This window comes from Botryllus schlosseri, chromosome 12 (assembly GCF_051294905.1).
Source record: "Botryllus schlosseri isolate E-star chromosome 12, Bs_hap1, whole genome shotgun sequence".
In the NCBI taxonomy this organism is placed as follows: domain Eukaryota; kingdom Metazoa; phylum Chordata; class Ascidiacea; order Stolidobranchia; family Styelidae; genus Botryllus; species Botryllus schlosseri.
The window spans coordinates 20,887,371-20,959,459 of NC_137247.1; the positions used below are offsets into that span (position 1 = coordinate 20,887,371).

General features: G+C 40.6%; 4 protein-coding genes across 6 annotated transcripts; 2 read left to right on the forward strand and 2 right to left on the reverse strand.

Moving 5' to 3' along the window:
* Positions 1 to 6,315: 6,315 nt before the first annotated feature.
* LOC145452131 (uncharacterized) lies at positions 6,316 to 10,474 on the reverse strand. The gene is made up of 2 exons (XM_080330343.1): positions 6,636 to 10,474; positions 6,316 to 6,543 (listed from the first exon to the last, which is right to left on the reverse strand). The coding sequence occupies exon 1, from the start codon at positions 10,276 to 10,278 to the stop codon at positions 6,949 to 6,951; it is 3,330 nt and encodes a 1,109-aa protein (XP_080186469.1). The 5' UTR covers positions 10,279 to 10,474; the 3' UTR covers positions 6,316 to 6,543; positions 6,636 to 6,948.
* Positions 10,475 to 20,693: 10,219 nt separating this feature from the next.
* On the forward strand, positions 20,694 to 53,279 carry LOC145451661 (uncharacterized). Of its 3 annotated transcripts, XM_080329878.1 has the most exons (5): positions 20,694 to 21,411; positions 22,875 to 23,049; positions 31,198 to 31,345; positions 32,026 to 32,135; positions 52,623 to 53,279. In XM_080329878.1, the coding sequence occupies exons 1-5, from the start codon at positions 21,401 to 21,403 to the stop codon at positions 52,857 to 52,859; spliced, it is 681 nt and encodes a 226-aa protein (XP_080186004.1). In that variant the 5' UTR covers positions 20,694 to 21,400; the 3' UTR covers positions 52,860 to 53,279. The 3 variants fall into 3 exon arrangements, with proteins under 3 accessions (XP_080186004.1, XP_080186002.1, XP_080186003.1); XM_080329876.1 differs by lacking the exon at positions 20,694 to 21,411 and having other exon boundaries at positions 22,523 to 23,049; XM_080329877.1 differs by lacking the exons at positions 20,694 to 21,411; positions 52,623 to 53,279 and adding an exon at positions 34,375 to 34,696 and having other exon boundaries at positions 22,523 to 23,049.
* On the forward strand, positions 37,268 to 38,791 carry LOC145452645 (uncharacterized). Its single transcript, XM_080330824.1, has 2 exons — positions 37,268 to 37,608; positions 37,679 to 38,791. The coding sequence occupies exons 1-2, from the start codon at positions 37,290 to 37,292 to the stop codon at positions 38,692 to 38,694; spliced, it is 1,335 nt and encodes a 444-aa protein (XP_080186950.1). The 5' UTR covers positions 37,268 to 37,289; the 3' UTR covers positions 38,695 to 38,791.
* Positions 53,280 to 66,065: 12,786 nt separating the features above from the next.
* LOC145452441 (uncharacterized) lies at positions 66,066 to 69,988 on the reverse strand. Its single transcript, XM_080330627.1, has 2 exons — positions 68,401 to 69,988; positions 66,066 to 67,716 (listed from the first exon to the last, which is right to left on the reverse strand). Exons 1-2 carry the CDS (start codon positions 69,853 to 69,855, stop codon positions 66,334 to 66,336), a joined length of 2,838 nt encoding a protein of 945 aa, XP_080186753.1. The 5' UTR covers positions 69,856 to 69,988; the 3' UTR covers positions 66,066 to 66,333.
* Between the last annotated feature and the right edge of the window lie 2,101 nt (positions 69,989 to 72,089).

Sequence of the window (72,089 nt, forward strand, 5' to 3'; positions counted from 1 at the left end):
AACTCGACTCGTCGTAATTAATGATGATAGCGAATTTTCCGCTAGTTGGTTTCTTTGGTAACTGGTCTACTGGATAAGTTCCTAGATATAGACTTTGTGTGTCAGGGTGGTTATAGAGAATATCATTGATCTCAGACGTATTCATATTTCGACGACTTGTCTTTTTTGATTCAGCTGTAGAAGATGTTGAAACTCCTTCAAACATAACAAGGTTACGGAGGTTGGTAACGGCTTCGAGGTAGTCAAAACCAGATGCACAGTTCCTGTCTTATGAAGTTGATAACATCCCAAACTATTATCGGGCGTCAAATCAAACACAAAAAGAGTGTATCCATTAACATAATCTTTGCGTGAAATATTTAAAGGTGCCTCGGATTCCCAGCGACCTGTCTGAGAGAATAGTGTCATATAACCTTCGAGTCCGCCGTGTTTATCAAAATCGAAATGAAATTCGCGTCCGTTAATTTGACGCCCATCCACACTTAACGAAAGATTTTGAACATCAAAGTGTTTAAAGTTGAACGGATTTTTGGCTCGAACACCATTAAATGTCGTGGTCTCGACTAAACCAATTACGATCTTCTTTGGCATGGTGCCGCTAACTAACTCTCTATCAATTTTCGATAAACCCGCCGCGAATGTATGAGTCGACATTTGTAAGCGTATCCACGGGTACTTGGCAGTATTCTTCTGTAATACAGACTTGTGTGCTAAGCTTACACTTTCAGCGATCTTCATCTGTTTGACATACACCTCCATTTCGAGTAAAACAATTTGTACATCCTCCGCGTCGCCGAGAAGACAGAAATTATCTTCGTTACGTGTAAATTTTAATTTCATGTCGACATTATCCAACATACATCTAGACTGTTCAAAAAGACCCATTCGAATTTTTCCGATCAACTCTAGCGGGGTGCTGTTTTTTGTAAGGTCTTTTCGTTTAACATATCCAGTATTCGCTGCACCAAGAACATCCATAGATCCAGCGACATCTTTATAAAAACCTTGTCCTTGCACAAAACTCTCCGAGGCACCATGTGTATCATTCAACAACCGAGAGATATAAGCTTTGTAGGCATGACAATTATCCGAATTTGTGATAACCTCATTTGAAATAGTGACATCGATTTGTTTGAAAAGAGAATCCAACATGTTATTGACCAGGCCCACTTGTGTATCGTTTGCTAAATCAGTTCCATCGCGTTTAGTGAGCTTCAAACGTAATCTCAAGAACGTGTTTTGTAGATCCATATATCGATCCGTCCTTGGTAATTGTACTTCCATGACATTACCTAAACTATGGGGTTTGACGACGACATATTGCGATTCCTCAATACTGGTTTGCGTGTGGGGTATACTAAATATGTTTAATCCGGAGTTATGACATTCTCGGGAACCCGCGTGCATCAACATAGTTCTTAGTCGAATATATCCTGTTGTTTACGACGACGTTTGGATGAAGTGTTCTTTGACTTTGTTTTTTTCCTTTTTATAGCTTTTGGGGTTAAAATTTTATCAATCACTCGACCGCCAGCTTGTTTACTTCTCTTGACAACACTAGACTTGATCGAGTTACCCCGTAATAGATCTCTCGCTATTTCACCTCCAGTCCGTAACAATTGACCGCCGGCGTATTTCGCAATAGGTGTCACCAAACGACCGAGTGATTTAAACAAACTCCCAATACCGGAACCGGCTTGAACTCCACCACTAAAATATCCATAACCATCACCTGTCTGGTTATAATGACGATGGACAGAATGATGATCACACGTGAAAACAACTTTCATAATCGCTTCCTAATGTTAAATGTAGCTTGCAATGAACGACTTATTATATTTATAGGTTCCCCAAACTCATCCCTGAGGTAAAGACATACAGAATCTACAACATCTTTTGAAACAGGGAAATAATACGGATTTGTCGCTACCCAATTATGCGTGACATCACCAGGTGTCAGCGGTATAACTCGTAATAAACGCGCTAACACATCTCCAAGTAAGTGAGGGTGAATAATATCGCAATACACAAACAAATATTGACCAATCGCCGGTTCGGTTAAAGTGAAATCGATCTCCATGAGGGCTAATTCGCAATATCTTGTCGGGATGTTGTTGATGGTGAGTAGTCTGTGTTCAAAATCAACACCAAGCATAGAGGTGGTTAACGTCACTATTTTCATCGTGCGTGGAGTGTCAATGTGGTCTCTATATCATGTACTAACTGACCGTATTGATCCCGGATGGTGATTTTTATATCGCGGATGTGGTTAATCGATACTGGGAAATAAAAAGGTTTTTCATATACAACTTCTTGTCTCATACACGTCTCGTTATTTACTTGGATCACACGAAGCAATTGACTCATGTAATCACCCACCGGATGATGTCGTAGTACATTGATATACACAAAAAGATATCTGAGGTGGGGTTGAGTTGGTTTAGGTTTGATCGACGTGACATTACATACTGGTGTCGACACTTGATCAACTACACTGAAATAATTCGTGAATATATCCGTGGGGTGGAGTGTGATACGTTTCGAGTAACGAATTCGGAAAAGTTCATCGTTGATTCTTTCGGTGAAACAGTGTTTGAAACTGTCAGATAATATTCTTCGCGTCAACTCGAGGTTGTTTGCATAATTCCCAAGTGGTGTTAGGTACGCTTCTACTATTCGATCTTTCTCATTATGTAGCTCCCAGAGTGCTTGATCACGATTGATTATAATTCGATCAAGAGATTCACTGACAAAACTCATATCCATCAACGCAAGCTCATTACAAATAATTTCATTCGGTAACACCACCGAGAATTCACCTTGGGTGCCAGACAACGTGATGTAACTCATATTGAATCAACAGCTCTACGACGGAAGCGTAGGGTTACTGTCACTGGTGCTTTTCGAAATTTAATAGGGTTGCCAGCTGCATCACGTAGATAAATTCGTATCGTTCTAAAATTGTTTCTCGCTAAAGCAAAGAAGTATGGTTTTGGGAATATGTTGATTTGGTTTTCATTCGGTTTAGCGGTTACAGTAACCACCCGTAAAAGTTGTTGCAGCTTGTTACCATGTGGTCTTGGTTGTATCAGATCGCAATACACATAAACCTTATCAATCCGTTCCAACTTTATCGCAGGTGTAAATATAAATTCTACCACTCCGCGGCGACGAGATACAACGCGTCTAAATGTTATTGTGGCCAACACAGAACCAAGCGGTATCAGTCCGTAAGGCTCGGGTGAATCATGCGTGGTAAGGGGTATGTGTTTGACGCTAGAGTCTGCGGTATCGGTATTTATGGGTACACCCCGCTTGTGTCTTTTTTTACTCGTGACTAATCTTCTGAATGTGATTCTAAAGTCACCGAATCCTTGTAAAATGAAAATGTCCCCCATGTAATATTTCTCGTACGATTCTAACATTTCACCGATGTTGTAATACGAACCTTCGGGAATATAATACCGTTCGGTGTATCCATTCGCATCGACAAATCCAAAACCGATACTTTTCGCTGTCACTTCAATTCGCGGTTGGAAATCATGGGGGAAGGTCAGCTCACATAATCCTAGCTCATGGCGATTCATTTCTAATTCTTTGTAAAGTTCCGTTTGAAAATCTGTGCTAGTATTCGGAAATTTATCCAAACTTGCATTCGAAGGTAGAGTCAACAACATTTTATTGTTTCTTTCAACATATACGGTGAGGTGATGGATTCGGTAATAAATACCCAAGTGAAGAAGACAGTAGCGTTAAATATATCTCACGATCCACCCCGACAGAAATTTGATATAAGGAAAACACGATTACACACACTAACATACAAATCTGTACAATAAACACAATCTGGTTTTTCAGACTGTTCGAGACTTGACCCATGCGAGATGAGCCGGAATCAGAATCCATAGTTTGGTTGAACAACATTTTCAGCGTCTATTTATACAAATCCGAGACCCAGGAATTAAATGTAGATGGGTAACCCAACCATTTTACAAAATATTGCGTTTTCTTTCCTTTCCTGCGAGTAGACAGGATTTTCTCGATATTGTAAATATTATTATTTTTAGTTATTGGTTGTAACTCTTCACGCTGAAAGCGACCGTCTATAACTTCGCCATGGTAGTCTTTCAATTGATAAGTAGGAGGGTCACCTTTACGACATTGAGATACGAAAAAGATTTCTTCGGTCCAACTCGCCAAGGCACTTTTTACAAAATTACCACGTGATTTCGAAATCCTGACCGGTGTGCCGATAGTTAGTTTGGTTTTTTTAGGGGTCATGTCACCGTATAACCTATGGAAAATTTGTTCTTGATTTGAATAATCAACATCCGCTGGAGGACACCCTATAGCAACGTGAAAAGTAGTGTTATACCCCCGGCATATCTCAGACAGGACACTGACATAATTCAAAGTCTTATTATGCGTGAAATAACGGTATAACACTTGCTTCACAGTACGAATAACACGCTCGCATATCGATGCTTTCAGTTCACTATTTGTATGAAAATGTCGCACATTGTTCTCTTTTAAGAAAGTCTGAAACGCACGATTAGTAAACTCAGAACCTTGATCACTTTGAATAACATGAGGTATACGATCCTTAAATATTTCCTTGAATCCGCGAATAATACCTTGCGAGGTTTTGTTTTTGAGTGGATACAGATATAAAAATCGGCTGAAACAATCGATCGTCACCAACACATATTTAAAATTATCGTTTTCTTTTGAAAGATTTTGCATATGCATGAGATCGGTTTGATACTGAACACCGAGACCGGACGTAATCACTCTAGGTCTCTTAAATTTCTTTCGGTAGGGAAAATGTTTTGTGTACGCGTCCTTGCTCGAAAGAAACTCCTTGACTTTGGCTCTATTCCGCCCTCTAGAGAATACGTATGCACCGCGATAACTACCGGGTAGCCCTGGCGTGAAATACTTAGTATGGCTCCCATCCGTATCGTCTCGGGGTCTTGGGTGTACGACCGCTTTTCGTCTTGGCATGCTGAGTCTTTACTTTGCTTCGTTGGCTACTCGGTGATGGTATAGGAATCCTTGATGGTTCACCCTTGATCAGACGTCGCAGTGCGTCCAACTCACTAGCCGAAAATAGATTCCTTTGTTCTGATATATCGATTTTCATCGGTTGATTCAATGTGTCGTGTTTTGTTTGATAACGATTTAGCGCGTCGTTATATAAGGCTAATTTTCGTTCTTGGGGTATGTTCATCTGTAATATGTCGCTCATACATTTGTCGATATCCAAATTCAATTTCTGAACGTCAGCTCCGTTGATCGGGCTCGGATTTATGAAGATTTTTTTGAAAGAAGTCATTTTTTGAAAAGATTACCGAGTAAACCAGTGACGACGGGTAGGATGCTTGATAATAGAGTCATAAACATACCCCCATTCTGGTTGACCATACGTTTTTTATGTCGAATAGGGATGTCTTTCCTGACAAGTCGACGTAAACTACATTTATGAGCTGATAGTCGCTTTCTTTTATACTTTGAAAGAGGGATGTTACCGTTTAAAATGTTCTTTGTACAATCGCATATACACTCGATCAATTCTTTGCTGGCCCCCGATATAATTTGCTTGCGTATCTCGGGTTTACTTTTATGTAGGAACTCTAGTGTGGGAATATGTCGCCGTGTCCGAGCTGGCACCTTCGTCATTTTGAGTTAAAAGTCGTCTCTGTACTTGGCTATTTATACCATCGGGCTATAAACCACCATGGTTTCACCAGGAAATATATTGGTCATAACTCGTCGATTTTCAGGTGCTTCTTGCGTGAGATCAAGGAATAAATAACTATGAGGTTGCCTAGCAGCGTCACGATAAGCCTCTGTTAAAAATCTAGAGTTTGGGTACATTTGTCGACCAAGAAAACTGATCTGCTGTTGGTCGCGTGGATTCTTGAAAATCACCATATACGAGCTTGAAAGACTCAAGTCACGTGCTCCTTTACCCTTGTGATACAGGTTCTGCGTGATATAGCAAATTGACTTGGCTGAATGATGAGAAAATCTTGTAAAGTAGTCCGCAATTTTCGCTGTCTCAGTCATGAAATCATCCACTATAATCAAGGTGTCTTCAGAGCAAACCTTCAACTCTTCTAAAATATCTAGACCCGCGTGGAATTCTACGTTACGCATCGTCTTGAAAACCTCCTGATAATTATTGTAGCAATATACGACCCTGGATACACTTGGTTTAATCATGGTTGTCGCATGCCTGATCAGCTTTGCAACAAAAGTAGTCTTCCCACTTCTCGAAGGACCACTCACAATACACGCGAATGGGTGGATCAATTCCATCATTCGTTGTTTATTGAAAACTCGATAAAGTGTATGTGTTTATATATCAACAAGGTTGGGAATATCCACTGGTGTAGTCATCTTGTTCTAGTGGAATATATAATCCCGGTAGAGTCCGATTTAACAATTTTCCCCGGGTTATGAAATCTTCATCTGTTCCTCATCGTCAGTGGAAGTTGTAGTGTTACGAACGCTTCAGGTCGTCAAGCAGCTGATCCCAATCTGTAAAATAATAAATCACATAAGAGGATTCATAATACGTTCATAGCGCTTTAAAATCTAACAGTGTTACTATACCAAACTATAGACCTTACCACGGATCACAAGTTTTGGTGGTCTGCTTTTCATCAATCGGGTATCATCGACGTTGGGAGTTGTTTGGTAGAACCAAGAATCGTGAACTGTGGTAATTCCCGCTCCAAGGTAATCATCTCTACATGTAAACCAATAAAATCTAACGACATGACAGACTTTAGATAGGTAATAGTGTTATCCATCTGGAAAACAAATGATACATGAACACACAATACAAATAAATCACATCAAGCAAGCAAAATATACAAATAAAATACAATAACACCACACACAAAATATTCACTACAATAACATTCAATGCCGTGATTAATTTTATCTTTGGTCGCTGCGAAAGCGATTGAGACCGTGGAAAGATGCATCGGCGTTGTATCTCACTTCCATCAAACCAGGTTGACGAAGATAATGAACATACGTATCGTTGCAACACTGTCTCGAGCGGTCAAAAGAAGACGGGTCAGTCAAGAATTCGTTTCGATGCTCATCGCAAAAATAACGTGGAAACCAATTCTCGTAATCACAGTAAAATTCGTTCCTTTTCTCGGAGATGAGAATGTCATCGAGTGGGGCTGAATGAGCGATGAAAAACGAATTGATATCCACCGAAAGTAGCATGAAGCAATCGGTGCGAAAATATTTGCATAAACAGTCATAAAAAAACGACAACATCCGTAATTTGACATTATTATACAACCAGAACGATACTTGAATGCAGTTATCTTGCTCGATCTTTTGAGGGTGCTTCGTTATTTCAAATAGATCTGAGTTTATTTCTTCGTACTTGACGAAGAAACGATCCTTCACATTTGCGTTCAATTCACTTTTATCACAGAACGTGGTTTGTTCGAATTTACGCGGATTCATTAACTCACGATCATAACAAGAATTCGCAGCGAGTTTTTGTGTTAGCCCAATAATCTCCATGTTAGGATCGCGATCCCCAGCACGTCGACAGTCTGAGACATTTTTTGTAAAGGTAGCAAAACAGGTCTTTTTGGCGAACTCGACAGCCTCATGAATTTTTGATACCACCAACCCGTGCTCTACATACCACTTAATCAAGTCGGAGGTTAGCAAGATTTTCTTACCGCAATACGATGCAACTAACATGTCAGTGGGTTTACTGGGTGATTTCCGATCTACAGCAAGCTGATTCATGTCACTTTTCACGGTATCGCGAGACACTGTGGTATTTTTGAATATCGGACGGAGTTCAGCGAATCGCTTTTTCGAATGTGGTCGTGTACAAATATCAACCAGCAAACAACCAAAGAAAGTACCATTCATCACCATCTCCATCAATTTCTGTGGGGTGACAGACTTGGCACTAGTCAGTTGTGGTTGAATACCGTCGAGATATCGCACAATATCAGGATTTCTCTTCTTCTCAATATTCCACTCACACTCCCATTTACAAACAACCCGATAATTGAGACTTTCATAATAATCACGAATGCGTTTAGCTCGCTCTCGACGTACTGGGTCATCACATCCGAATCTGCAATCGTGGGCGTGAAAATCACATCTAAGGAACGATAAGATTATCCCTTGTCCGGCTGAATTACGATAAAACCCATCAGGTCGATAATTGCGCGTGCCCACGTGAGTTTCAGATCCGTTAAAAGCGTGGTGAACATGCACCTTATGAATATGGGAATACCAATTCAGCCACTGAGTGACAAGCTCTGAGCATTTCGGGGCGGTCTTGACAGGTTTGAATTTGGTACACTCGGTGTCGATTGGTTGCCAACGTACCGCAAATCCAGTTGGACTTGGTCGACTTAAAGCATACAGATAGAGTGAGTCGCTGGTCAAACTTGTTATATGTTGCGCAACCTGTGCATTTTCCTTATAGACATGTTCTTTGATTCGAGTTACACCTGGTTTTGGGTATCGATGGAAAATGATCGACGGTCCACCCCCTAAATTGTCTCTGAATAGCGAAAACAGATCTTTATGTTTGTCGTTGAGCATTGTGAAATTACGCGGGATGCTATAAAAAAGATGTCTCGATACAACCCCGAGCAGGCAGACCGCATCCTTGAATATATCAATATTGAATTGACTTTTGAAAGATTGGAATTGTTTTTCTAAAACCTCTATGAGGTAGTGAGTATCGTTCGCGTTGCACCATTTGAGATAATCACGCAGAGAGGTCATTTTGTTGTCGTTCCAAACCTTCAAACAGTTTTCGTATTCTGATGTTGATATATTGCAACCTTTTAGCGGGTTGTAAAACTCGTCGTGGCTAGGAAGACTCGAGTTATCCAACTTTTCCAAACTAGTCAGAAACTGGTACGGAAAGTGAGCTTTAGTGGTGCTACGTTTGAAGGACTCCAAATATGAATCATACGAGAAATCAGGTGTCAAGTAATTCACAATGTCCAAGAATTGAAGTCTGTTGGTCGTCATTGAGAGAAATTTGTTACCGCGTTTCAGTACACTAAGGTTGTCGTCAACGAGAAAACCAAACAAGTACGCTTTGAGCCAGTTCAAGTCATACCGACCGCCGTTGAATGATAACACAGGAATTTGACGTAAATAATTCATAAACTCCACTTGTAAACGTTCAAGGGGTGTTGGGTGTTTTGAAGGATCGAGCACTTTCATTTCGGTAATTTTCGATTTGAGCATGTCCAGGTAGGGTCGATATTCTGTGAGTGACAGTCTGAATGATTCACTTTGAATATCATGAAAATGATCAATCATTTGTGCGCATAAATCGTTTGTATCACCGCTCGAGACAATTACATGCGACTCCAAGTAACCTTCCACATTAGACGATATGCTAACAGAGATGGGAATGTTCTGGCGCTCTCGCAAAGTTTTTGAGGTATCATACACACTCTCTATACTGAACGCGATGCGGTATTTGAAATAACGAAGCCGGTGAGGAACGAATACCCCTTCAAGATCGAGCTTTTCAAATATGTTCAGAGGATGGCTATAAACCCCCCCGGGGAACACTTCAACAGGATCCGTTACACATTTGTGTCTGGTCAATTCATATTGTTCATCAAATAATCGTTCACAAACAGTACATTTATAGTTCTTTAGATATCGGTTCATGTCAGTAATAAGACAGAAATGTCGGTCCTCTAAATGTAGGTAAACAGCCTTCGCTTCATAGGTACTGCGTCGGAGTGCACTAGCTTTTCCCTCGGTTTTGGTGTATACGAATATGGCCACATTAAACAAGACTTCGATATCATTCAACATGTCAAGTGTTACACCAGATTCCACACTGATACCATACACCGAAGTAAATTGTTGAGCCATCAATTTTGTATCTTTTCCAAGTGAGTGACCAATACAGCGAAAAGCGCATAAATTTTCATTGTACCGATTCCTATTTTTTCGATGGGTAAATGTCATGACACATCTCGATTGCGTCAGACCTGGCGGTATTTTAATACCAACGCAGCCAATCAACATGCCATCGGTAGGATATACATAAAACTGGACATTAGTCAGACAGATCGCCCGATATTTTGTATCAGGTCGAGAGTCTTGTAGGAAATCTAGTGCGGTTTCCAAGTGTACAGACCCCACAAATTCATCGAATTTAGCTAGTGACGAAATCGCCGCAGGGGTTTCTAATACACTATCAATGTTTGGGGATGCGTGGAAATAACGAAATCTCATAGTTTCGATGTGGTGTAAAATAAATGCATACGCGAAATTCACTTTGAAACGGGTCGACTCTGAGAAAAATATAGCTTGGATATCGCGGAAAACATCCGATAGCTCACGATCGATGACCCGAATATTATACACGCGTCGACTCTCATTCACTACATACGATTTTATCGCTTGCCAGTTCTGATTTACAACTTCTTGGCGTTCGTCCCCAATCTCTGGTGGTGCATTCGGTTCTTCGCGAACACGATTCCGTCTGCGTCGACTCATCTGTAAAATTAATAACACGTGGTCAAATTCAGCACTTGGGGAACATGAAACTAGTCTTACTTACATTTTAGTTTCTTTGTTGGTGTCTTCGATTCTTTATGCTTAATAAAACAAGTAACACATCAATCTATGTCCACTAACGTTGTGTTATAGCAGATAACTTACCAGTAGACTCGTGCGTTCAACTCGAGTTGCTCTGTCTGTTCAACAACAAAATCGTTACATCACACTCCTATCGTTCTGAACAGTAATAACTCACCGTTTCAATTCTTTAATCCCGCGCTTGTTTTGTCTGGCGGATAAATAAATAACATATTATATTCATAAATCCAAGTAGTCATACCGAATAACTTACTAATTAACTCCCTATCCAGCAATCCGCGATCGAATATATCCAGACAGTCAGCCACGTTGTTCGCTGCTCGACACCCGGAGAGAAAGACCTAAACCGCTGATTCGAGATTACACGAGCACCGGCGCATCTAGTGGTTGAATTTCAGAAGCTATTATTTATGGCTCTAATGTAAAATCTGAAACGGTAAACAGAAATTGAGAATACACACGCACAACAATGAAAATCATGCAGCACAATCACAAATTATACTTCAATTTCGTTCTAATTTCTAGAAGTCGATGCAAGTACTCATCGGTTGCGGTATTTAATTCAGGTTGAATCTCATCGAGACTCCAGCGCTGACCCTTGACAGCAAGCAATCGTTTGATGTCAGTCATGAGCTTTGTGACTGTCAAATTTTTTTTCTCTATCAACGAGTCAACATAGCATAGTATTGAACCTAAATGCGGTTTAACATCGTCAATAGTTTGGAGGTGGGTGATCATCTTGTCAACTGTGTATTGACATAGTTTTTCTTCCTGCTTCTTCTTACCCTTCACGTCATCGCGAAAATCGTCGTCACTCACGGTTTTAGACTTCGCTGGTTTCTTGCCGGCCTTCTGTCTGGGTTCAGTACGAGGCGAATTTTTCAATTTATCATTACAAAGCTGTTTAGCTGGTGGTATGCCTACCCCCACAGTTGTCGATATGGTTCTTTTTCGAGCCAGCTTCCTGTTTGATACAGATTTAGGAGTATCAACCACCGATAGCGACTCAGCAGAGCGTGGTAGCGTCACCCCAGAAGTCGACGGCTTCTCGGTACTCAGTAATTCGAGGTTAACGGCCGCCTCATCAGTCGGTACACACGGCGTCGTCACCAAGTTCGTGAGATCGTTAATCACGCTTTCTCTAGCTAGTTGACCCGACTTCAGCCACGCCTGGTGTGCTATATCTGCATGGTTTGGTCGCATTTCGATCGTTGTCGTAGAGTCGCGTTCTGTGGCTTCAACCCTTAAATCAGGCGTCATCAGATCACCAGGATTAATCGCGTCAAAGATATCCGCATTCTCTTCAAATTGCGATTCAAATGCGTTTGGTTCATAACCAAATTTATCAAGATTATCTATCTGAGCCTCGGCCATTGTATAATAATCGATCTAACTGCTCCAACCAACGTTTATGTCTGCGACAGTGAAATATAACAACCGGGTCGCGGTGTTGTCTATTTATAGATTTAATTTTCACACGCTTACACAGACCCCTTCTTTCTGGGTGATCGAGCGGTATATTTCACCATTTTACCACCTCGCGGTGTCATGGTTTACTTTTTCAGTTGATAGTTACTCGTTATGGCAACTAGTGTGATCATTGAGAATTACCTTCTGTATTATCATAACTTAACAACCCCCACCTTGAGCGAAACGGAAAAATTCATCCACAGAGTGCTAGATTTCTATGTACATGGAGAAAACGTGAACCGTGTTCGAAAGTGTGATTTCGCTGCCTTGGTTAACTCGATTCGATCATACGGCGTCGACTGGAATGGTGTTTTTAGTGTCATAAGCATTGTAGCGATGAAAAGCGACATTCATAACATCGCGGTGTACAGAGATTTAACAATAGACATCTTGAATACTCACTACAGTACATTGATAAGTGACTGGGTAAGAAGAAAATTCATTCGTGTCCTTTACCACTTGTGAATGGTGTAATTTCCTACAGAATTCCTGTAAAGTCTACTTCAAACCAAGTCTATTCGCACGGATCATCAGCGTTATACAAAGGCTGTTAACCTGTTTTATAACACGTGGTTAATTCTATAAATGACGATTGATTTGTTGATGACTCTCACTTTACCAAACGATATGACATCGAACAGCGTCAACAACATGCAAGTCGGATCAACTTCAAATTTTCACGTCGGCGTCAAATTCGTTTCATCACCCAAAAGAGGCGGCGTTTGTCAATATCTCAAAGGTATATTCATCGACGGTAATAATGAAGAGATATCTTTCACGTGTTTCAATCGTGAATTGTTTGGGGCCATTGAGAAAGCATTCAACAAACGAAAAAAACTTATGATCAAATCCGGTTGGGTCCAAATTGACAAGTTTACTGGAAAACCTGCTGTATTACTGGGACGGGCTTCGTCAGTAACTCTGCATGGAAAATCGAGACATACGACTGAAGAATACCCATTATTGACCTGTGAATCGGTATACGGAAATAAAGATGAATACGTCTCGATCGCCGCTACTTGTGTTTCTCGAGAGGAGAAGACGGTCAATTCTGGTGCCGGAAAGGAGTTGAAATTATACAGTTTTACATTGAAGGATGATACTGGCGAGGTGGTTTTGGATCAATGGAACAAAGCCTCACTCGTACCCGGGAAGAAATATCAACTCACTCGCGTTAAAAACTGTGTCGGCAGATTGAGAATCGATCAGTTAACTAGACTTGTTGAATTGAAAGAATAGTTTGCGTATTTGTATACCACAATACAATATTTCCATTCACAAGAAATGTTTGACCTATGCGATTCGACAACTGGGTTAGCGCGGTGTTGTTTTACTGATCGAGGTGTGAAAATTGCGCTATCGCGGTGAAGTTGCGACTGTGAACAGCAGACTATTCTGTAGGTGCGAAACAGCGGTACGGAAGGTGCGAATAATCCGATCTGAATGTATTATTCAGGTTACGTAGGAATCAATAGGCACAGCGCGAAAAGACTTGAGTTAGAACACGATCGGTCATTTGTCACGACTAAACTATGGCGTCTTTAAGTAGCACCGCGATCCCTATACCTGTAACGTTATCATGTCTATATCAGCTACGTCACCGTGTCACCGCATCCATAAGAATAACGATATATCATTGTCGCACTCACCGTAAACGTTGGGATTACTTCAAATTGGTCATATATAATAATTTGGGATATACACAATAACTAAGTACCAATCACGTGACTATTATCCATATCTGATACATATTCAACACCGGTCGAGAGATGCCTATACCCGAAAGTACGATATGCCGACGCACCCATAAGAACACATTGTGAATCACCACCACTACCTATACGCGAAATACGACATGTGAAAGTACGACGTGCGACAGATGCCTATACCTAAAAGAACGATGTGCCAACACGAGTTTTCAATACGATATGCGACAGATGCCTATACCTAAAAGTACGATGTGCCAACACGAGTTTTCAATACGATATGCGACAGATGCCTATACCTGAAAGTACGATGTGCGAGCGCACCCATAAGAACGCATTACGATGTGCGACCGAGAGGGGGGATCCAAAAGTACGATGTGCCACCACGAGTTTTCCATACGATGTGCGACCGCACCCATAAGCCACAATGGCAGGTCACGACCGATCATACTAACTACTGATGTACGACCCACATACGACTGTCGCAGTGGCACGCATAATTGTAAATAATACTACTCTGTTTTGTGGCAGGTAGTACATCCTTCTGTGTTGCAGGAAAGAGAGATTTTGTAGTGAAAACAATCCTAGGTTGTATCCGAATGAAACATAGACTGACAGACGACATGATTTGCTTCTCAAATCTACCAGAAACTTTACCAATCCATGGTAAATGTAAATTGACTGGACATTTACTGGGTCCAATGAATTTAGTGGCTCTGGAGTCAATTTATTTTTTTTTTGTCAATGGTGGACTTACCAATGTGATTAGACTGGAAGATTTTCCGTATGAAATCTAATTCAGATTCAAGTTCCGACTTACTACAAATCATTAGAGCCCTATGAACAAGCGTTCGTATCAGATTAGTTTTGCGCTTTGTCCGACAAAATGAATTTCAAGCGATATATTGGCCAGTGAAAGTGGCTTTCCGAAAGACTGACGTTAGAAACCTGTTATTGAACTTTTTTACGAAGACATCAAGGAATGCAAGAGAATTGTTATGCTCCTTTTCCATAGTAAATTTGAGCGACGGATGAAGCTGATTTAAATGCCTCAAAAATATATCACATTCCTACTCTGTGTTAAAGACCACGAAAGTGTCATCAACATACCGATGGTACATAAGTGGTTTATCAATGTTCCGAAATAAATTTTGCTCGTGATAACCTACGAAAATAGTAGCAAGTATAGGACCAAGAGGTGATCCCATAGCTACTCCATCGGTATGTTTGTATAGAAACATCAATCCGTTAATCAAAAGTCGGTATGGCAACAAAACTATCTCCGAAAAGAACATTATCACTAATTTATCCGACCATATATTGAGTGATGATGAAGAATTTGCTTTATCACTTGGACTTGACTTTAGTGTTCCACCCACTAATATTAAACACGACCGGGTTTTTGCTGAATTTGAAGAATTGCTGGGACAATTATATCATCATGAACGGAAGTTTGATGACGAAAGTCGGGCGAAACAGCATGCTGAGAAACTGGCAGCTCTCAAAGTAAAGTTGAGTAGCCTAGCTCATGGTTTCTGTGGAACCCCGATTGATAAGAGTGACTTTATTATGTCCAAGGATTGCTACGAGACCATAAGATCCCTGAAGTCCAAGAAATCGATTCACATCACGAAACCCGACAAAGGTTCCGGGATTGTAATTATGAATAAATCTGATTACATTGGCAAGATGGAGAGCATTCTGAACGGCACATCAAAGTTCATTGCTATTGAACCAGCAGCTGATAATGACAACACCAGCGCGATCGAAGCAAGAATGCAGCGATTACTTCTGACACTAAAGAAAGCAGGGAAAATATTATCTACGGACTACGATCAAGCTAGACCAGTAGGATCCATGCGCCCGCGCTTGTATGGTACGCATAAATCTAATGTGCCATTGCGTCCAATACTCTCAATGGTTGGTTCGTCATATCACAAACTCGCTAACTGGATTGCACGCTTTCTTGATCCAGTAACTTCTCTTTATGGTATCCATTGCATTCGTGACTCGTTCACGTTTGCTGATACCATAAGAAGTTCTAAGCTCGATCCTGCTAAACTTTTTATGTGCTCTTACGACATCTCAAGTCTCTTTACCAACGTCCCAGTCGAAGAGACCATACAAATCTGTGCCAATGAGTTATACGGTGGTTCTTTGCGATCCCCGCCATTTTCGAGAGACATGTTCGTCAAACTAATGCGCATGGCAACATGTAACGTGGAATTTAGCTTCAATGAAATTATATACAAACAGACCGATGGAGTAGCTATGGGATCACCTCTTGGTCCTATACTTGCTAATATTTTCGTAGGTTATGACGGGCAAAATTTATTTCGGAACATTGATAAACCACTTATGTACCATCGGTACGTTGATGACACCTTCGTGGTCTTTAACAACGAATCGGAATGTGATATATTTTTGAGGCATTTAAATCAGCTTCATCCGTCGCTCAAATTTACTATGGAAAGGAGCATAACAATTCTCTTGCATTCCTTGATGTCTTCGTAAAAAAGTTCAATGAGAGATTCCTAACGTCAGCCTTTCGGAAAGCCACTTTCACTGGCCAATATATCGCTTGGAATTCCTTTTGTCGGACAAAGCGCAAAACTAATCTGATACGAACGCTTGTTCACAGGGCTCTAATGATTTGTAGTAGGTCGGAACTTGAATCTGAATTAGATTTCACACGGAAAATCTTCCAGTCTAATGGATACCCTGATCACATTGTGAAGTCCACCATTGACAAAAGACTAATTGACTTCAGAGCCACTAAATTCATTGGACCCAGTAAATGTCCAGTCTATTTACATTTACCATGGATTGGTAAAGTTTCTGGTAGATTTGAGAAGCAAATCATGTCGTCTGTCAGTCAATGTTTCATGTGGGTACAATCTAGTATTGTTTTCCCCACAAAATCCCTCTTTCCTGCAACACAGAAGGATGTACTATCTGCCACAAAACAGAGTAGTATTATTTACAATTATGCGTGCCACTGCGACAGTCGTATGTGGGTCGTACTTCACTTCGTTTGCAACAAAGAATCAACCAACATGTGCCCGAGCAGATTAGAAAACCTGACGTCAATGCTATTTCAGACAGTCAATCGCAGACCAGTAACCCTTTCTTGCGCGACTATGAACAGACCATGGCATGTAACTCTGCAATAGGTCAGCACCTTCTTACGCATCCAGAGTGTGCAAAATCGTATAACGATAACAAATTTCTTGCTCGTGGACGTAGTCTGTTCCATTTAAAGGTTCTCGAATCGACTATAATAAAACTCGAGCAACCGATTCTTTGTCGGTAAAAGGACCGACTCTGTTCTCTCCGTGTATTTCTTTAGTGTTGCGTCTCTGGCTATATATTATAGCTTATTTGTATTGCACTGATTGCCAAGTTTATGTATCAGTTTCACTGCGGTCGTTGCCCCGAATATTTCAATGACTTCTTTACCTCTGAATCAAAAGCGCACAAGTACAACACACGCGCGTCCACGTCGTCCAAATATCATATGATCGACCGGAAAGATCATCGCTCTATCAAATATGCCGGACCTGATGTGTGGAACAGCATCCCGCCGGCCATCCGACAGTCGACGAGCATGTCCACATTCAAGTCGAAATACAAGCAATTACTACTAAATAAATACAGTCCATCCTCAAGATTACCGGACCACGACTGACCTATCGATCTCGCTTCCCATGACATGCCGCCCTATTTCTTGTCGCTTTCTTTTTCTATACTATATTCTTTACTTTCATTCAGTGTGCATGCCTCCTCTTTACTACGCCTAGGCCAAGGTGGGTGTCTGATTCCATTGACAAATCCAAGTCGCTTCGACATCTTCCTGTCTATTCATTGTATCGCATTTTTTGTGGTGTATTGAACTGATAAAATTGCAAATAAACCAATGATGATGATGATGATGTATAGTTATCTCGAGAGCAGACCAGTATTATATAGTAGAATCGGCTTGTATTTTGACTTGAATGTGTACAGGACACGCTATAAACTAGGGTTACCCTATTTTGGAAATGAGAAAAAAGGGACAGCTTTTCAAAATTTTTCGACTTACAATTATGGAGTAAAATCAGGACAAAATAGTAAATTTACCACGACTTTGTGGTTGGTTGACTAAAAAAAGGTCAACTTTCAGGCTCAGCTCCCGAAAAAGCCGCCGTCGACCTGGTCGATGTGGGTTTTGCCTGTATATACCAGGATGAGAAAAGAAGCATATTTCGTTATGGCAATTATCACAATACTAGTTGCATTCGTATCACAGCTTTATCTTTGATACATATACATTATATTAAATCGAGTCCGACCGATGTCGACTTCCGAATTCCGATACCCAAGTGTTGGAGGTTTACCTAGGCTCCTCCTCGCCACCTCATCCACGTCAGCGGTGTCTTATAAAGCCTAGAGGTGGGCCGTGCTATAAGTTAGCAGTTACGGAAAATAACAAGAATATCGGCCTGGTGTAAATGACCATAGTAGTCGACAAAACACTATGAATACCCCAAAACAAACAAGCAAACAACAGATCACGTAGTTTCATGGCCACCTTTCTCCTGCCCCGGGCCGCATTATCATGTAAGAACTCTCTGCGGGCCGCTTAAAATCCCTTCGCGGGCCGTATGTTGCCCCTCAGTACACTGAAAGCTCTCTTATTCGTAATTTCATGCTGGTGACGTCATATTTCGTGATTTCGAGCGAGATATTGTGATGGTTATGCATCCGGCTTCTCGATCGGTAGGTCGTGGGTTCGATCCCCGGCCGGGTCATACCAAAGACTCGAAAATTGGTACCCGCAGCTATCTTGCTAGGCGTTCAGCAATCTTTGTCTACTTGTACAATATTTTAGACAAATCTACTTTTGGAATTTGGAATTTGAAAAGCACAAAGTATAGTTTTGGGAGAACTTTGCATCACGTTTATTACTGAAACATCGTGAAATAGCTCTTGTATCACGGGTACTAAAAATATTTTCGAAAATTCTCTTTATTTTTGTAGCGTCATTGGTCAATTTGCGCTAGTCGCCGACACACATCTTGTAATTTAAAAAGCACCCTCTATCATTGGCTGCTAAAACTGAGCGACCGTCCAGGAAATATATTTTTCTAAACTACTTTTTGAGTATTTTTCAGACTTTTCCTTTTCTATTCCCTCTTGAAGTAGTTTTGGCATGTCTTTGTGATTCATACTTTTGTCTTCTACTTGCGATTTTGTAGAATTCTACAGTGCCACTTCTATTTGTACATGAGTAGAAACGCAGACTATTGAACACTCCTAGTTATTTTCTCGTTTTATTTCCGCTGTCAGATGGCTTTTGGAAAAGGGATCCACACGAGATCACCATAATGAATTAAAGACATCGTATTCACCGGCAGGAATGCCTGACATTGACACTATAGAGTCAGTCATTTTAACTATGTTACAATGTGTGTTCGTGATGATATCTCATAATGGAATAATTACCGTCCCCCAATTCGCTTAAATCGAACCCATTTCATTTAGCCTCTCCTACTGTAACGAGGACCGTAAAACCCCCCTCCCAGATTTCCAAACTGATTTGGTAAGCTCGAAAGGGCAAAATTATTTGGTAAGTAGATCCTTTTACGCCCATCGCGCGATTTAGCGTCACTCGTTTTGTTTAGGCCCGCATCCTGAAAATAATAATGATAAATACAAAACCCATCCTTTTCAGAAATGTGTCCAACAGTTTTCGCAATTTTGAGCGAACGGTATCTAGTATCGCTTGAGGCAGTTGGGATGCTTTACGGGTACTGGCATTACAGTCACGAGTAGTGGCATATGCAGTAAATCAGATCACGCGGGCAGAGACGGTACCAATGTAAATAGATACGTTTTGAACACACTCACTGCTATCTATGCCGTCTCGTACGGGAATCGCGTGATAGGCTACCGGATGACAAACGCTGATCTACCGGTGAAGATTTAGGGCAGGAAAGGTGAAGAAGTTACATCGGGCCTGCCCTCGTGTTACGCAGCAGTACACGTTTCACCCTCTGTTTTAGTTTGTATGAAGCACATCAAAGTAACATCATTGCTGAAATGTATTTTTCAAGAAACTTCAGTGACATAGCTTGTGAGTAATGACAATGACTCGAGGACAAGTCAGATGTGAAGTATGACTCCAGCCATTACAGCCCTGGCTGTTTCTGCTGGAAGTCGACAAATGAGGATTCAGCAACGGGCCCAATCCATATGAGTTTGTTGCTAAATTAATGACCTTCATTTGTGTCCCTTGGAGTTGACTTTTATTAAAATACACAAGCCAAGGATGTGTCAATAAAAAGAGTTGTATGTGTATTGTGTATGTATATGGGGTTTTATGGTGCTCGACTACTAAGATCTTGTACGCCAGACCTGAGGGAGCTATTGGTAAATCAGATATGTCTACATAATAAAACAAATTCTGCGACTGGAATAACCATGTACGGATCAGTTAACGGACATTCCAAGTTAAAGCTCACTCTGCTACTTTCGGCTACGTTTTTTAAATATTGTCTCTGGTGATCGTATCGAGGACACGTCTTTAAAAAATGTTCGACAGTTTCTGGTACGCTGCAGGTTTCGCAGAGACCACTGCCGCGACAACTCATGCAATGAAGGTGCGAGTTCAATTTACAGTGTATAGTTGGTAGTCGCAATATAATTGTCAAATCCCTCCGCGAAAAATTTCGTGGATGGGGAATATACGAGAATGGTGCGTACGCACGAGGGTATACGTAGAGCCTCACTCGCTGTCGTTGAATTCCGACGTCCACTTCTCAATACATATTCCATTGGTGCGTGACTTCATTTCGGTAAGTGACATAACCATTTCGTTTTCGTCGATGGATTCAGGTGTGCTATAGCGGGCAGTTTTGTGAATTCATCCGCCCTTTCATTGCCGCGTATTCCTGTGTGAGCGGGAATCCAAATAAACGTTACTTGTACTCCATTTGTTGCCAGGTCTCCGCAAAATAAGATAATAGTTTGAATTAAACTATTCGAATTACCATTAATTTTGATCAAAGTATACTAGTCTACTAGTTACTGACGATTACCCCTGACGAGTGTCAGCCAAATATATTCGGGCTCATTTCAATATGAATATATACCATTCCAAATAATTCCGAAAGTCTTCACACCGTTAAATTTCAGCAAAAAATATTCACCGTTCAAGCCGTCACACATACGCCGCACCAATCCCTTCGAATGGCCTCATACCTTCTCAGCAGAAATCAATTTTTCTTCGAAAAAATTGTCCATGCAGGAAGTAGGCCTACGTGCAATTTCGAAATAAAGCTGTGGATGCGGATACATTCGTTGCGTGGAAAGGAAATAAATGAACTAAAATGACCGGATGCTATTTAGGCTGTAGGTCTTGTTCCCAATATTTGAGCATCACCACTTAGTGTCTGCACTTCGTGCAAGATGGTGGTTCAGGTAACTTAAAACTTACCAGCAATAAATGCGTGTTTACGTTTCAAGTGTAGTGAATGAATCATAATTTCTAAATTGCAATCCAGGAAATGGTTCGAGCGAGATTGTAAGCTGCCCGCAACATGTATGCAGGGTACCATAGTTATATGCAGTATTTGCAGTGTATATAATGTCGCACGGACTAATATTTGAATGTTACGGTGATACTATCTTAGCAACAGCACTGCCACTAGCACAACACTATATGCTTTTCTATACGACTTTGTACCAGTGTTGGGATGACTCGAGTCATGACTTGACTCGAGTCAGACTCGAGTCAACTTTTTCGTATGACTTGACTTGACTCGAGTCACTTTGGAAAAATGACTTGACTTGACTTGACTCGAAGCTTTAAAAATGCGCATTGACTCGTGACTCGGAGCAAAATTTACGAGTCAATTTCTAGTCATCAAGTAAACGGTGTCGAATAAATCACTGTATCTTGTGTATGTTCGGATTGTTCGAGATACGCCGGTGTCACTTGTGAGAGCAGCCAGTCATTCACTGATCGTACGATACACTGATCCTCGATTGTTAGATCACAAATAAATAGACCGCAAACTAAAGTATCACAGCTTGCGTTGTCGTAGTAGTAGTAGTAGTAGTAGAAGAAGATTACTCTAAATAGCAATGTGTCTCTGTTTCTTAGACGGATCAATGCTTACGTTGCGCAGTGCTCACCTTTACCAACCTTTATGTATGATTTAAATCAAACAAATATAGTTTGGGCGTTTATTTACTCACGGATGTATAGATGTTGATTATGTCCTATATTTTGGCTGATAATAACTGACTGTAGCATGTGACTGTACAGTTACTCACGTATTTTATTAACAGTTCTACGTGTGCGTGAGTGATACAACGTCTTTTCGCAGGTATCTTTAACTAGATATTCGTTATTTGATTCAAGATAAATGATCAGCATTGATCAATTAATCTGTCTTTCACACAGCTAGCAAAGTGTAATGACTTTGAATCATCACTCATACATCGAAAATTCAATTTGACTTGAATTGTGACTTGACTCGTGACTTGACTTGACTTGACTCGACTTGACTCGAGTCACCTCCAAAAAACGAGTGACTTGACTTGACTCGAGTCACCTTTGAAAATCGATTGACTTGACTTGACTCGAGTCAAAATCTGCAATGACTCGAGATGACTCGTGACTCGAAGGTAGTGACTTGATCCCAACACTGCTTTGTACTCGCAATACCATGCAACAACCTAATTCGAATAGGACCCCGAAACCTATACGGGAAATATAGTGTAACAGAAAGTTGTAACTTTATCCATCACCGTTGCCTCTGATACTGCGATTGCGAAAATTTATATTCGAGATGGGACAAGAGATGAAATCTGAACAAGTCATTTATTGTAGTGCGATGGGAATGTCGTTTTTATAACAATCAGTTGGACCCATAGGCTATACTATCGCAACGATAATATTTCAAAGTCATTGTTATCAGAACGAGTCGCCATGAAAGTAATCATAGCAAGCACGTCTAAATGTGGAACCAAGACACTTCATAAATGCTTCGAAATATTGGGGTACAGTGTCGCCGATTTTGATCATCACGCCTACAATCACTACGATGAATGGAAGAGTATAATGGTGTATGGAAGCCGCAAAGAGCAATTTCACGAAATGTACAAAGATTTTGATATTGTCATCGGGTCTCCCGCGTGTTATTACTGGGAAGAAATAGCTGAGGCATTCCCGAATGCAAAGGTAAGGAGTCTATAAAAGAGTATGCAGGACGTGATGGAGATGAATCTAAGTAGAATTTTGCTTCACACACCCTCCTATACATCAGCATTACCGCTTATCAAATTAGCGGTAGTACAAACACGACAGCACATGGCTTCATATTACAATAGCTATATGTACAGCGATACATTTGATGCATGTGAACAGGGGTTCTTAAACCTGGTTCGATCGAACCACAGGGGCTCGGTGAGTTAGTGTCAGTGCTTCGGTGGGGGTCAATCACTCAATACCGTTTACCACAAGATATCTGAGCGATCAAAACACGTGTATAGTAGGGTTATGACTTGATAAAAAAAAAGTTAACATTTTGTGTGTCCTGTAGTCACAAATGACGAAATTTTGTGTCCTGATTTCAAAATTCACAAATGTTAAGACTGTTTAAACAAAAACCTCCCGCACAAAAAATTTACAGTTTTCACTGTGTGAAGGATAGGCTTTCTTTTGTAGATACAGACTATCTAATATATATCAGTGTTGGGATGACTCGAGTCACCTTTTTCGTATGACTTGACTTGACTCGAGTCACTTTGCCAAAATGACTTGACTTGACTTGACTCGACGTATCAAAAATGTGGATCGACTCGTGACTCGGAGCAAAATTCACGAGTCAATTTCAAGTCATCCAGTTATCGGTGTCGATAAAAATCACCATATCTTGCATATCTTCGGATTGTTCGCGAAGCGCTGCTGGAACCCGTGCAGCAACCAATCATTTATTGATAGTGCGTTTTACTGAGCCTTCATTGTTCTCTCACAAATAAATTGACCACAAACGAAGTGATCGAAGCTTACAGCTTACGTTGTCGTAAACTATAGTAGTAAAGTCATTTAATAACAAAATATCCATTGCTGTTCTCTGTTCTTACCTTAACCAAACCTCTTGTTTTATTGATATTTTACATGGATGTCTAGATATCCCTGGAAATTTTAATAGATATAGTTTATATACTCCTCAACCATTGGCGCAGAATCGAATTGTATCATATCAATATGTGCAAAAGGGTAATGTATTGTATCTTATCAATTCGTTTCTCTATTCTCTATTTCAGCTGGCAGTTCTACGTATATGTGGGCGATACGGCGCCTTATTGCGTGTATATTTAAGTCTGTATTCGTTCATCGCCTCAGAATCAATGACCACTCAATCTGTAATTCAGACAGCTAGAAAAATGCAATGACGTATAATCATGCTTCATACTTCGAAAACGCAACTTGACTTGAATTGTGACTTGACTCGTGACTTGACTTGACTTGACTCGACTTGACTCGAGTCACCTCCGAAAATCGAGTGACTTGACTTGACTCGAGTCACCTTCGAAAATCGATTGACTTGACTTGACTCGAGTCAAAATGTGCAATGACTCGAAATGACTCGTGACTCGAAGGTAGTGACTTGATCCCAACACTGATATATATAGCGACTGATTTGAATTTAACTGATACAATTCCAATTGAGAAGATTTATAATAGCATTATGGTAAATTGTGAATGCCAAGATTGAATCAATCCTATCGCGTTCCTTGTTTACAGTCAAAATTGAATAATTAATAAATAATTATTAATTTCGATTTTAGATATATAATGTATACATCGTGTAATTTCAATTTGTCTGACACAGATCAAACTACGTGTTGGAAAGGGTGAATGTATTTTCAGCGGTCTGGGAAAACCGATTAGAGGAATATAATGCATAGGAAAATTTGAAAATGTCATATCATATGTGACACAGCATCTGCTGATACTGGACGGCGTAATGGCGTTATTGTGAAACTGCAAAATGTAATGAGGAGCAAGGGTTTTGATAAACCACAATATATTGGCTGCCGACATCATATTATCGAGTCTTAAGGCATATATCAGAGTTCTACAAGCCAACGTCTTCAACAAATCCAACTCTCAGCTACAAATTTGGAGATGATGTGGTAAAACACTATGGAAACTTGGTACAGTTCACCAAGCCAGAATTTCAGGTGAAAATATTAGAAAACCGAGGATGGAGGGATGATTTTAAGTTTATCCATGAGATGTAAAGAGCATGCCGCTCTTTCAAAGAAAATAGTAGATTACCACTTATCAAATGGCCCAAACTTCCATCTCCACGCCACACGAGATGGAGCTCAAGGGCCATGATTGCGTACTTCGAAATCCATAGATCAGGAGTTCTCAACCCGCAGACGTTTATTTTGCGGCCCGCGACGGTTTTCATTATGAACGCAATTATTACTGGCACAGTATTGTTACATATTAATTTAGCGACTTAGCTCTCTTATCGCACAGTCTCTGTTTCGTTTGATTACTCATTCTTTGTTGTGCTCTGGTTTCTTGGTATATGCTCGATTGATTGTTGCTGTTTTGAATCGGTATTCGGCTGGACTCTTGTTCAATAGAATCCAGATGCGTAGTAGCCTACACTTTTAAAGAGTGTTTCACTCACCGCAAATGGTTTGAACGGAAACGAGAACAAGGAACGGGAAATTAAAGAGCAAAAACTGGATTCGTAGCTCTGTGTGCAAAAATGACTATACTTTCTCAGATTTAAAGTAAAAACCGATGTGTCATATTTGTCGAAGAACAGTTGTCGTAACGAAGTGTAGAAGCTTAAAATGATACTACGACAGTCTCTTATGTAGTTATACATATCGCCTGATCTTAGAAAACGTTACCAGCTAGGTGTCAAGCCGGGAAGGCCTTGTTAAAATTGCCGACGACGTTACAGATGCATCGTTCAAAATTGCTTGGTATATCGCTAAATCCAAGAAATATGCTAGAAAAGGTGTGATTTCAATAAAAAAAATTAACATACAGGGCGAATATTCGCTGTTTCCGAATCTTAGCAGCAAGGACAACATCAAACGAGAGATTTCGAAGCTACAGTTATCTGATCCAAGCGTGACCAGAAGAGTAACAGCAATGTCAGTCGATCTTTTATCGCATGTTCTGAAACACGTTGCCGCGTATAGACTCACTTTAGCCACCTAGCATTAGACCATTGATTCCCAACCGCGGCCCCCAAAATATAGTACGAAATCGATTTATGACAAAATCGATTTATTGATAAGTTTCAAAACCGGAGGAAAATCCTGAAAAATGGTTATTTTTTCCCACTTCGTTGTCGCTTGACTAAAAAAGAAAAAGAGGCTCAACTCCCGGAAAATACAGTTTTTCTTTCACATTAACAGGTGGTTGACTTGAAATAGGTCAACTTTCCAGTCCATCTCCCGAAATAGCCGTCGTAGAGTTCCTACATTGCTGACTTAATGTATATCAGTCGAATTTGGCCCTATATATTCATCCAAAATTATCATAAAAGAAGACAAAATCTCAAAAAAGAGGGCGTTTGGGCGTCCTCCGAGGACACTTTCAAAAAAATCAAAAAAGAGGAAAAATCCTCCTAAAAGAGGACGTATGGTAACCCAATGATAACTAGATGTGCAACACGTGACTCACGGTTGAATACGCCGAGATGCGTACTGCTTAGCCAGCTCAAAGCAGCATAATTGGTAGTCCTATAGCCAGGGCCGTAACTGCCACACCCTAAACCCCCCAATCGAGGCGCGCCGATCTCGAAGGGGGCACAAAATTATTTTGTGAATTAGCATAATTATAGAGTATTTTTTGAATATATATGCAACTTTTTCAAAAATTAGATTCGCCACATATCTTGATTAATGGGTACTCTTCCCCTTAAGCAAGATTTAAAGAAATAGACATGTCGGCGTTGGCCATTACCGCACCACAACACACCAAGACATATAAAGCTTTACGCCATGTAACATGCGACTCCAAAAAGTGTGCCAGAACGATCGACAACGAGAAAACCTTGGCCGCAAAGGACTGCTTTTATGCTGACCAAAACTTTGTTATATATACAAAATACATATAGGTTTAATTGTCCCCATAGGCACCTAAATGACTGGCGCCGAATGTTCCTGTCTTGGCAATCTCACAAGACAAATACCATCCCGCTGGAAAAAATTATATGCCAGTGAAGAAATACCAATATGAAATCGTGTGATCTTTCCGTTTAGTAGGTTTTGGCAATTCTACATTTTTTGATATAGCAGACAGGAGGTCACGAAATAACATCATGTAAAGAAGTCATACCAAGGGGTCCGCCCGCCGACGATGTTCAATTTTCCGGGTCTACAGTTTCAAAGACACCTCTCACTCAGCTCTACCGGTAAATCTGATTACGTGAGCAGAGAGGACAACCATGCAATTCCCGATCTTTATTCACCAATTTTATCATGAATTATCGAAATATTCGCGCTTCGCGCTGGCTCACTAAACAATACAACTTTAATTTCGTGGCAAAAGCGAAAAACGTGATGCCGGGTCAGTTTATCACCCTATTGGAGCCCGGGGGGCTGACGAAGTGCTGTTACATTCCTGCCAACAGGTATACCCCCGGAGATGTTTAATTATTATTGAGGGAGCCTACACCCTTTCAAACATAAATAGGTGGCATACAAATTTCTCGCGCTTAGCGCGATCACGCGAGAAAAGCTGATTCACTCAATTGACACCCAATGCAGTAGATAAGTAGCGGTAAACAGTGTACAGTTTTGAAATCTCGCCAGGGCAATAAAACTACTCCGAAATAGCCATCAACGGTCGATTGTTCTGAACAATGGGAGCGCGGCAACACAATGACCATAACAATCGCTAATGGCGTCGAGCGATTGTACGGAACAATGTCATTTTCATATTTTGATAACTATTTGGGTCCGTTTCATTGCTCTAGTATTCGTGCGGCCCCGACCGTAATCTGAATTTATAAATTTGGCCCTCACACCGAAAAAGGTTGTGAACCACTGCATTAGACGGATCCATGCACCGACTACACAGAAGTTGCATAGCTAATTATCTAGGTGCATTATATCAGAGTGGACATGTTTGTAGAGGAAATTCTGGAAGGGCAAACGTGGGGAGGGGACCAGCGCAAACCATCAACTTGACCAAGCTCACTTCTGTAACTATTGGTGCAGGACTCCAGCCATGGAAGGAAAGGAGAATGGTTGATTGGTTTGTTCATAAATGACCCCGAATGCCTGACTTCTTCTCATATCACTGAGAGATCAAAGTGATAATGGCCTCTGTCACGAAAAAGTAACCGTAATTTTAAACTTTCTCGCTCATGTATACTGTTCGATTTTTTGGTGCAAGTGTTAGTTTGAAGGTGCATAGCATACACCGAATTGGCAACGAGTGCATTGCACGCTCTATTACTTGCGCCGCTGCAAGAAACAGATTTTCACAAAAAAGACTAACTGCAAATTATCGAACGCTGTCCATTAATGCCTTACAATGCATAAAAATGTACCAAATGCTCGTATACGACTGGTAAATAGGCTACAGTAGCCTGAATTTATTAGTATATAGCCCATAAATACACGGTAATAATGTTCTGCGGCCCGCAGCGTTTTTTTCTGTTAAAATGCGGCCCGTTATGCAACGGAAGTTGAGAACCCCTGCCATATATGGCGAGTAACTCTGGAGATGTCATGCTTGCTTATTTATCGCAAATGCGTGGCAGGAAGCCTCGTGTTCTAATCAGATGTCTAAAGATGGAATATACTAGGGCCCGACCGATTATCGACGAGCCGATAACAGCGAGACGATATTACACTTTGAAAGCATTATCGTTATCGGCCAATAGAGCTGAAAAAGTACCGCCATTTTTCGTGGCGTCAAAACGTGGCGCCAAGAAGTCAGAAAACTATAATCTTTGACCACTAGATTGCTATATTTCATAATATAGCTTACACTTTACAGGTGTCCAGATGCAGCCTTCCTATAGTTTATTTCATGTTCAAGTGTAATGATCGATTAAGTGCCTTAAGACGCCATTGGAAGTCGGATATGTCCGTTGTAGATGTCCCTGGCACTAACATAGTAACAGAAAGGGAAGTCAAATCAATGGATGAACTTTACCAGGAGTGCAAAAGGACATATATTTGAAGATCAAATATGTAGCAAAGAATACCATTGAATTGTATTTCTTCCTATATATTTGGATCAGTGTCGAAAATTGAAGTAAGTTTGTGCGGCACATTTTTTTCGATTTGAACAAAAAGATTATACTTTTAATAATTTATACCAAAATGTTCATTAATTCCTGCTACAGGCAAATATTTTTTTCAAGTCATAACGCTAGTGTATAGCCGACAAGAAAACGAAGGAAAGCAGCGAACTAAATCGCAAGAATTATATGAGTGGCATTTACCAATTTGAAATAGCGCAATCTCAAAATCGAATTTTATATTCATATTGAAATAAACCAAAATATTTTCAGGGGTAATCATCAGCAACTAGTAGAGAATTCAAATAACCTTTGTATATCAACAGTTGTATCTTCAATTATGAAGTCATAGATGTGGCATGTCGAATCACACTGGCAACCATACTGAAAAAAAACTTTGATTTTGCACTTGTTTTAGGCTAATTGCTGATTCCAAAAATGCTGCTGGATTTCTTTTATCACGTCAAGTTTTGGCTCTACGACATAGGTCAAAAATCTGCAAATTTTCACGAATTTAGCCATATTGCTTTCAATGCCATATAGAAATCCACGCTTTCATCATATAATAAGTTACAGAGCCATTGGATCTATTGAATTATTAGGAATAAAGGTACTGGTATCGATCCAGACCGATGCTTTCACCCATTTTTGGTTAGAGGATGCCATCATCCGAGGATATTTTAGACACATATTTGATGCGAACCGCAGGATATGGCAAGCAAAATAACCATTACATTTACTATCAGTTATAGCTCCAATGCTCCATTCAGCTTATCCAGTGTAACCTGAAACTCCTATAAGATCGATATTTTGGATCAATATTAAGATCTCAGGGATGACAGGCCCAATGACGAAGATTTTGAAGTCGAAGATGATTCAGAACGTAGAGCAGTCCATCAACACAAGTTAAATGACCTGACATGGGCTTTGGGACTTGGAAAATACATATTCGGAACTTTTAGCATCCTTGCGAATTAAGAAAACAATACTTGGCAGGAGAGCGAAGATATTTCACTGTCGATAATGAGAAACGGCGTTTTCATAGTAGGGCTACCTTCGGTAGATTTGTGTATTGCCGTAATACTGTTACCCTAGGTTGCTGGGGGACATAGGAATCCCGATTTACAACTCAAGTGAATGGCAAATGTCTATTGGTAGCTCAGAAACGACCCTAAAATGTGATATTCTCCAAAAAGGCAACGTCTTAGACGCAGTAACGATTGAACACTCAGTCTTCTTGAATAATACAAAAACATTAAGAAGAATACAGAAACATTGAATTGTTGCAATATCACAAGCACGTTAGGGATTGAATCATAGATGTCAACTTTGAAATATTGTGTTTTCCTAGTGGCCAGACAATAAGAATGCACATTAGGGCTGTTCAAAAATAACTTTTTTTTTTCTGGATTCCAGCCATTCAGTCATTAAATTGTCAGGTTACCCTAAAAACGCTGCACACCTAATTTGGTTCAATTCTAACAAGTATAAGGCTCCGTAGATCCAATTAAAAATTTTAATTTAAACAGGAAAATTGAAAAAAAAAATTTCAAATTTTTCTGTCAACTCCATGAAATTGTTGAGCTGTCGTCAGAGACGATGCAAAACAAATTTGACCCAATTCCAACTTGTAGAAGCGGAGTCATTGGAGTTTTTCGTTGATAATCCTCAGATTATCCACCAATCAAGGACTACATTGGCCACCTCTGACATTACCGAATGCAGTAGGCTACATCATATTTTTACAACCGCTAAGGGTTGAATGATTGCATATGGTGATTGTGGGGCTCAGAATGTATTTTTTGTCACCGCGATGATGAGTCAAGCAGCCTTATCTAGGATTGTAACATTCCTGTCAACTTTTCTGGTTTCTTGCACAATGACAAGTCAATGCGAAAAGCTTTATCGTGAACATCCGTCTTCAAATCACCAGTATAACTAATAAGGGTACGCGTGCCGAATAAGAACGCGTACCGAGATTCGTATCGACCCTACTTTGTAATACTTCATATGATGATATTCTCATCTCACAGCAAGGTGCCTTGAAATAACAAACTATTATACTAGCATTTAATTTCAATTTCCAGGTCATTTTTACGACAAGAAAGGACGAGATCACCTGGCACCGAAGCATCTACAAGGGGTTACCTAAACTGCACCAGCCTTGGATTGTCACATTCTGTTACCTACTAACTCCAACGGGAATACGGCTGCGACATCACTACGATCGACTGGGTTAGTTCACGAAAACGAAAACGAGTTCCTCTTTCATGCGGACATGTGGTTTGCCGTAAGCTCGGGTTACCATACGTCCTCTTGAGCATTTGTCCTCTTTTTTGGATTTTTTAAAAGTGCCCTCGTAGTACGTCCAAATGTCCTTTTTTTGAGATTTTGTTCTCTTTTTTGAGAGATTTGTTTAAATACAGGGTAAAATCCGAGGGAGCTACAGGCAATACTCTGGCGGCTATTTCGGAAGCTGAGCCGGAAAGTTGACCTTTTTTTAGTCAACCGACTGCATAGCATGGTAAAAGAGCGTGTTTTTGGGGAGTCGAAACGAAGTGATGACCTTTTTCTTTAGTCAACCAACCAGAAAGTCGGGGAAAATGTAGCATTTTTTCCGGATTTTACTCCAGAATTATGAGTCGGAAATTTTGTTTAAAAGTGTCCTCTTTTCAAATTTATAAAATATGGTAACCTACCGTATTTCAACAATAGAGGCCTACACATATGATTCTCGTCATATTTAAATTTTGCCATAACCCTAGCCACTCGTCAGTATATCACCATAGAAAGTTTGATAATCGCATATCAATTTGAATCACGACCGCAATCAATCAACCACTCAATCAACAAGTATGCTGGGTGAAAAGTGTAGTTGAGAGTGAGCTTGGATTCATCACTTTCGCTATTTTCAGTACGAGTCGTCCACAGCATGAACGGGTGGGGATTTTTCAGCAAGTACGACTTCTCTAATCAGGAACTTCTGATCAAACGTTATCGCGAACACAACTCCGGAGTGCTGTCCGTGAGTGATGATAGCATATTACTTCACAATTGTGCAATTGTTTCCTTGTACCCACTATACTATGTAACTTTGATAGGAATTCCCGCTTCATGGTAGGATACACGAGAAGTTCTCAAACTTCTTGTAAGATGCATATAATACACTTTCGAATTATACGTATGTATGGCGTAAGCGCTTAAAAATAATGTAGCATGTCATGTATGCAATTGAAAGATAAAAGTAATTAAAGTAGCCTTTGTATTTAAACTTTCAACAATCATTTCATTGCGATGGATGAACTTGACACTACTCCACGAGTAAATCAATTTTTGGAAGTGTTTTGGAATGGCATGCGCGTAAATTATGTTCTACGAAAAGTTTGGCAATAAATCTGGTCTCCAATACAATTGCTGCACGTGCTTGTAAAACCTTACTCATACAAAACAAACGTGTAAGTGAAGGGGAGAGCAAAATAATCTCCAAACGTTTCCTACATTGCTGGATATGACCTTAACATACTAAACTAGTATCATAAACGAAAGCCTTCTTATCGTTGCAGGCTACATAACAAAGCACATAGGATAGCAATAGCTCTAATCAGTAGGCTTCCCAATACGCAGGTGACAATGGTTCTGGTAGACCGAACCTGAAATCATTGGACTACATTGCGGCAGTAACTCTCATTATTGCAACTACGGTTGCATCTAAAACAAAAATCAATTTAAAACGAACGTGTTTAAAACAAGGCCCTTGTTTAAAACATGTTTTATTGTTTTTCTCATTGTTTCTTTTCTCAACTCCATGACGTCACGAATATTTAATTGTGATTTCATAGCGGATTGACATTGCCAAGTGAAAATATAGGGTAACTATAGCTCCTTTGACGAAATATCTGTACTAGTGCTGTTGAACCGACTATTTTGAAGTTTCCAACCAACCCATATCGATATACGTCGGCTATATCGGGTGGTATTTTTCCGTAGGCTCATAAAACATGCCTTTTGGGAAGTATTTACGCAATTATGGCATAATTCCACGGCTTGAAAAACAATTCCTCTTTTAAAAAGGCCTTTGTCTAAAACACTGTTTAAAACATGTTTTAAACCATTATTTCCCAACCTTTTTCGACTCATCGCCCCCTTTTCAAGCTTCACGCCGATTATCGCCCCTCAAATATTGGGAATGGAAAAATGGGCATACACACTGTAATCACCGGAAAGTTGACTAAAAAAGGGTCACTTCTCCGACTTGACTCAAATATAGCCGTTTTAATGCGCCATCGCCCCCTATCGCCTCCTTCGTTGTTTTCGCCCCCTATCGCCCCCTTCGTCCGTTTTCGCCCCCCGTTATTTTCGCCTCCCCCAGACCGCCAATTTTCTCCCTGGGGGCGATATCGCCCACGCTGGGAACCACTGTACTAAATATTTAAGTGAAGTGAAATTTTGCGTGAAGATCATCCAACTCAGTGGTTCCCAACCACTTTCGACTCATCGCCCCCTTTTCAAACTCCATACCGATCACCGCCCCCAAAATATTGGAAACCTAAAAATGGGCATACAAACTGTAATCACCCGCGAGTTGACTAAGCAAGGGTCAGCTTTTTGGCTCGACCTCGAAATTACACTTTTACAGCTAAATTTTCGTGAGTTGACTAAAAAAAAGGTCGTTTCTCCGACTTTACTCCAATATAGCCGTTTTAACGCGCCATAGCCCCCTATCGCCCCTTCGTTATTTTCGCCCCCTATCGCCCTCTTCGTCCGTTTCCGCCTACCTATCGCCCCCTTCGTCATTTACGCTCCCCTAGACCATCAAATCGCCCCCGGGGGCGATATTAGCCACGTTGGGAACCGTAACTGTTTTAAACAAATTGTTTTAAAACACAGTTTGTTCTAAATGCAACAGTGGAGTAATATACATTCACTATAGTACTGTAGATGCGGCGGGTAACGTCACACGACAATGTACAAGCATGGCGGCAACAATAAATGAAGTCGCTCGCTTGTTACCCCTTTTGTTACCCGTACTCTGGTTTGAGACTACATGAGTTAGAAGATCTAGTAGTTGAAGTCTAATTTTGATAACGGCTGAATATATAGTTTTTATCGGAAAAAATGTATTCACTCGACGTTATCGGTGTCGATGAAATATCATGATACCGGCCGGGCTTTCACAAAATGATATTTAATTTAGATCCCATTATTCGCGAACCCATCCAATTTATATTTTAGTTTCGCGATATACATGTATGCAAATTTTTCAGCGATGCAGACAAGACAGACTTCTGCATTTTAATTTCTGTGATGGCTGGGAGACCCTGTGCACTTTTCTTGGTGAAGATATTCCGGACGAACCCTTTCCGCACGAGAACAAACATGGGCAACTAGCAACGTCGATGTGGGATTTGCCTGTATATGCCAGGATGAGGAGAGAAGCATACGTTCTCATGGCAATTATCGCAATACTAATTGCCTTCTTAGCACAGCGTTTTCTTTGATACGTATGCAGTACATTAAATCGAGTGTAGACGTGGAAGTATATCATACCTGAGCTTTTGTGTAATCATGTTGTCGTTCTGTACATAATTCGTCGGTCATTTACTCCTATGCAGCGGGTGATTGAAGAAAGTGAACGCGGCGAATATGGTTGGACATAATCGTCGCATGAACGCTTTGAGTTAACAGAGTATGGGAGTCAGATATATACGCAGGTGGGCACATGACCAGCCTTCCGGGTGGCTTCACAATGTGCTTTTTCGATTCTGGATAAGAGATACGAAAACACTTCATGACAGCTCAATGTGTACGAGCTCTAAAAGGTTCAAGAAACACCGTTACAGCATATAGTGAGAAAATCGGTACATCTCAGTATTAGTTGTTAGTTCATACAAAACACTGACCAGAGTTTCACTTCTATTGTTTTTATCCATATTTTAATTATACGGGATGGGATATATATAATGTTTGGTGATTCTTACATATTAGCGTATTCGTGGCTTGTTCATCTTCCATGTTCCATGATAGGCTAATTGTGAAAGAATTTTGCATGTCATCATATCAATATTATGTTTGTATATGTCTAATGGTTATATCAAAGTCATTTAACTGTCACTGTGACATCTAATCTTCGAAGTAGTACTGTTGGAGTCGGAATATAAGTTCTGTGAGGAAAATAGTCGGAGTAGGAGCCGGAGTCGATACGTTCAAACCAGGGATATCTAGAACTTCGGGATAGGACACGAAGCGCGTGACGTCATCGTCAGTGACCCGAAGCTGGCCGACGCTCATACGCGCTCAGCTGTCAGACGCGAAGGAAGTGCTTGTTCTTTGTATGATTTCCGCGATCGGTGTGTGCTTTTGTCGCTTTTGTTTACATGTGATCAGGTGATTCAGGTCTATTCATACACGGTCAGCCGTCTTAGGTGAAGGACATGCCTGCAAGTTGTAGAATTTCTGCGATTTTGGTGTAGCTTTGTGAGTTGCATAGGTGCATGTACCATTTACACTACAGCTATAGGTTTGTGTTGTGAAGTTGATATGTATAATATTCGTGTCATGTTAGATCAGCTACCGGTATCACCAGGGAAGTCTTATATGGTGCTGATAATGTTCATTGCCACATTTTCTTGCAGCACTATAATTTAAATGCTACAGTATAAAAATGGGTTTTAAATGTTGCGTTCCGGGATGCAGATCTGGTTACACAAAGACAAAAGATGAATCAGAAGGCATCAGCAGCACTGTTGTTTCATTCCATAGCTTTCCAAGTGATCCTATCATGCGGAAAAAGTGGATTATAGCAATCCCAATAAAAGGTTTGGCCGCTTCATGTTCACAAAGAGTTTGCCGGCTTCACTTTTCGGATGATGATTTCGAACATTTTTCATGTGACAAGCAGTCTAGGCGCATCAAACGTAGGGGTTGTGTAAAACTATCGAGATTACGCCTCAGATCTACTGCTGTTCCTCATATTTTCCCAACTTTGCCCAATTATCTAACAACCTCGAATCCGAGACCTCGAAGCAGCAATTGCTGCTCATCTGCTCGTCTCTCCAGTGAAAACGTCCGCATAGCAGAATGCAATGATAAGTTTATACAACGAGAATGCGTGGTTGATCTTCCCTCTTTGAAGGAGAAGTTCCAGAATGAGCATCTCCCTGCAGGATATGTCTTTTCTGCTGATGATGAGACATTACAGTTCCATCTTATAACTTTGGAAAAAGATATTCATCATCCACCTGTGCTCATAGCCTCTGTGATAGTAACGAAGGACATGAAGATTCATTCATTCATTAAGGGTGTCCCTGTTCAGCCTTCCAATTATGAGGACTTGTTGAATGCAAGTTACGTTCAGAAGACATCCGAATTGAGCAACGTTCTTGCTAGATGCAAGTCATTATCCAATGGTGACAATAATTTCAACCGCATGGAATTGGCCATATCTGTATTGGAGGAGTACCTGACTGCGTCGTCTGCAAAATATGAAGATTTCAACCCAATGCTGATCAGATTTGTTATTGAGCAATTGTCACTCTGTCAAGTTACCCCTACTTCACGGAGATACTCTACAGACCTTCTAACCACTGCTTTCATGTGGAAATTTACCAGTCCAGCTCTCTATAAACAACTGCTGAACGTTTTCGCTTTGCCTTCAGTGCGCCACCTGCGTAGACTATGTGAAGATATGACAGTGACGCCAGGCAAACTTGATATGAGTTATTTGAAGCAAAGGACTAAATCCTTATCCAAAGAAGAAAAAATTGTCACCTTAATGATAGATGAGGTTTACACAGCACAGCGCGTGGAATATACAAGTGGTTCTTTCATTGGTTTAACGGAAAGTGGGAATACTGCCAAGACAGTTCTAACATTCATGGTGCAATCACTTTTCGGGAAGTACAAGGATGTGGTTTGTCTCATTCCGGTTGACAAACTTGACACTAAGACGCTGCGAACATGGTTTGATATAGTAATGGAAACGATCAACGATATGCTACTGGTGATAGCAATATCAACGGACAATCATGTCTGTAACCGGAAATTGTTCATGGATCTCTGTAATGGAGAACTTTGTCACAGCATCGAACATCCTCATCGACCAGGAAAAATATTATTCCTGATTTTCGATTTTACTCACAATTTCAAAAACATCTTCATCCATTTTGTGAATAAGAAGCAGATGCATCCCCCTATTAAAGGCAATGAGGATATATTTGATGGGCCATGCCATGCAAAGTTCCTCCATATCAAAAACCTCTATGCTCTGGAAGAAGGCAAGACATTGAAAGTTGCACATCAGCTCAAAAAAGTATCTCTTGACCCCAGCAGCATTGCTCGAACTTCGCCCCAGCACGCTTTGAGCGTGTTTAGCGAATCAACGGTACTGGGACTAAAACACTTCGCAGAGGATGGACATCCAGAATTTAAGGAAACTTCACGATATGTTGAATTCATCCTCACCATTTGGAATATCATGTCTGTTAAAAGCCCAAGTAAAGGTAAGTTACATTATACACGTTTCTCGCTGTAATTTGACTTCAACCTAATGCAACAAAATATTCGTTTCAGCCCTGCGGAAGAGGAATTCATTTTTTACGCCACTGCGCATGGGTGAAGATCATCCCGGTGTTAACTATTTAAGAAGAGCCATAGACATTTTCAAGGATTGGCAAAAATCGGGCCGTGCTGGTCTCAGCAATGAAACATTCATGGCCTGTATTCAGACAATGGGGGCTGTGCTATCGTTGACGGAGTATCTTCAAGCAAACCACAATGTGCAATATTTATTATCCGGAAAAATAATGTCGGACCCGATCGAAGCCCGATTTGGGATGTACCGCCAGAGCAATGGCGGTAATTTCTTCATGTCTGTGAAGCAATTGCTGCTGGCGGAAAAGAAAATCCGGTGTCTAAGCCTGCTGCGACAGGACAGACTGTCCGGAGCAATCACCAGTTATGAACCGGGCGAGGAAGATGCATCAGCAAACCGCGAAGATTTCCAGTGGCTTGCTGACTTTATGCAAACTGCTGACACGGATGATGTGGACGATACTGATGCATCTGTTGTATTCTACGTTAGTGGGTACATTGGTCGCTCAATTTTTCGCCGTAGGAATTGTGACGACTGCAAAGGCATGCTTATATCCGGTATTAATAATGCTCCAGATCTTCAGGGCGGCATTCCTGAGAAATATAAAACAATATTTCTCATGGCAGATCGTGGAGGACTTGCTGAACCGACTGAAATTTGCTATGCTATTACATTATTGGCTGTGCAGTATTTCTCAGCTGTTTCAGCGGATGAAGATGCATTAAAAAAGCTGATGTGTTGTATGAATCAGCGCAATGTTTTCTTAGATGCAATGCGTCATGTTGTGTCTTCTTCTTCTGTTCTTTGTCGCCTAATGGAAGTCGAGTGTAAATCTAGTCATTCGAACTTCAATCTTATTGTGCAAAGTGCTTTTAATTGTTTTACAAAGAATCACCTCAAGCGTTTGAATAGCAAACCGATGCTTGAGGAGGCACCGAAGAAAAATTTTCGCAAGATCCGTAAACTGACCTCGAAGGCTTCTGCTAAATGCTAGGCCAGTGTTCGATTTCCCATTTTGACGTCACCATCACAACTGTGACATCCTGGTCATCATTTTTATGTTGTTTCATAATAAACATGAACAAAACACATGTCCTGGATGTTTTCTCAGTACTTTTTCTAGGTACATGGTTGCATCGACATCGGCCTGCTATCGGTCGCCCCTTAAAACCGTGTCCCATCCCGAAGTTCTAGATATCCCTGGTTCAAACACTCTGGAGTCGGACTTGAATTCATTCTATTTAAAATGTCGGTAGTCGGTTTCGAGGATTGGTTGTTTGTGATATTCATGGTGTTTGTCGACTATAGGCTACAATGGTCATCTAAATCAGGCCAATTTTCTATTCCGTAGCTGCCGACATGTAGAACGCCTCACTTGTAGGCTTTTATATGACGCTGCTGTCACGGATGAGATGGCAAGGAGATGCCTAGATAAACCGCCAACACTCAAGTACGAATTTTTGAGTCGAACTCGGTCGGACCCCAACCCGCAACCCATGGGTGTTGTAGCTGTTGATTATATCACTACGCTATCTCGCCACACGGATTCGAAGTTGGAGTCGGTGTTAAAATGTAACGACTCTACAGCCCTGTATCAACTTTGTTGTAGGCCTACTATTGTAAACCCATATTGTGTCTAAATACTGTAACATCTAACTGACCTGAATATATAATTCCGGTGTACTTCAGCGCCAATTACTGCAGTATAGCAGAGCTGCAATTCATTTATTACGTAATACTAGAGTATTAATTTGAAATACGCTATGTGCGTTGGCGAATTTCCATAATACGAATAATCTCTGTATCATTTGGACCTATCTGTTTCTCGTCTTAATTCGGCCAAAACTGAGAATCGACTGCATAAAGACTTGATAGAATGTTTCGAGTCATAAGACTCTCGATTAAACTCGAATACCAGTCGGGTCCATACACAACGTGACTTCAGTCGAATATAGAGCCATTTTCCATATTCAACAAACGACTCCAGTCGAGTTGGATCACCAGGAAACATCGAAACGAATCTGGCACGAGCCCTCGCTGATTCTACCTGATGAGGATTGAGCAACGAGCACAGCTCTTATGGGTTCAGCTTAAAGTGACTGATATGGTAGTCGTCATACCGTTACGCGATACCGTTAACTATCCTGCAAGTGGACTGTGACCAGTTTGGTGCGGTCAGGGAAGGAAAGTGAGGCAGTGCCTCACCTGCCGCCTAAATGAGTAAAGAAAATGGATGAAAGCCTTCAACGATTATTGATATTTACCGACGATGTTCATAAATAATGTCACAAATGTTCATATTTATTGTTACAAAATACAACGCGAATGGAAAGGTGAGACACCGGCGGATCGTGCCTCACTAGCGACAATGAAATTCACCATAAACAGCTCAGAATTCGTAATAACTGGTGTCTATCAAATGCTATTGTCGCACCGATTCCGAAAATCCGAATATCAACCAACTTATATACCCTCTCAGCGGAAATAAGACCTCCTTCGGAAAAGTTTCGAAGCATTATATACGTGCTGACTCACACAAATAAAACTACTAGATTTTAGTGCAGCATAGTAGGGATGGTGTGAACGTTCTGTGTGTGTGAACGTCTGAAATTTAGAGGTTCACGTTCACAAACGAACGTTGGTAGGTTCTGTACTGTGAACCTTTTTCATATATTACAATTTTAACTTCTTTGGTTGAAATTTATTGCATTTCCACTGCGGGCCACTCTATGCATGGCGCTGGCAGCATAAAAAAAACCAACACTAAACGAACATGCACCTTGAAAATCTCAAAAATTCTACTTGCTTTGTTACAAATGTTTGCTCGAAATATCCGTCTTTCCGTTTGTGAATATTTCGTGACCTGACCTGAGCTTGATCCGCAATCACACAATATCGAGAGCGAAATACGCTACATGTTGGTACTCAGCGAACGATGCTTATTCAACCAATCAATGAAATTCATATCGATGTCTGATGTAAAAAATCTAGCTGGCGTACGGGGTACCCGTTTTACGCTCGGCGCAATATCAACGTAGCAATACTCAGACGCCAAATGCATTGTCTGGTCCGGCCTCGACCGTTAAATCGTAAGCTTATATTCCCTTGCATGTCCTTGTCGAAATTGTTGGCAAAGCGACGAAAGATATTGATTTTATGGGATTATATGATTTGATTGTCCCAGTTGATACATTTAGCGACGTTTGTCGACGTTTACATTGTTATAGGCTATCACATCACTGAAATGTAGGGTTCGGATTAGCAATATGACGTCACGTGACGTCACGAGGTTCACGTTTGCGTTCACACGAACCTGAACCTTTCTGAGGTCGACATCATCCCTACTGCATAGCGTTTTGACCCTATTGGGCAAAATACCTATGCTAGTGGTACTCAACTGGTGGTTCGCGGCACACCAGGGTTGTTGTTATTGTTCTTGTTTGTGGTATTCATGGTGTTTGTCGACTGCTATGGTCATTCACACCAGGTCAATTCTCTTCATTTTTATTCTTTATGTGCCTACTTGTAGCACGGCCCACTTTTAGGCTTTTATAAGACACCGCTTACACGGATGAGATGTGGAGGAGCAACTTGATAAACCTCCAACACTACGCCAGGAATTCTGGAGTCGATCTTGAGTCGATTGCAGCTGTGGATATTACCACTACGATATCTCGACAAACTAGTGTGGCAGTGTGCCATTTACTTCTCGCAAGGGGCCACCATTGATTTCTCATATTCATTCGAAATTTTGAAATTATAGAAAAATAATTCTAGTCTATAGTAAACAATCAATCATAGAAATCGATTTGAAGTTATTGCATTTGACAAATCAAAATTGCCGTCATGCCCGCAATCAATACCCCCCTCGAATTCGCTTTACCCGACATATCACTAGGACTGGGCATATAATGGTTCGAGTACTCGAGTCTGAATCGAATATTAATTTTAATGATTCGAATCGAGTAGTAAAAGACGATTTTTTCGAGTACTGAAATTATACACTGCACGCCACTGAAAGTTAATTTATCAACGATAATTATAGTTTCGATACTAATTTTCACTGTTGAAGCCCTGAAACCTTGGTTAGCAGCAGTGTTGGGATGACTCGAGTCATGACTTGACTCGAGTCAGACTCGAGTCACCTTTTTCGTATGACTTGACTTGACTCGAGTCACTTTGCAAAAATGACTTGACTTGACTTGACTCGACGCCTCAGAAATGCGGATTGACTCGTGACTCGGAGCAAAATTCACGAGTCAATTTCAAGTCATTAAGTAAACGGTGTCGATTAAATAACCCTATATTATGTATGTTTTGGTTGTCAGCGATACGCCGGTGTCACTTGCGAGAGCAACTAGTCTTCAATCATTATAAGTTTCACTGATCATCCATTGTTACATCACAAATAAATTGACCGCTTACGAAACCATCACACCTACATTGTCGTAGTAGCAGTAGATTTATCTAATCGCATCGTATCTCTGTTTCTTAGGCAGCTTAGTGCTTACATTGCGCAGTGCTCACCGTTACCAACACTCTTGTATGATTTAAATCGAACGAATATAGTTTATGCCTTTATATTCTCACAGGGGTGTAGGTCGGTAGTGCCTATTGTACCATACTAATTTGTTCGACTTCTCGAGGCTTCATATTCGAGCCTTTATATTGGCTGATAAAATCAGACTGTAGCATGTAGCTCACGTTACTCACGTATTTTATTATCAGTTCTACGTGTGCGTGAGTGATAAAACACCTTTTTGAATGAATATTTAACTTTATAATCGTCATTTGATTTAGGATAAATGGCCAATTAATCTATCCTTCACACAGTCAGCACACAGTCACACAGTTGGGTCATCACATATACTTCGAAAATTCAATTTGACTCGAATCGTGACTTGACTCGTGACTTGACTTGACTTGACTCGACTTGACTCGAGTCACCTCCAAAAAACGAGTGACTTGACTTGACTCGAGTCACCTTTGAAAATCGATTGACTTGACTTGACTCGAGTCAAAATGTGCAATGACTCGAGATGACTCGTGACTCGAAGGTAGTGACTTGATCCCAACACTGGTTAGCAGTAGCATACGAAACATATAGTACAAAGCTCCGAAGGTTACTGGACTGGTCATAGCACATGTCGGCAGTCATGAATATCCATTTCTACCAATACAAGTGGAATGAAATAGGTGTGGTCGAAAAAGTACCAAAGTATCATTTATTTTATGAGATGGATAACAGGCATTATATTCTTTGTGATGGCATAAACGGTACATATTTGAACTTTGACTGTTGCATTCCGTTATGACGTCATAATGGGTGATACTCGATTACTCGACTCGAAGCATATTACGTGATTCAGAATCGTATCACTCAGGTACTCGATTTTGCCCAGCCCTATATATCACGTGGCTTGAAGGCTGAATTCAGTTTTGCTCAATACGTTGATTGATCCTAGAGAACGGCAGAAGTGGCGGCGCCTGTGTGACAATCCAGTTTTCAAATCCTCATAGTCTTTTTAATCAACAGCGAGAAATTAGCTCCTTTGGAAATGATGTTCACTCTTGCAAATTACAATTACAAACAAAGCCATCAACATTGCGATTGTTAGGTCGCGTACCGACACTGCCGTTAAATGTAGGCTCGGAGCGCAGCGTTATGTTACCCAGTGGTTCTTAACCTTTTTTCCTCCAGCGCCCCCTTTCAAAAATTATCGTGCTCCAGCGCCCCCCAACCTCATATTGTAAGGAATGTAATAAAGACAATGAGTAAGAGGGAGGGTCGTAACATCACTTCGTCAACCCCCTAAAAACGATTGCCTGTGCACCCATAGCGTGATAAACCAAAATTCTGAGGGCTTCGCCCACAAGATCCCCGTAGCGTGATTTCGATGGTCAGCAAAGTTTGTGTGGCCTGGTCGCCCTAGGTACCAAAATTTCTATAATGCAAGAATGAATAGGTGGTAGATACATATATAAGCCGCTATAAATTTTTTATCCTCTCAGCCCACGAAATCAGATTTACCAGTAACGCTGAGTGAGCTGTTGTATGGGAAAATAAAGGGCACGTAATAATAATTAAACATATTCGGGCGTGCCCGTAGGTACAATTAATTCGTTACCAGGGACGTAACAGCACTTTGTCAGCCCCTCCCCCCAAAAAAAAACGTTGGTCTTGGGGTGATAAACCAAACTTCCGGGGGGCTTCGCCCCCAGACCCCTATTCTGCTATCCGCTATTTGCTGATACTAGTCATCTACATTGGGTGTCCACCAGAGTTGGATCAATTACATTATTTCAGTTCAATTACAATTACAATTACAATTACTTTCATGCATGTTGCAATTACATTACAATTACAATTACTCCATGCTAAAAATATCAAATTACAATTACAATTACAATTACTCCTTGCATGCTTCAATTACATTACAATTACAATTACAATTGCTGCTTTTGAACATGTAATTGAATAATCATAAATTCAACCGTGCTCCTTGACAACCGTAGCGTCGTATTTAACAACAATTCAAGTCTAGTTCAGATTGTGTAGTAATAAATGGGTTTATGTGCGTACATAGTATGCTATGTAAGATGTCATTGTGACGTAATATAAGCGTGTTTTGTATGCTCGATAATTATGGCTCACGTAATTGGAAATGTAAAATGTTATTTACCTAATTTCCTATGGGTTAGGATTAAGGATAGGGTGCAGTATGTCGTTGAAAAAGTATTATAATATATGCACGTGTTGGATTTGCGTATATAGTATATGATTAAAGAAATAATATTATTTTTATCGAGAGACGTCGGAATTAGGATGAGGAGTAAAAACAAAACCGTGCTTTGTCAGATAAGGCGTTATATAATATCCAGTGGTCTGGTTAGTTAGCCAGACGAAGTAACGATGCAGCATCGCGATCTGAAATCGTATTGTAGATTGCCAACCCACGGATAGATGCGCAAGATGTGAGTCACGGATGAATGAACCGACAAACGTACTGCAGAGCCGGCTAAAAGCAGCAAACTTTGTAGTCCTAGAGCTGACGATCCATGCGTCCAAATTTGATGCATCTGGTCTTTATCGTAAGCTATTGATGTACTAATTCCGAAAATACAAAATAAAATCTCGTCAGGGCAATGTAACTGCTCCAAAATAGCCGTTTAAGGCCGACTGTTCTGAAAAGTGAGAGCGCTGCAGCAGCAACATGACCACAACAATTACCAATTGCGCCCAGCGATTGTTCAGAACAATGCCGATTCCCAGACTATCACGACTATTTTGGGATGGTACCATTGCCTGGAAATATACTTTTATTGCGGAATCAGTGCGACACTATAGCTTTCGATTAGGACCATACATATCAAATTTCGACACTTGGATCGCCAGCTATGGGACTATCAATTCTGCTGCTTTTAGCCGGCTCAGCAGTTCGCTTCTCGGCGTATTCAATCGTGAGTCACGTGTTACGAATCCTTCCGTTGGTTAGTAATCTAAAAATTGTATACAATGGCAGCTGAGGCCAGCATAGCGGTGAAAATTTTAAAAAAATCGCCCGCAAGGGCGCAGTCAAGGGCTTCCGCGAATGGATCCACCAAATTCCTTGTCGACATTTAAAGAGAATGCATTATAAGTCAATTATTTTATGTTGTGCTTGTCAGGTCTCAATAGCAATTTAATGTAATTGAAATTGTAATTGAGCAAAAATTTTGTCAAATTACAATTACAATTACAATTACACAAAACAAAAATGCTTCAATTACAATTACATTACAATTACATTGAAAAATGTAATTAATTACAGTCAATTACAATTACAAATTACAATTGATCCAACTCTGGTGTCCACTGTCCATTTACTGAGTCAGCTATGCTCATAGACGCGAAAAGTTTCAATAATTAATGATTGAATTGGTCAATATAATCGGGAATTGCATGTATATTGATATCAATTTTTATGCCCTCTCTTCTCACGTAAACAGATTTACCGGTAGAGCTGAGTGATGTGTGATTGAAAAGGTAGGACCCCTCAATAATGATTATACATCTTCGGGCGTATACCCGTTGGCAGGAACGAAACGGCACTTCGCCAGGTGATAAACCGACCGCCCCCCATCACGTTTTTCGCTTTTGCCATGAAATCAGCTGTACTGTTTAGCGAGCCAGTGCGAAGCGCGAAAACTTACGTTAATTCATGATAAAATCGGTCAGTAAGATCGGGAATTGCATATATATTGCTATCAATTCCTTGTCCTCTCTGCTCACGTTACCAGATTTACCGGTAGAGCTGATCGAGGTGCAATGTTCCCTCTAAGCTGCGCACGTACGCAGTGCTGACACGGTCTTTGCGAACAGAAAATCTACGTTGCGCACAACAAATCCGAAGTTATGACCTTTTTAGTCGTTACGCACTGTTGTCCTGGGGCCTGCGCAGTGAGTTGTTGAGTGTGCGCAGACTCATCAAAACGCAGAGCAAACATTGTGAGGTGTCTTGAAAGCTGTAACTAATATTTAAACATATTCGGGCGGGCGAACCCGTTGGTATGACTTCGTTGCATGATGTTATTTCGTGATGTCCTGTCTGCTATATATCAAAAAATATAGAATCGCCCAACAGGGATATCGCCCAACAGGAAAATCTAGTTTTAGATATCCCTGTCGCCCAATCGTACTAAACTAAAAGACGCACACGATTTCAAATTGGTATTTCTTCACTGGCATATAATTTATCCCCGCCAGATGGGATTCCTATTCTGGGTTCAGATTGCCAAGACAGGAACATTCGGTGCCAGTCATGTAGGCGCCCATGGACAATTAAACCTATATGTCTTTTGTAGGCTATATATAACGAAGTTTTCGGTGTTAATTTGCTCTGAAGACTCATTAAGGATATGTCCTACCACCATATCATCTAATGCGAAGCCTTTTTTCTCCAGCGCCCCCACACCGCCCCCCTGAGCCCAGCGCCCCCCATTTTGCCCCCTGAGCGTTTCCGCCCCCTTCAAAATCGCCAGCGCCCCTTGGGGGGCGCTGGAGGCAAAGTTAAGAACCACTGTGTTACACGGATGAATTTGTGAGTTCAGAAGTAAAGTTGATCTAATTTTATCAGTTATCAAATTTCCCGCCGCCGAGGTTATTATCCCGGTTTGTTAGGACTATAATTAAATTCCGGGTGACTGTCATTATATCCATTGAGGTATTGCTGTCCTCAGGCGCGCCAAAAGATCTGCGTGGAAATCCGTTTGGCATATATAGTGTATACGCCTCTTCGCCTCTGTATTCGTTAGTGACGATCGTGATTGGTGAATTCGATGCTATGGTTAATAACATCGACGATACGGTAGCGGAGAGAGTTTCTCATCAAACAAATGTTGTGAAATAGTATGGAAGCGCAGCCGGAAGTACAAACGAGATACGGCATGCCAGTTATGTGGTAGCAGGCCTAATAGCTTAAAATTCAAAACCCCACACAGAAGCAGAGAACAGTTATTCTTCCAGCTTGCACTTGACATGTAAAAAGTGTTAGAGAACACAGTTGCGGAGGAATCAAATGATACCATTCGCATACGACCAACATTTGAATGCTATGATGGAAGGAAGAGTGTTTCTATATTAGCCTACCTACTGCGGTGCTACTGCTGCTACTTCCTAGCAGAACATTATGAGCTTTTGTATGTCACGTCCATGCAAGAACATGCGATAAAATACTGCACAGATATTGCCATGAACTTATGCTATGGGAAAATCCTCGAACATGAAATTCTTACCTGTTCCATCTCTATTACGTCTGATGAAAAATATTGTCTTTTCATTGGCGTTAAATAGTAACGCTGTAGATTTATTTGAAAGCCATTATTATCAGACCGAGTCGCTATGAAAGTAATCATAGCAAGCGTGTCCAAATGCGGAACGAAGACACTTCATAAATGTTTCGACGTATTGGGGTACAGTGTAGCCGATTTCGACCATCACGCCTACAATCACTACAATGAATGGAAGACTATACTCAAGTACGGAAGCCGGAAAGAGCAATTATACGAAATGTACAAAGACATCGATGTTGTCACCGGATCCCCCGCGTTTTATTACTGGGAAGAAATATCCTATAGGCATTCCCTAACGCAAAGGTACGAGATTTGAATAAAATGGTCTGCAGGTCGTCGCAAGGCTGTGACAAAGTCACATGTTATTAGTTGACAGCAAGGCTACTTCGAATAACAAATTACTATCACACCTCTGAATTTCAATTTACAGGTCATTCTCACGACAAGAAAGGACGAGATTACATGGTACCGAAGCATGTCTAAGGAGATACCTAAACAGAACAAAACTTGGATGTCACATTTTGTTACCTATTAACTCCCACAGGAATACGTCTGCGTCATCACTTCGATCGACTTGGTTAGTTCAAAAATAATTCTATCAGTCGTTATCAACATGTACTAAGAATCCACTGGAAACACCAAATGCTCGCTGTGATAAGTGCCAATGATGTGCCAATAAAACAAAACAAAACTATGCATCAACATGTGTGGCCAGATAGCGTAGTGGTATGATCCACAGCTGCACAACCCCCATCAGGCTCCGTGTTTTGTCGCTACATATAAGTGAGATTTGTTATACTGTTTAGTGAGTCAGCTTACGTGATAATTTTCTAAAATTCATCATTGAATCGGTCAATATGATCGGGAATTGCATATGCATTGCTATCCATATTTTACCTTCTCTCTATCAGATTTATGGAGCTGAGTGAGGTTTGTTTGTTTGTTTTATTGACACAACAACAGTGGCGCTTTTGGCCTAGTTAGGCCATGTGCGCCACGACAGTAGGATTTGTAGCATTTCATTGTCTTTGATTTTTCGTCATCTTCCGGGCGACTTTTCACGCTCGCACTCTTTCACCATCGTTCTCCCTCGTTATTCATGCGCCCGTATATCTTCGTCTGTATTGCCGACTTTTTGGCGCGGCACTGGTACGGCACTGCATATGCAGTGAAGCCAGCGATGAGGAGCCCAGCTGAGTGAGGTGTCTTGGAAAATAATCGCTCAAAAGTAAACTAAACTAAAAGACGCACTCGATTTCAAATTCTTATTTCTTCACTGGCAAATAATATGTCCCAGACATCTAGCGCCTATGGATAATTAAACATTTATGTATTATGTATCGAAGTTTTCAGCCGGCGTAAGGTCAGTCCATTTCTGCCAAGGTCTTCTCGCTGCCGATCGTTCTGTCACACTTCTCGGAGTCGCATGTTAGATGGCCTAAAACTCCAATGTCCTGGTGCGTCGTGGTGCGGTGCTGGCCGACGCCGAAATGCCCATTTCTATAAATCATGTGTATTTTTTCTCGGTTAAGAATACCCAGTAATAAAGATATTTGGAAACACTAAATCGGAAAAAAGTTGCATAATTTTGAAAAAAATACTTCATAATTCATGTTAATTAACGAAATAATTTTGGTCCCCTTTCGAGCTCGCCCCCCAATGGGGGGGGGGGGTGTTGAAGTGCGGCAGTTCCGGTCCTGTACGTATGGGTTGAGCATGAACTTAAGGGAACCCGCGAGATTTTCTGGCGGAACCCCAGAAGTTACCGTCAACATCGGTAAAGAACCACTGAATTATTTGCTCATTTGTTTAATTAAACTTGCAGTTTCTCAAAAAAGACTTCTCCAATATACATATAGACCTACCCACCAAATTTACATCAAAAAATGCAGAATCTTGTCCATCGCTTAGTAATATAATTATAAGTCGCACCAGAAACGCGTAAAGTAGATATGCCCAGTCCAAACCTGTCCTAAGTACCGCGCGGCAACATACACGATCGATTAATCAGTCATACCGTGAACAAGCCTATGTAACGCAAAAAGATGATTGTGATATCTGATTTAAAACTTTGTACGATTATTTCGATTTTCAGCACGAGTCGTCCACAGTATGAAAGGATGGGGAATTTTTTGCAAGTACGACTTCTCTAATCAGGAAGTTCTGATCAAACGTTATCGCCAACACAACGCCAGAGTATTGTCTGTGAGTAACAATAGCATATGGCTAGACAATTGTACATTAGTTTGTTTCCTTTTAATTAGGGCTGGGCAAAGTCGAGTACCTGAGTGATTCGATTCTGAATCACGTATTTGGCTTCGAGTCGAGTCGAGTATTCGAGTATCACTGACTATGACGTCATAACTGAATTAATTTTGATAAAGTTCAGATATATGTACCTATTATGCGACCAAGAACAATATTATGCCTGTTATCCATCACATTAAAGATAAATTTGTTATTTTTCGACCATACCGATTCCATTGCACTTTGTAACAATGCTGTGGGATGATCATGACTTCGGAAATGTGATGATTCTAGCAACGTTCTTAGCGTTTTACTATGTTCTGTACGCTGCGATACGGCCAATCATGGTTTCAAGGCTACGCTACCAGAGTGGAAAATAGTATCGTAATTTTGCTTCTCGTTGATAAATTAAATTTCAGCTGCGAAGAGCGTATAATTTCAGCACTCGAAAAATGGTCTTTTACTATACTCGTCTCGAATCATTAAATTTAATACTCGAAGCATTGTGCTCAGCCTTACTTTTAATCTTGTATTATCACTACCATAGTGATTGTAATGACTAGGAAAAGTTTTTGTTGCACACAAATCGTGGGAAAGCTGCATTTAATTTTAGTAAAAATTGCAGTGAAAAGTTGCATTTGTAATTTTTTAGAAATATCAGCGTACGAGATGCTCGACAAGTGTAATTTGCAGGCTCTCTGCTTGTTTCGTTTCTTTCTTCGCTATTCAATCGATCATGGATACATTTTTATGTACTTTAGGTTCGAAACTTACATGACAGCATTTCGCTATCTGCCCCTGCAGAGCTGTCATATTTGGTACTTTCCCATTTCACGGACGGCCGCTGAAAATTACCTGTTTTGCCGGTACGCAGCAAGAAGATAACACAGTGCGGAATTAATCTTCAGCAAAAAGCCAAACAGCAAAGCGACAAATTATAAAACAAGTCAAATACTACACACCAGAACCCCTAGGTGTGCAAACTTTACCGAATGCATAGCAGCAAAACTCAGTGTTGGCGACTTTAACAAAATCCATAGACTGAAATGGTGACCCCGCAATAAAATGTAATTATCCGCGGTCTCGCTCTGGCGTCCGTCGAAGGGGAAAAAGACATCAAATTTAAACATCAGTGGATAAATCAAGTGATGTTCTTATATATAGTTGAGGCACTGTCGTGCTTGGGTGTTGTTTTTGAGCTTCTGGCGTGCGAGCCATTGCGTCATAGATAAGGTTGAGATGCAGCTAATCCATCATTTCGCTCTTTGTTGAGCAAATCAGAGATCAATAGTTTGATAGCATGTTTTTTAAATCACGCCTTTACATTTTGCGCAATACTTGATAAAAGTTGGGGTAAAAAGTAGCATGAAAAATAGCAAAAGTTCCAAAAAATTGCAATATAAACTCTCTCTCTCTCTCTCTCTTTATGTATTGACAAGGGCAGGCCTGTGAGGGTACTTTTCCGTTTGGCATCTACACGACATTGATGCAGACACAAATACCAGACTAGTGAAAGTGAAACACTCGGTCTTTGAAAAGCTTGTATTTTCACGTTACTTCGAGTTATTGTTGGGCTTGTACTAACTTCTGGATTTATCCTGGCAAATTAAGTTATGAACCACGAAATTTTATATTACCGTAATATGGCGATAAACGCATAGCGGAAGATATTCTATTGTACCACGTGTCACAAATCCGCTTAGTTTATCTGGCACGATGCTTGAAACGATTCCTTACAGCGTACACATGCATAGAATATCAGGGGGTGTCGTTTAGGCGTCGTGTGTATTTTGTATATAGCATACATGACAAAATTGCATCATATCCATGCACAACTCAAACGTACATGCGTTGATTATGTAGATACAGACATATCATGCCAGACATATCTAATTCCAGCGCAATATGCAGCAAGGTCATGAATGGAAAATAAATTTAGAGATCGAACGATGCACCACTGCTATAATCGTCCGAAACGATAGAGTTTTCAATACTGAACCAGAAAAGTTTACTTCCTGGTGAGAGAGAGTCTTTATTTTCATCCAACCAAAATACATAACAAACGGCAGTGATGATGGTACAGAAAATATGCATGCACAGTATTCGGTATTAGATAGGAATGATCGATAAGACCGTGAAGGTCATCTAGTCTGATCACACCAGCATCAAACAGGTACACTTGACTCCGAACAGTCGGGCTGTAAAAATGTTTAGTTAAAATAAAGAAGATAGAAAAAAATTAAACGATGGTAGCAACTGATCAAAAAATTGAAACGTTGTGCTTGCTAGGCTACTCCCTGAATTCTTTTTCGGCCTACGTTTAACTGTAAATACCTAATAGAGAAGCTTCTATCTGATATATCTTTCAACTATTGCCACCAATTGGAAGCTGTATAGCTCAGGGCTTCGAACAAGTGGATGACGACGCTATTTTAGTCGGTCGCAGAGCTTACATGGTAGGATATATAAGGTGCAGACCGGAGTAATGACCTATTTGATCAGCAGAGACAAGTAGCACGTATCGGCTGGGCGAAAGTCATTGACAACCATGATCAGTTAAACTTTAATGGATCATTCGTTATGTTTTTACTAATAATAGTAGTATATGAGCAAAAAAGGTTTCAACCCTTGTTCTAGTTGATATGTTCCATTATGATATTGGCAGAAAATATCGGATTTATCGACAGAATATATCCTATCGGCGATATCTCTATCGCTTCAAAATCCGGATATAGGTTGAAATCTGCATAAAATAAATTTTCAACACGGTTAACTTAATCTTGACCCTGCGCCAAATTTATGTTGTTAGTGTTGAAACATAAAAAATGTATAAAAATTTGACAGCGATGCGGAAAAGACAGATTGCTGCATTTTAACTTCAGCGATGGCTGGGGAACCTTGTGCGCTTTTCTCGGGGAAGAGGTCCCTGATGCACCGTTTCCGCACGAGAACAAGCAAGGACAACTAGCCACGTCAATGTGGGCTTTGCCGATATACGTCAGGATGAGGAAAGAAGCATATGTCGTAACAGCTCTGGTCGCCATATTTATTGCTTTCGTATTAAATATTTATCTCTGGTAAATATTGCGCAGTACATTGGACGGAGTGTTGATATGGAAGTATATCATATACCTGAAATATTTTGCAATGATGTTATCGGTTGGTATATAGGCTACTCCCCCAGTCAAACAGGTGTTTCAAGAAAATGAAAGAGGTGAATGACTCCTTGGATACAACGAGTGTGCAGATCGGAGCTTGATATCTATAATTGTATATTTTATGTTGGCCCACTTGGCAAGCGAATTTCTTTCAGTATAGCAGCATAAAATACACTGCACGCAGAAAGCGCCGAGAATAACATGCTAAATGTTTATTTGTTTCCTGCTGGCATAACTGAATATCCGCTATGTAGTTTTTATCGGATTCTGAAATCATTGAACAATTTTACTTCATTGCTCGAAATATGATTGTAAAAATGTACATTCGTGCCAAATTGAAAGGTAGGCTCCCAGCTAGCACGCCCACTTGGTATCCAGGTGGAATTTAAGTGGTTAGGTGGGATGGATGATCGGAATGGGTTAGTAACATGTAACCCACATCGAAACCAAGCGGGATTTCCATCCATAAAGATGCGCGGTTATACCATACCAATCCCAGGTAGATTGCAATAAGTCTCTTCTAATTGTACCTATCAATTTGAACTCGGGGAAGGTTTACTTGTTGAGTTTTTGATATCAAATCATCTTGAAACATGAGAAACCCACTTACAGAGGAGCTCAGATTTCCCATATATCACCCACACAGGAACCAACCTTATTTTCCATTAATGTTATTTGGTTTATTTCATCGAATAATAAAGGTGGTTCCGTATGTAGTAAAGTTTTCTAGCTATTATGCTATCCCTGTTGGTTGCTCGAACCTCGAACATTAAAACCCCTACCATGCTTTACCTCGTCCATGTGATTTGAACTATTTAAAATTGACCGTTTGTCACACTGAAGTGAACTTAAATTTCCGTTGCTAGAGTACTCAATTCCTCACAGCGTGCGTTATAATTTTCTTGCGTAGATCCCATTACCTTTATATCCCTTATCTGTATCTATTATTTTTAACTCAGGATTAATTTTACTCGTAAAATTTCTGTGGTCAAATAATTGGAACTTGTTATTTTCGCCAATGAAGAATGTCGACTTTTCATACGGCTCCCACATGTGACCGAGTAGTTTTCCGAAATAGATGCTTCTTTTATATTTTCCTACGGCAAGGTTTGTTCATCTATATCTAGTAAAGTCATATTATAATCGGTTTCCGATTTATTCATTTGCGATGCTGGTCGCTGGGACATTTCCAAATTGAATTCCACCTCCACATGAATTGAATTCGGGTACTGGTGACGATAAGCGCCTAAGAATCGGGCGGCCTCGGTTCGACTCCCGTCGGAGGTTTGTCCAGGCTCCTCTTCCTGCGACATGAGACCCGAGAATGACTCGACGAAAGAATGCACTCACACACAAGTTATGGAAATCGCTAGCAAGGGCCCTGGCCTCGAAAATGATGAACATCGAGAGTAACTGTGACGGCGGGCACTCTAAGCCGAGGTAGATGTCAGTCTAAAAGACGGCAACTGCGCGTCGGTCGGCATCCTCCTATCTGTTCATTACATCGCTTTCTATCTTATCGTATTGTACATTGTGTGTGTCTTGTTCAGTTGAAAATATAACCCAACGATTACACTTAAACACAGTGATGACGGCCTCACTCACCCACCGTAAAGGTTATTATATACTCAGATTACCGTATATATTGGTTTGCGTGATTGGAGGTAGCAGGTTCCAGGTATGTACTGTACAGTATACAATGTTAAGTTAACTAACGTGTAGGGTTTACCTAACATCGCCTAGCACATCTCTATGTCAACTTCTCGGCCCACTTACACTGCTACAAGAACCGGGGTCGTAATATTGTCTTCGCTGCCAGCTAAGTGGGTTACCCACATGGTCCCCCAGAAAATACCTCTGTAATATGGGGCCAAAAATGTACGGTTCCCGCTTGGTTTCCCCAGCTGGTTACCACAATTCATCTCACCTTGATACCTTGTGGTACCCAAGTAGGCGTGCTACCTGGGCTATTACCTCATACCTGTTGAATTGGCGTTGTTCTACATGTAAGCGTCATTTATGATATTTGAGCCGGGATTTCATTTATTGTGATTAATTGATTTGGCCTGTGCTACACAGCAAAATTAATTGTTGCCCTATCTTCGTTGTTATGGACGTGGTATTCTGCAAACTTGTATATATGCCTATACCTTGCTTCTGAAGCAGTTAAAGGAACTTGCGTTCCTGCCTTGACAATAAACCAGCTCACACTTGGTAGTTGTTGCGATTCTGCTGTTACAATACAGCAAGGTAATCTCCCACATTAATAATTCTTTTAGCGAAATGTTATTTCTCACAGTGTCCAATTTCATTGTACGACAATATAAGTAACCAACACTACGTGTTCTTCATTGAACAAGAAGCTGACCAAAAAGGATTGATTAAAATTGAACGAGGACGTGTCCGATTGAAATTCCACGTCACATGAGGGAAATTTGCGTCGTGTCACCAGAAAATGTCAGAATTGCAAGAACGAGTGCCCATTCTCATGAACCCTCATATCGTGACTTCGGAAAAGATAGGAAAGCGTGTAAAAAGATACAACATATATGGGAGAGCAGAACCAAAAGATTCGTCTGACAGCGGTGCAAAATCTTTGCACCCTAGAAGTTTCGGAGAACTGGAACAGCATATTTCTACGCTCCCTTTGTTTTAGTCGTAAGAGCTTGGTAGCTTTCACACCCTATTTAACGTCCACTTGCGAATGAATAGAACTTTATTAGTTACACGAGCTTTTGGATCGCCGCTCCTTCATCAGGCGTTAAAGCGAAATTAACGCAAAAAGAGCAACGCAAAAAGATTTTCAATTTGAACATATGCATAATTACATCATAGGGAATGATGATTTTTAGATTCCAAAGTCGCGTACTTTATGACGTCACAGACACTATAATATCAAGTTTATATTCGAAATGCATACAGTAAGTTGTGTTCCTAAAATTGAATTCGACAAAGTGTTTATATGGTAATTCACATGCACAAAAGGTATCAAGTGTAGTATTCATGGTGCAGTGAAACATATATCCTCTATCTATATTCAGCCCTTTTCGGAAAGTATCAAATTTGTCAATATATCTTTGCTCAGTAGCCTTGCGGAGGGTAGAGTCTTCAATGTTCCCGACCAATACGCTGATTGTCATGTCGTTCTCCTAGTGTCCAGCGGAAGAAAATGATCACCGACAGGCTTTGATTTGTTACCTTTCGGGATATCATGCCGGTGACCATTTACTCTCTTGTGGAGAGGTTGACTGGTCTCTCCAACGTACCATGTATTCGTACATCCTTTTCGGCATCGAATCAAATATACGACGTTACTTGATTTACAAGGAAGACGGCCTTTGGTGTTGTGCCTGGCCCGTCCTCTTGCAATCACGGTACTGTAATTTAGAATATCAATATTGCAGCAAACAATACGTTCATGTTGCCAAATTTATTCCACTCGAAGCTTTTCGACTAGCTCTCTTCAGGAGCGAACGGCAGTAAATGAGGTTAACCAAGTCTCTGGCCAAATTAAATGATCTTCACCCTTCTTTGAGGTTTACTGTTGAAAAAGAGAACAACAATTCGATGAACAATAATTTTATTACATCTGTCCGCCGTAAGAATACATTCAGTGGTCAGCCATGTTTCCTCTAATTTTTGACGAATCTGCGCAGACTCACCACCTCACTGCGCAGACCCTTGGACAACGGTGCGTAACGACTAAAAAAAGAGGCAATCACTTCGGATTTTTTGTGCGCAACTTAGATTTTCTGTGCGCTGAGACCGTCTCAGCACTGCTCATTTGCGCACGTCCGTAGCTTAGAGGGAACATTGGTGGTCAGTATCTTTCATGGGATTCGTTTTGCCCCGTGAAACGTTAAATCAACTTGAAAGGCCGAACTTGTGTACGGCAATTTTGTTTCTTTTTCAGGAGGCAGCGCACATGGGGATTTGCCAACGTTACAGGAGATGATTCGCAATCTCTTTCCACGTCCCATGTCACGATACGGCACGGCAAAAACCGCAGTTCCGCAAAGTTTGAAAGAATGCCCATACGTCTTCATTCGAAAGGATGCACATGCACATGCACACCGACCACCGTTGACCAAACCTTACGATGGATCATAAGGTTCTGCAGAAATCGGCGAAATCAGTTACGCTATTGGCGTCCGACAAAGGGAAAATACCGGAAATTTGAACAACAGTGGATCAATCAATTGATCTATTTATATATAGCTGAGGCACTGTCGTGCCTGGCTGCGGTTTTGAACTTCTAGCTTGCCAGTCATTTCGTCATAGATAACGTTGATATGCAGCTGATCAATCACTTATCTCTTTGTTGAGCACATCAAATATCAATAGTTTATAGCATGTGTTTTAAATCACGCCTCCACATTTTGCGCAATACTGGATAAAAGTTGCAGTCAAAAGTGACATGAAAAAATGGCAAACTTTGCAATGTAAAAGTTCTTCAAGCAGCTTAAAACATCATACGGCATAAATTCTGAGTATTTACGAAGCTCCCGGAATCTGTAAAAAAGATGCAAAATCTTGCCCTATTAATTACTATGTTAGTATATTGACTCAGCTGGGCATGTGAGGGCATCTGCACGACATTGATGCAGACACAAATACCAGAATAATGAAAGTGAACCACTCGGCGTTTGAAAAGCTCGTATTTTCACGTAACTTCGAGTTATTGCTGCGCTTATACCGAAGTCACCATACGTCTTCTTTTAAAAGGAATTGTCCTCTTTCTTGACTTTTAGAGAGTGTCTTCGGAGGACGCCCAAATGTCATCTTTTTTGAGATTTTGTCCTCTTTTTTGAGAGTTTTGTTTAAATACAGGGTACAATTCGAGTGAGATAGGGTCAATAAACACTTAAGTAACGCTCCGGCGGCTTTTTCGGGAGCTGAGCCTGAAAGTTGACCTTTTTTTAGTCAACCAACCACAAAGTCGTGGTAAATTTACTATTTTGTCCTGATTTTACTCCGTAATTGTAGGTCGAAAAATTTTGAAAAGCTGTCCCTTTTTTCTCATTTCCAAAATAGGGTAACCCTAGTTTATAGCGTGTCCTGTACACATTCAAGTCAAAATACAAGCCGATTCTACTATATAATACTGGTCTGCTCTCGAGATAACTATACATATCGACCCCGCCAACCGACAAAATCTCATCGTTTGCCGTTTCATGTTGTCTTCTGTTACGTTTCATTCAGCGTGTATGCCACAGGCCGAGGTGCGGGTGTTCGATTAAACGAGTACTCCATGCCGTTTCGATCTATCCCTCTCTTCGCATTTTATCATAATTTTGTGGTGTTTTGAAAATCTAAATTGAGCCTAACTGAATTAAACACGGCTTTATAGCAAACAAAATTCCGGCTCATTCAAAAGTAGGTTTTATTCACTAAATTCCAAGTACGTTTTGGTGGGACAGTCAGAGTCGGACACAGCGCCATAGTTGGCTTTGTAATACCCGAGTATGGCCTACAACGATTCCAAAAGTTGCATTGGGTTCGATATTTATCGTGCCATGTAGCTCCAAATATATATAATAGTGGCATTATATGTGTAAAGCAACAGGACTGGAAGTAAGCACGGAAGCATGGACCGACAAGATGGCGTAATGGTTAAGCGTCCGGCTTCTTGATCGGTAGGTCGTCGGTTCGATTCCCGGCCGGGTCAGACCAAAGACCTGATTAGTAACACTGGTATCCATGGCTTCCCTGCTTGGGTGGTGCATGACTTAGAAAGCCGTAAAGGCTATATCTGCACTTCCTTGTCCAGCGGCATATGCACATCATGCACTAATGGTATGCATATGCGCAGATCGTGTGTATGTGTATCATGAGTCGGTGTATATGCCGCAAAAACATCAAGGACAAAAATAAACTACGTTCTTTCCTTTCCTTTCAACGCGTAATTCGTTTACAGATAGGATGCAACTTCGTCTTATAACAAATCTGTGAGACGATGATAGCAAATCGCAATGTTGATTCCTAAATTTATTGAGTACACTATCAATCTTACGCAGAGGTGGTTAGTAACGAAGGACGTAGTCAAGTAGTTTTCCTCTACTTCTGGTTACTCAAGTAGATCTGATTTTCTCTACTTCTACTTCGTAATGTTTTGTGATCTACTTACTTACTTTTCGCTATTTTCAGTTTGTCAAGTAGAAGTAATTTAATCCCCCAATACGAAAGATAGTCTGAGGAATTTCGGGGCCGTTTTCACGTAGAACCAACATTTGATATTCCTAAAAGTCAAGTAAAGACCAGAAATTTTGTTGCGCTTCGCGCACAGTAGTTATGGAGTCACAAACATGTTTTCACGAAAGTATCAGTGAATATAATTTAGGTATCGGATTGCTTGGTTCCGCTCACTCCGCACTGTAGCCCATATCAAATATTTCATCACAGTGAATATGGCTCATCATAACTTTTGAAACTACCGTTTCGCAATCTAGCAATTACCTCTCATATCGTAAGCTAGCAGCCCATGACGTGTCCTGCTAATCTGGAACATCCGTTTTTTTTTTAACATGACACCTGTTTTAGCAGATCACCTTTGAATATTTATGGACAAAAGACATGAAAGATATTTTCCGCTTTAAAGAAGTTGTATTTCTATGTCACTTACAATTCCGAGTATCAGATATTGAGTTCTAATTACTTTCAGTTGTTATGTCTGCAGAACATACATGTTGAAGCACAAAAGCAAGTGTAGTAATGCCTCTATTTTCCGAAATAAAGCTACACTAAATATAAATTTTACGATCCTCAATATTTGTTATTAACGTATACTAACCACGCAAAGTGTTGAAACCGTATCCGATACAACTTCTCCGTATTGCTCTTCGCCTAATCTTGGGGCCATTTTCATATCAATACTATAATTTGCATCCCATGATGCGGAAAAATGCTTATTCTGTCGAAAATTGGTACCTCCTGGGATGCATCAATACGAATCAAGCTCTCTGCACCTTCCACATAGCTCAATTTGCAGCTTTTGACAGTCCATTATGCGAACGTATTAAGACTGTTTTCAAAACTACTTACTTACTTGAGTAGATTTAAAGTCAGTCAATTCTACTTCTACTTCAAGTAGCTTAGGGTGGCTTCTTGAGGAAGTACTTCCACTCGTACTCGAGTAGATTTTTTCGTCGCTACCTCTACTTGAGTAGCTTCCTTGACTACTTTGACCACCTCTGATCTTATGTTGATGTTCTGTACCTCCAAAAATGTCTCATAAATATATGTATTGATACGAAGAGCTCAATGTGGAGGTGCAGGACAGCCATAAAATCGACCATGACATCTTATTTGATTTGCATTTTGAATGAGCCCAAGCACGCCTGGGCGAGAAAAATTTTAAAGACTCATTGAGCGCTCCTCTCCACGGAAAACTTTAGTAAAAGGCATCTTTCGTTTATTTGAAATCAAAAAGAGGCGTTTCTTACACGATGTAAGATTTAACATTATCATGAAAACTAAATGATGCAACACATATTTCATCATACTATTGAGCGTAAGGGAACATTACATACAGCACAAACTTAAGAGAATGTCTTCATTGAATGCAAGCGGGCCAATTATAATCTCGTCAATGTTGTTTCAATCTTTGGAAAGGCATCTTTCGTAAAATTGAAAATAAAGAGACGTTTCTTAAACTTTTTGCGGACTAACATCATCATGAAACATAGTGTTACAAAAGTATTTGATCATAATATTGACTGTAAATTGAATTTTGATGAAAATTTCGGATCATAATCGTTTAGGTTAATTCTAGAAAGGTTCGTCTTATTTGCGCCAGTGTTGCAGTTGTGATCGGTCCAAGTATATCTTTCTGTTGGTTGATTTTGTTTTGTATTCGTAAAGTGATGGACTTTTCCAGCCAGAGGACACTCGGCTGAACTCCCTCGTACACGCGTCTGTTTCGCATTCTCCATACTGCTTGCTTGAAAATTGTAATTATTTGAAGCAGTGCATTTTCTTTGGGCTGTCAGGCAGATTCAGCCCTACGATGAGCTTTTCTGAAGGCTGCGTTGAAGATTCGTTTGCCGCTTTATCCCAGGCTTGCAGTAGTCGGGTTATAATTGCTTTGGTGACTTGACATCTGATAAAGAGGTGTCTGGTGTTTTCGATGCCTGTGTTACAGAATTCACATTCCGAACTGTGCGTGCCAAGTCTTTCGTACATTCTGTCTTTTGTATATAGGGTGTTATGCCCAACTTCCCAATTAAAGTTTCGTTCAGCGGGTCTAAGCGTGTTGCTGAATACATTCTTCCAGTTCACCCATACGGGTGCTGGATCTCGGCTTCTTTTTCGAGCAATTACCTTCTTGTAAATTGCTCTTAGGCTTTCTTTTTGTATCTCTTCTTTCGTTATCTGATAGTTTTCTATAACTTGCAGCATAGATTTCCAATGTTGAAGCGGATCGAAGGCGTGCGGTCTCGCGTTGTTCAATCTGTAATCTAAGAACTTTGAAAAGGTTATTGCAATCTGTTGTTCTACCCTTTTTGTCCATTCGTTGTTGTCGCTCTCTGATGTTTTTAAGAACTTGATCGCCGGTTTTATAAACTGTAGGTCGAGCTTCGTTGGGATGTCTAAGAGGTCAAGTCCGCCTGCGATCTTGTCTTTGACGATCGTTTCATATTCAACTCTGGCGTAGTTGTCGAAAAGCGTCTTCATGATTAGTTTTTTGAGCTTGCTTCTTATCTCGAGCGGCATCGGTTCAATAATACCTAGGTAGACAAATTTCGGGAGTATTTTTGTTCGAATCACAATTACCTTTTCGTCGACCCTCATCTTCAGGTCTTTGGTTTTTCGACATATTTCAGCGGCATCATCGTAGAGTGATCTCCATGGTTTTTTGTTTTGGCCTTTGGTTAACGAAATCCCCATTATTTTTATGTTGTCAACCCACCTTAAGTTAGACCCTGGTGTGCTGTCATCTGGTCCAAATTGTATCCCTTTCGTTTTTTCCTCGTTCATCTCCAGGTTACTTGCTCGCGTGAATTTCTTGATGATTCCGATGCAGTATTCGGCGTCTGCTCTGCGCGAAGTCGTCAAGGTGATGTCATCGGCGTAGGCTGGTGTTAGGATTTCTTTCCTCATCCCTGACAATTTATATCCAGCGGTTTTCTTATTCAGTACCTGGAGAAGAGGTTCCGTGGTCAGGGTAAATAAAATCATTGAAATAGGATCACCTTGTTTTATTCCTCTTCCTATTTCGATCGTGTCGCCGATTCGACCATTGACGGATATTCGTGCTGTGCTATTTTTGTACACATTTCCAATGTACGTTAGGGCTTTGGTTCCAAAACCCATTTTCTTTAAAACACTCAGCATGAATTCGTGCGAAATTGAATCGTAGGCTTTCTTGAAGTCAACAGATACAATTGTCCCTTTCTTTCGTTCTTTCATGTTTTCGGAAATCTCTCGGAGTAGAAGGTTCAAATCCTCTATTTTGTTGGGCCGATTGACGTATTGATGTTCATGAGAAATTTTTGGAAGAAATTTCTGGATTCGAAGAGTTATTATCTTACTTAGGATCTTATAATCCACGTTCAGCAACGTGATTGGTCGATAATTTTTTAAATTGGATTTGTCTCCCGTTTTATGTATTACTTTTACAACGCCTTCAAGGATTTTCTGATTGATCTCATTTCCCCCATACAGTTCGTTGAAAATTTCTACCTAATCATATTTGATTGTGTCCCAATTCCATTGGTAAAATTCCGCACTAAGCCCGTCTGGTCCGGGCGTACGGCACTTGTGTTGACTAAAAACCGCCATTTGGACCTCTGCTAAGGTAATTTCAGAGTCTAGTTCACTGACCTGTTCGTCGGATAGAGTTGCATTGACGTGGGCAAGAAAGTCCTCGGAGCATTTCTTATCGATCGGTCTGTTTTTGAATAGATCCCGGTAGAACTTGGCTGCTATCACTCGTTTCTTGGCATGATCGGTCGTCTTCTTGCCGTCTGTGTCCACAAGCTCGTTTATGTATGCGGGCTCTCTTCTTTCCCTTATTTTCTCAAATAGTAATGACGGTATTTTGTCAAGGCAGTTTTCGCTTTCAATTTTGGCTTGGAGTTGAAGTTTTTGAAGGCTTTCAGCTTCCAGATTCCAAATTTTCTTTTTTGCGCGGCGGTATTCATCCAGAAGGGGTTTTCCTTGGTCAATCTCTTTCCTTATTTTATTCAATTAAATAGTATATTCATATTGAAATGAACCCGAATATTTTCGGCTGACACTCGTCAGGGGTAATCGTCAGCAACTAGTAGAGAATTGGAAAGAACATTGTATATCAACAATCGTATCACAAAATATGACGTCACCAGCATGAAATTTCGAATGAGAGAGCGTTCAATGTACTATTTTTAGGTGATACACGAACTCCTTTTGTTGACAGAGTTTTGGTTGGTATTAACTCGCTTCACCCGGCCTTGCAATTCACAATAGAAAAAGAACGCAATAACTCATTATCATTTCTGGACGTATTAGTTGAAAAGCGCAATACCAACAAATTTGAAACGTCTGTTTTATCAAAATACACCAACCAAAACTCTGTCAACAAAAGGAGTTCGTGTATCACCTAAAAATAGTACATTGAACGCTCTCTCATTCGAAATTTCATGCTGGTGACGTCATATTTTGTGATACGATTGTTGATATACAATGTTCTTTCCAATTCTCTACTAGTTGCTGACGATTACCCCTGACGAGTGTCAGCCGAAAATATTCGGGTTCATTTCAATATGAATATACTATTTAATTGTATATTGAAGTTCTGTACCTCCAAGAAGCTCTTCAATTATTTTATTCAGATTCTCCAGCTCGGTTTCGAGCTTAATGCCTTTCTCTTTTCTCAATCGATTCGCTTGTTTTATCGCAATTGTTTTGATTTTGTCTTTTATCGCTATCCACCACTCTACTTTCGTTTGACATAAAATAGGGTGTAAGGTTTGCCATTTCTCCCATCTTGATGCCAGCTCATTTTGGAAGTGGTCTTCTTGATATATCATGGTGTTGTTCTTCCAAATCTTTTCTCCGATTTCGCGTTCTTGTATTACTGTTTTCAGGAGGACTGCATCGTGGTCGGAGTATGGGCATGATCTATGCTCGCACGATTTCAAGGTGATGGATTCGGACACGTATATTCGGTCGAGTCGTGATTGCCCACCACTGTACTTGTATGTAAATTCTTTTTTGGTTCGGTACAGACTTCTGAAGGCATCCTTCACTCCCGTTATTTTCAGGCTTTCTTTTAAGGCCTCCGTATCTTTTTTGTCTTTCAACGGAACCGTGTTGATCCTGTCAATCTCTGGTTCTTCAACTGAGTTGAAGTCTCCGGCTATGATCTTATTTGATGATTTGAACGTGCTTCTGGCCATCCTATAGAATTGTGGTCTTTTCTTTGCGCTGTCAGTATGCGCATATATGTTTGTCAGTTGTAACTTGACGTTTCCTATTATTGTATCAATGTTGAGTATTCTTCCTTCTGGGTCTTTATGTGTTCCGCTTATTCTTATATCAGGCCTTCTCGGGGCCTTCTCGTAATTCGTTTACAGATAGGATGCAACTTCGTCTTATAACAAATCTGTGAGACGATGATAGCAAATCGCAATGTTGATTCCTAAATTTATTGAGTACACTATCAATCTTACGCAGAGGTGGTTAGTAACGAAGGACGTAGTCAAGTAGTTTTCCTCTACTTCTGGTTACTCTAGTAGATCTGATTTTCTCTACTTCTACTTCGTAATGTTTTGTGATCTACTTACTTACTTTTCGCTATTTTCAGTTTGTCAAGTAGAAGTAATTTAATCCCCCAATACGAAAGATAGTCTGAGGAATTTCGGGGCCGTTTTCACGTAGAACCAACATTTGATATTCCTAAAAGTCAAGTAAAGACCAGAAATTTTGTTGCGCTTCGCGCACAGTAGTTATAGAGTCACAAACATGTTTTCACGAAAGTATCAGTGAATATAATTTAGGTATCGAATTGCTTGGTTCCGCTCACTCCGCACTGTAGCCCATATCAAATATTTCATCACAGTGAATATGGCTCGTCATCATAACTTTTGAAACTACCGTTTCGCAATCTAGCAATTACCTCTCATATCGTAAGCTAGCAGCCCATGACGTGTCCTGCTAATCTGGAAAATCCGTTTTTTTTTAACATGACACCTGTTTTAGCAGATCACTTTTGAATATTTATGGACAAAAGACATGAAAGATATTTTCCGCTTTAAAGAAGTTGTATTTCTATGTCACTTACAATTCCGAGTATCATATATTGAGTTCTAATTACTTTCAGTTGTTATGTCTGCAGAACATACATGTTGAAGCACAAAAGCAAGTGTACTAATGCCTCTATTTTCCGAAATAAAGCTACACTAAATATAAATTTTACGATCCTCAATATTTGTTATTAACGTATACTAACCACGCAAAGTGTTGAAACCGTATCCGATACAACTTCTCCGTATTGCTCTTCGCCTAATCTTGGGGCCATTTTCATATCAATACTATAATTTGCATCCCATGATGCGGAAAAATGCTTATTCTGTCGAAAATTGGTACCTCCTGGGATGCATCAATACGAATCAAGCTCTCTGCACCTTCCGCATAGCTCAATTTGCAGCTTTTGACAGTCCATTATGCGAACGTATTAAGACTGTTTTCAAAACTACTTACTTACTTGAGTAGATTTAAAGTCAGTCAATTCTACTTCTACTTCAAGTAGCTTAGGGTGGCTTCTTGAGGAAGTACTTCTACTCGTACTCGAGTAGATTTTTTCGTCGCTACCTCTACTTGAGTAGCTTCCTTGACTACTTTGACCACCTCTGATCTTATGTTGAAGTTCTGTACCTCCAAAAATGTCTCATAAATATATGTATTGATACGAAGAGCTCAATGTGGAGGTGCAGGACAGCCATAAAATCGACCATGACATCTTATTTGATTTGCATTTTGAATGAGCCCAAGCACGCCTGGGCGAGAAAAGTTTTAAAGACTCATTGAGCGCTCCTCTCCACGGAAAACTTTAGTAAAAGGCATCTTTCGTTTATTTGAAATCAAAAAGAGGCGTTTCTTACACGATGTAAGATTTAACATCATCATGAAGACTAAATGATGCAACACATATTTCATCATACTATTGAACGTAAGGAAACATTACATACAGCACAAACTTGAAAGAATGTCTTCATTAAATGCAAGCAGGCCTATTATAATCTCTTCAATGTTGTTTCAATCTTTGGAAAGGCATATTTCGTATAATTGGAAATAGAGAGACGTTTCTTAAACTTTTTGCGAACTAACATCATCATGCAACATAGTGTTACAAAAGCATTTGATCACAATATTGATTGTGAATTAAAATTTTGATGAAAATTACGGAGCATAATCGTTTAGGTTGATTCTAGAAAGGTTTGTCTTATTTGCGCCATTGTCGCAGTGGTGATCGGTCCAAGTATATCTTTCTGTTGGTTGATTTTGTTTTGTATTCGTAAAGTGATGGACTTTTCCAGCCAGAAGACACTCGGCTGAACTCCCTCGTACACGCGTCTGTTTCGCATTCTCCATACTGCTTGCTTGAAAATTGTAATTATTTGAAGCAGTGCATTTTCTTTGGGGCTGTCAGGCAGATTAAGCCCTACGATGAGCTTCTCTGAAGGCTGCGTTGAAGATTCGTTTGCCGCTTTATCCCAGGCTTGTAGTAGTCGGGTTATAATTGCTTTGGTGACTTGACATCTGACAAAGAGGTGTCTGATGTTTTCGATACCTGTGTTACAGAATTCACATTCCGAACTGTGCGTGCCAAGTCTTTCGTACATTCTGTCTTTTGTATATAGGGTGTTATGCCCAACTTCCCAATTAAAGTTTCGTTCAGCGGGTCTAAGCGTGTTGCTGAATACATTCTTCCAGTTCACCCATACGGGCGCTGGATCTCGGCTTCTTTTTCGAGCAATTACCTTCTTGTAAATTGCTCTTAGGCTTTCTTTTTGTATCTCTTCTTTCGTTATCTGGTAGTTTTCTATAACTTGCAGCATAGATTTCCAATGTTGAAGTGGATTGAAGGCGTGCGGTCTCGCGTTGTTCAATCTGTAATTTAAGAACTTTGAAAAGGTTATTGCAATCTGTTGTTCTACCCTTTTTGTCCAGTCGTTGTTGTCGCTCTCTGATGTTTTTAAGAACTTGATCGCCGGTTTTATGAACTGTAGGTCGAGCTTCGTTGGGATGTCTAAGAGGTCAAGTCCGCCTGCGATCTTGTCTTTGACGATCGTTTCATATTCAACTCTGGCGTAGTTGTCGAAAAGCGTCTTCATGATTAGTTTTTTGAGCTTGCTTCTTATCTCGAGCGGCATCGGTTCAATAATACCTAGGTAGACAAATTTCGGGAGTATTTTTGTTCGAATCACAATTACCTTTTCGTCAATCCTCATCTTCAGGTCTTTGGTTTTTCGACATATTTCAGCGGCATCATCGTAGAGTGATCTCCATTGTTTTTTGTTTTTGCCTTTGGTTATAGAAATCCCCATTATTTTTATGTTGTCAACCCACCTTAAGTTAGACCCTGGTGTGCTGTCATCTGGTCCAAATTGTATCCCTTTCGTTTTTTCCTCGTTCATCTCCAGGTTACTTGCTCGCGTGAATTTCTTGATGATTCCGATGCAGTATTCGGCGTCTGCTCTGCGCGAAGTCGTCAAGGTGATGTCATCGGCGTAGGCTGGTGTTAGGATTTCTTTCCTCATTCCTGACAATTTATATCCAGCGGTTTTCTTATTCAGTACCTGGAGAAGAGGTTCCGTGGTCAGGGTAAATAAAATCATTGAAATAGGATCACCTTGTTTTATTCCTCTTCCTATTTCGATCGTGTCGCCGATTCGACCATTGACGGATATTCGTGCTGTGCTATTTTTGTACACATTTCCAATGTACGTTAGGGCTTTGGTTCCAAAACCTATTTTCTTTAATACACTCAGCATGAATTCGTGCGAAATTGAATCGTAGGCTTTCTTGAAGTCAACAGATACAATTGTCCCTTTCTTTCGTTCTTTCATGTTTTCGGAAATCTCTCTGAGTAGAAGGTTCAAATCCTCTATTTTGTTGGGCCGATTGACGTATTGATGTTCATGAGAGATTTTTGGAAGAAATTTCTGGATTCGAAGAGTTATTATCTTACTTAGGATTTTATAATCCACGTTCAGCAACGTGATTGGCCGATAATTTTTTAAATTGGATTTGTCTCCCGTTTTATGGATTAGTTTTACAACGCCTTCAAGGATTTTCTGATTGATCTCATTTCCCCCATACAGTTCGTTGAAGATTTCTACCAAATCATATTTGATTGTGTCCCAATTCCATTGGTAAAATTCCGCACTAAGCCCGTCTGGTCCGGGCGTACGGCACTTATGTTGACTGAAAACCGCCATTTGGACCTCTGCTAAGGTAATTTCAGAGTCTAGTTCACTGACCTGTTCGTCGGATAGAGTTGCATTGACATGGGCGAGAAAGTCCTCGGAGCATTTCTTATCGATCGGTCTGTTTTTGAACAGATCTCGGTAGAACTTGGCTGCTATCACTCGTTTCTTGGCATGATCGGTCGTCTTCTTGCCGTCTGTGTCCGCAAGCTCGTTTATGTATGCGGGCTCTCTTCTTTCCCTTATTTTCTCAAATAGTAATGACGGTATTTTATCAAGGCAGTTTTCGCTTTCAATTTTGGCTTGGAGTTGAAGCTTTTGAAGGCTTTCAGCTTCCAGATTCCAAATTTTCTTTTTTGCGCGGCGGTATTCATCCAGAAGGGGTTTTCCTTGGTCAATCTCTTTCCTTATTTTATTCAGATTCTCCAGCTCGGTTTCGAGCTTGATGCCTTTCTCTTTTCTCAATCGATTCGCTTGTTTTATCGCAATTGTTTTGATTTTGTCTTTTATCGCTATCCACCACTCTACTTTCGTTTGACATAAGATAGGGTGTAAGGATTGCCATTTCTCCCATCTTGATGCCAGCTCATTTTGGAAGTGGTCTTCTTGATATATCATGGTGTTGTTCTTCCAAATCTTTTCTCCGATTTCGCGTTCTTGTATTACTGTTTTCAGGAGGACTGCATCGTGGTCGGAGTATGGGCATGATCTATGCTCGCACGATTTCAAGGTGATTGATTCGGACACGTATATTCGGTCGAGTCGTGATTGCCCACCACTGTACTTGTATGTAAATTCTTTTTTGGTTCGGTACAGATTTCTGAAGGCATCCTTCACTCCCGTTATTTTCAGGCTTTCTTTTAAGGCCTCCGTATCTTTTTTGTCTTTCAACGGAACCGTGTTGATCCTGTCAATCTCTGGTTCTTCAACAGAGTTGAAGTCTCCGGCTATGATCTTATTTGATGATTTGAACGTGCTTCTGGCCATCCTATAGAATTGTGGTCTTTTCTTTGCGCTATCAGTATGCGCATATATGTTTGTCAGTTGTAACTTGACGTTTCCTATTATTGTATCAATGTTGATTATTCTGCCTTCTGGGTCTTTATGTGTTCCGATTATTCTTATATCAGGCCTTCTCGGGCTCAGCAGTATTTCAGTGCCTGCAGAATTTTCATCGTACGAGTTCCAAAAGGATCTGCCACTCCACTCTTTTTCCCAAATCAATTCTGTTTCTAGGGTGGTGTGGGTTTCTTGCATAAAACATACATCTGCATTTGATTTCTTGAGATAATCAAATATCAGGGATCTCTTCGTGCTGTTATTTAGGCCGTTTACGTTAAGCGTTATCACTGTCAGTCGATCCATTGTTCTTGTTAGGAAAAGAAATCTCGACTTCTGCTTTCTTGCGTGCTGCAACCCGGACAGTCGCCTTTTCCTTTCATTCTCGTTTTCTTTAAAAGGTTGTAGCAGCATTTCGCAATGATCCCTTCTCTGCTGCACATCGGGCATTTGATCTTATTGCTCTCGTAAAATTGTTTTGCAGTTATCACAAATTTAATTTCTCTATCGCAACAGGAGCGTATCACTACGTGTTCCATGCCGCAGTACAGGCAATCGTAGATGTTTCGATCGTCAGGCAAGGTTATTGGCCTCTTGCAGCTTAAGCAGCAGCTCGATGTCATTGGTTCAGCAATCGACAGGCTCACGGCCTTTCTAGAGGGTAATATAATTTCGTCGGATTCGGCGCTTTCTCGACTCCTTTTATTGGCGTTCTTGGTGTTCGGATCTGGTTTCGACATGTTGAGCGACGCCCGTTCCGTGTTCTGCTCATTACCTTTTAAGGTAATGCTTGGCTGTTTGACGCGGTCTTGATTGTCAGCTTGATTGGTCTCGGTCTGGCGATTTTCTTCCTGCGAGGGTGTGGTGCAGGTTTCTTGTGCTGGAGGTTCGTGGGAATCCTTCCCTATCTCTTCACTTTCGTGAGAACTTTGTTGTTCCACGTCTTCATCATTCTTGGTTTTTACCATAACCTCTATTTGGGGGTTTCTTGCTGGACATTGTCTGTACAGATGTCCAGGCTCATTGCAATATCCACACGTCTGTGTCTGCCCGTAGTATCTCACATATATTCTTGTCGAGCAGATCGTAATGTAGCTCTTGATCGGGTTTTGTTCTAGGGCTTCCCTACTCAGTAGGATTCTTCTGATTCCATTCTTGATTCCTAGTTTGTTTTTCTGGTGCGTTATCTCACTGATCTGGCCTTGATGTTCTTCAAAGTATTTCCTTATGCACTCGTCTGTCATTCGAATCGGTACCCAATTCAAGTAGACTGGCATCTTATCACGGACATAGAGTCGGTGAGCTGGTAAGGAGATTCCTTCGGCTTTTAGCTCATTGATTCTTCGGTTCGCCTCTACGGCGTTTCGTCTTTCATCAAAGGTCAGATCTATTTGTCCTGTCGGAAATTGTACAATTCCGTCAAGTACCCTTATGGAGACACCAATTGTTTTCAGAACCTCCAATAATTCCTTTTCTTCTGGGAGCTTGCGGAACTTCAAACCAAGATCACACGTTCTGTCAACAATATCGAGTCCTGTTGTAACCGTCGCATATGTTTGCAGGGCCGCACCCTTTGCCACATCATCCTCTGCCATCTCACTTCAACCTCAATACCACAGCGCTACAGAGCGCCGAGGTTATCACCCCTTCTACTACTACCTTATAACAGCCAAAAAATTCCTTTAGTAAAAGGCGAAAGTTTTGTTCGAATGATGAAGAGAAGCCAGAGTTAACGATAAATTGAAAATTTGAGCGACGCCATTTGGGCGAAATTACCAAGATTTACGGTGAGTATGATAAGAGATTAGTATTGACCGGCCGCTGCCGTATTGGGTTGTAGCGTGGCTCAAAATGAGCTGCGACTTCAGACGCTTTGTTCATGGCTGTAATGTGACTGAACTCACGATTACTGAAATCTTTCGAGTTCGAATAGGGTGTCTTCGTGAGAAAAATGGCAGCCGCTAATATTTTTCACACTTTCAACATTTGAGACCACATTATATTTAGAGCGCAGTGCCCCTTTTAGGAATTAGAACACTGTACAAGGTACACTATGCGTTTGAGTTGATGAAAATAATAGCACTGCCGATTATGCTTATGATTAACGATGCTTGTCTTGATAATCGCTTCCTGTAAGCGCATTCTACGTCAAGATTTTTAATTTATCTTATGATGAGGCAAGTTTGAGCCAAGCCCAAGACAGTATATAGAAGAGATCAGGCACAATAATCGCTTAAATATTTATATGCTATACTCGTAGCAAAAAGAGAGTGTGTTTCCATACCGGTGTATCACCTCTGGTATACGAATGTGTATATATACAGTATACACCCATGGCATACCTAACCATATATCGCGGACTTATACCGCGGTATCAATCGATCACGACATATTAATCCAAATTATCCAAGCATGTATGAACGTAGGAAGGTAGTCAGGTAGGCAAGTAGGATTTATGATATAATTCTGAGTTAGGTTCTGTTTTTGTGTACCACCCTTTTCGGCCCTTTGGTGCGAATACACAACTTTTCGGTAAGAGTGTGTGGTATCTTTTGAAATGATTATTATTGACAAATTGTTCAACAGAAAAGGTTCATCTCGAGCTCATATATACTGCTCCGTATATAGTCCGAATTCCGTATATGAGAGGTCTTTCAATTATCCTAACCATACATGCAATCACC

Excerpts from the sequence above, each read along its gene's own strand:
- LOC145452131 (XM_080330343.1), bottom strand. The coding sequence starts at position 10,278 with ATGAGATTTCGTTATTTCCACGCATCCCCAAACATTGATAGTGTATTA.
- LOC145451661 (XM_080329876.1), top strand. The coding sequence starts at position 22,798 with ATGAAAGTAATCATAGCAAGCACGTCTAAATGTGGAACCAAGACACTT. Across the intron at positions 23,050-31,197 it reads AGGCATTCCCGAATGCAAAG|GTCATTTTTACGACAAGAAA; the intron begins GTAAGGAGTCTA and ends TTCAATTTCCAG. Across the intron at positions 31,346-32,025 it reads ACATCACTACGATCGACTGG|TACGAGTCGTCCACAGCATG; the intron begins GTTAGTTCACGA and ends CGCTATTTTCAG.
- LOC145452645 (XM_080330824.1), top strand. The coding sequence starts at position 37,290 with ATGCATCCCCCTATTAAAGGCAATGAGGATATATTTGATGGGCCATGC. Across the intron at positions 37,609-37,678 it reads TGTTAAAAGCCCAAGTAAAG|CCCTGCGGAAGAGGAATTCA; the intron begins GTAAGTTACATT and ends TATTCGTTTCAG.
- LOC145452441 (XM_080330627.1), bottom strand. The coding sequence starts at position 69,855 with ATGCCCGATGTGCAGCAGAGAAGGGATCATTGCGAAATGCTGCTACAA. Across the intron at positions 67,717-68,400 it reads CAACTCTATCCGACGAACAG|GTACTGAATAAGAAAACCGC; the intron begins GTCAGTGAACTA and ends CCTCTTCTCCAG.